Source organism: Nuphar pumila, chromosome 2, assembly GCF_984573655.1.
Source record: "Nuphar pumila chromosome 2, dmNupPumi1.hap1.1, whole genome shotgun sequence".
NCBI lineage: Eukaryota > Viridiplantae > Streptophyta > Magnoliopsida > Nymphaeales > Nymphaeaceae > Nuphar > Nuphar pumila.
Window position 1 is genome coordinate 102893253 of NC_143250.1, and position 70853 is coordinate 102964105.

General features: G+C 39.3%; 3 protein-coding genes, 1 long non-coding RNA gene and 1 pseudogene across 11 annotated transcripts; 3 read left to right on the forward strand and 2 right to left on the reverse strand.

Moving 5' to 3' along the window:
* The first annotated feature begins 14437 nt into the window (after positions 1-14437).
* LOC149846472 (uncharacterized) lies at positions 14438-15040 on the forward strand. Its single transcript, XR_016430529.1, has 3 exons — positions 14438-14524; positions 14629-14710; positions 14990-15040. It is a non-coding gene; the product is annotated as an uncharacterized LOC149846472 (long non-coding RNA).
* Positions 15041-30211: 15171 nt separating this feature from the next.
* On the forward strand, positions 30212-33370 carry LOC149846473 (formin-like protein 8). The gene is made up of 4 exons (XM_089991412.1): positions 30212-31701; positions 31789-31979; positions 32168-32403; positions 32494-33370. The coding sequence occupies exons 1-4, from the start codon at positions 30212-30214 to the stop codon at positions 33262-33264; spliced, it is 2688 nt and encodes an 895-aa protein (XP_089847538.1). The 3' UTR covers positions 33265-33370.
* Positions 33371-33747: 377 nt separating this feature from the next.
* LOC149846474 (luminal-binding protein 8-like) lies at positions 33748-40796 on the reverse strand (annotated as a pseudogene).
* Positions 40797-41910: 1114 nt separating this feature from the next.
* On the reverse strand, positions 41911-46709 carry LOC149846475 (uncharacterized). Of its 8 annotated transcripts, none has more exons than XM_089998013.1 (7): positions 46556-46709; positions 46341-46478; positions 45768-45885; positions 42834-42904; positions 42654-42740; positions 42164-42344; positions 41911-42069 (listed from the first exon to the last, which is right to left on the reverse strand). In XM_089998013.1, exons 2-7 carry the CDS (start codon positions 46434-46436, stop codon positions 41987-41989), a joined length of 636 nt encoding a protein of 211 aa, XP_089854139.1. In that variant the 5' UTR covers positions 46437-46478; positions 46556-46709; the 3' UTR covers positions 41911-41986. The 8 variants fall into 8 exon arrangements, 5 of the variants coding, with proteins under 5 accessions (XP_089854139.1, XP_089854140.1, XP_089854141.1 ...); XM_089998014.1 differs by having other exon boundaries at positions 42873-42904; positions 46556-46678; XM_089998015.1 differs by having other exon boundaries at positions 45768-45956; positions 46556-46678.
* A 1780-nt stretch (positions 46710-48489) lies between these two features.
* On the forward strand, positions 48490-60109 carry LOC149846476 (transmembrane ascorbate ferrireductase 2-like). The gene is made up of 4 exons (XM_089998019.1): positions 48490-48636; positions 51295-51343; positions 59086-59285; positions 59429-60109. The coding sequence occupies exons 1-4, from the start codon at positions 48490-48492 to the stop codon at positions 59732-59734; spliced, it is 702 nt and encodes a 233-aa protein (XP_089854145.1). The 3' UTR covers positions 59735-60109.
* Positions 60110-70853: the final 10744 nt, after the last annotated feature.

Consider the following 70853-nt stretch of genomic DNA (forward strand, 5'->3'; position numbering starts at 1 on the left):
GCAATTGACATTATGCCTTAAAAGCAAATGCCTCGGGTCTCAAGAAAAATCATTGGGAGTATTTGTGCTTTTATCTTTCATCATCAACCTGCCCAAAGACTGAAAATCTACCCTACCATCTTCATCATATTCAATTTGAAGCTCTTCTTGTCAAATGTTTGTACCTCATTAGAAATAATACAATAATAAGACTATCAAGCATGTCAAACGAATAAAACTATTCGGTAAAAGACCTTGACCTTTTTTTTCTGTCCTTGGGCATGTTGTCAGCGAGCATGCTGAATTGCCTCCACAGGTTGATTTTCTCAATTAGTCTGCTTCCACTTTCTATTGTCCTCTGAATTTACCAAGGATGTCTGTGGATGAAATTACTTAAATTTGCTTCCATTTGGCTAAACCCAATAAATTACAATTGTTAATGCATGTGACAACAACTGGGACACCCTAAAGTTAGGTTTTCAAGCATGATCAGGCTCGCCTGTCTTAATTTTGGCTTCTTTAGAGGTACCTCTTCCAATGTTAAGTTTAACAACAAACTTTGGATTTCTGTAAATTAGGCAGTCGGATTGATTCAGTGCCCTACAATTTTTCAATTTGGGCTGATTCTGAAGAATTAAGAAAGCATCGACAAGAAGAGGTAACAGAGAATCCAGTGGGTGGTTGAGCAGAAGAACCACAAATTTTCTAGACCTGTCGCAACCACATTTGTATATTTCTTTTGGTCTTCCAATTTTTGTTGCAATTTGGCATTTTCCTTGCTCATACGATCTGACTCCTCATCATTTGGAATACTAAATTGATCCTGTCCAGCAAAGTAGATCTTCTATTTGCCATATTCTTTAAAACAAGTTTGTCTACTCAGTGTGTCAAGTGCTTTCTGGCCCGCATGTCAATGCTTCTGCAAGGCGTGGGCTACATTTTGGGAATTTGTTGGCCTATTCTGCTGCTGCAGACAGATTTTGATATCAATAACACTAAAAAGGCTGCTTATCTAAAGAATCATGAGCTTTATTGACCAATAATGAACGTTCTAGTTATGCTCTCATTTGATCATCATACTGATCATCAATTGTTTCTCCTATCATTCAGTGCTTCCAAAACCAATTGGCACTGCAACCTATTATAAATTGTCAAGTCACAATGATATCACACTGTTTTGGATTCTGAAAAACAATGACTAACTAATATACTAGAATGACATTTGTTTATCAGTTTTTACCTAACAAGTGTTTTGGTTTCTGAAAAACAATGAATAACTAATATACTAGAATCACATTTGTTTATCTGATTTTATCCTAACAAGAGGTGGCCTTCATATACAAACATTTGACGGACTTAGTTGAATGTTATTTTATCTTGCTTTTATGGCACCAAGTAGTCCATTGACTTGGCATGGTTACAAAATCAAAAATAAAAAGGAAAACTACTTTTCAAGAATGTGAAATGGAAATTATTTACTGAAAATTAAACCATGAATAAATACAATTCAAATATATGCGGTATGACTCACAAAACAGTTGATTAATTAACACATAAGAACCACCAAAATCAAAATTCCTTCTCGACTTCAAGTAGAATTTGGACTGCAATCCGATCACCCAAAGTGGAACTTTCTATTTTTGAACTCCTACAAGAAAAGAGAGAGCATGCATTCTGATCACCCAAAATATAGAATTTTAGGTACAGTAAGGTCATTCAGGTAAATAATTAAAATTTTACATCAAATCACTCACGTTCATGCCATTTTTTCCTTTCCTAGTAACCACTCTGATTGCATGAATTCAATGAAACTAATGATAGAAAATAACATAAATTTACTAAATTAAAAGTACAAAACAAGAATGAACAAAAAACTGCAAGGAACTATGAGATGTAAAAGAAAACAGAAGAAATTTAGTGTGCTGTGACTTTTACCTCATTGACAAAAACTCAGCGCTATATCAAAAAAATTCAACAGCCAGTAAGCAATGCGCATCAGGGTCTGAACCAAACCAGACCCGTTGACTTGGGAGTTAGGCCCTCCTGTCAACATTCAGACCTTGTGCCAGACCAGAGTGGTTTTGGGACAGGTCTGAATTTGAGGTGCCAATATCGACTATTAAGTGACTGCACCTAGCATAAACAAATCTGAAACCAGGTCTCGATGTAGATAGCATATACTAGACCATGTAAAATATTAAGTTTTATATCTCTATATTAAAAAACCGTGGATCTTATTGTGAGATTAGGTTGTACCTGGTCCTGGTTTGAATTTCATAAGCCAGATTTGGGTCGATATGCTTCTTTGATTTTATGTATCTGACCCGAGCAACCAATTGGGCCTATCTCATTTGTTTTTAACCTAGGTTCTATTGGGTCCGATCCAGATCAGAATCCGATCACACGATTTCAAAATTAGAATGTCTAACACGTACTAAAAATTGAATATTTAGTCACCCATGTTTTGTTCACAATCTGCACTTCTGCAATTTTAATTAATAAACACAAACTTAATGTAAAACCTAATTTAAAAAGTATTTGAACAATTGAATGACAAATCACAGTTCCATGGTCAAAAATAGCCAAAAATAAAAATAATTATGCATTTTTTTTCGCAATATATTGTCCAAAAGGCATAGTCAGGATGGCACAATTTCAGTTGAACAACATTTTTCGAAGATCATTTGGCTATATTCTTGTGAAACGGTGACCATTACCCTAACACTCTGTTTGGGAGCTATAGTTGGGAGTTGTGATGGGGGATTCACAAAAATCCCAGCCGTCGCTATCGATTGGAATCTGGTTTTTGTGAGAGGGGATAGATATGGGAGTGGTGTTTGGGAGATGGTGTTATAAATAGGTGAATTTCAACAATGTCCTCACCAGGATGTTGTCAAATCTGTTGTTTTCAACACTCATGTCATCTAGGGATGGTAGTGGACCAGGGTGGGGGACAAGGTCTCCACCCCCGCTCCGTCTCAAAATCCTACCCTCTATCCCTGCCTCCATCCTCGCATGGGTTTTGATTTTAACCTTTATCCCTGCCTCCATCCCTGTTTCATGTCCTCCATCCCCGGTCCAAACGGGGCAAGGTGGGGCCCCATTTTCCCTCGGTCTATTGCCATCCCTAAAGAAGAATTAGGGATGAGGCAGGGCGGAGTGACCGAAAGCATAAGTCCATCCTCACTCCATCCTTGCACAGGTTTGAATTTTAACCTCCATCCTCGTTTCATGTCCTCTATCCCCGGTCCAAACGGGGAGAGGTGGGGCGAAGCTCCGTTTCCCCTCGTTCCACTACCATCCCTACTGTCATCACCTCTCCCAACAGAGCCTAAACCATTTTACATATAACTATTGTTTAGGGTCCTGTGTCCAAGGCAATGTTATCGACGACACCTGTAATAGGATGAAGGACCGTATTGTATCGTTAGATTTTTGATATGATACAAGGATTTGAATCAGCCATTTAAAAAATTGATTGATTCAGGCCAAAATGATTCAGCAGGTCAATTTTAGGGAATCGGCCCCTTTCACAGTTTTCACTTTTGTTTTCATTCACGGTTTTCTCTTTCAATTCCACTTTTGCCATAGTGCTGCTCTAATGTAGGTACAAAGCATGTCTAAGATCACCTAGGAGATCCTGATCAAGGTATGCTTGATGCAACTCCAATGGAGGATGGCAGGCCTAATTATCAGATGGACCCCATTACAGATCGAGAATCCATTCAAGGTTAAGACACTCTTCAGAGGTCTGTGTGGAGCACGAGAGGATGACGGAGGCTCACCTATAACCCATCACCATAGCTTACATTTCTTGCGGCCAAGAGAGTGGTCCAATCAAATCAGATCTGAAAGCTCGCATGAAGATCCAAATTTAGAAAGTTTTATAAATAGTTGATTTAAGAAAGAGAGAGTTTTGATTAAACTTCTTGATTACTTTCTTTAAACTCTTTACATTATTGAATTTTCAATTATTTTCTCATTGATTTATTCGTAAGTAGTCTATATAATTCATAGTGGGTAATTTTATCATAAATCGAGCCCTCTCAATTTGCATCAATTGGTATCAGAGTGATCTAAGGGTGATCCTCTAACGGCAAGTTCGTTAAAATAGATTCAAAGGCCACTTCTCATCCTATGACTGATGGACCCGCAAGCCTTACCAGGTCTAAGACTCGTGCAGTGAAAGAGACAACTCGTTATTTTTGTTGTCAAGGACTTGGGCAATTGGTAGCGCAGTGCTCAAGCAAGAGTGTCAATTTTGTAGACATTGATTCCGAGTTTGAAGAGTCGGGTCAAATAGAGTTGTCCGAGGAAGGAGAGGAAGATGAATATGTTCACGACGACGAAGAGACCATTGAGATTAGTCCTGAGGACGTCAGAACATGTCTGTTGATTTGACACGCTATGATTTCTCCTAAATCTCTCTAACCTGAAAAGTGGTTGAGGAACAATATTTTTTGCACACGATACACTTGTGAGAGTTATTTATATGATGTTATCATTGATAGTGGCCATGCGAAAATATGGTTTTCTTCATGGTTGTACATTTGCTTAAATTACAAATCGAAAAACATCTTCACCCTTATCGAATGTCATGGTTCAAGAAAGGGGTAAAGTCTCAATCACTATACATTACTTAGTCAAATTCAATATGGGACAACATTATTGAGATGAGATATGGTATGATATCACCCGTATGGATGTCTGTCATATCTTGTTGGGTCACCTTTGATAGGAAGACCGTGCATCATGATGACAAGAACACATACTTATTTAGACTCACAGATAAGAACATCAAACTCTTTCATCTTCTAAAGGCCTTCCAATATAGTGTTCCTAAGCTCGTTAAAGAAACTAGATTGTTTGGCCTCTCCTACAAGGAGTTTGAAGAGTCTTATCACGAGGACGGGTTCTGTTTTGCCCTTGTGGTTATGAAGGTTTGCATTGTGGTCCCCGATATCCCTCCTATCGTGTAACCTATGATTCTTGAATATCATGACATTATGTCAGATGAGTTGCCCCATTTGAGGTCGACCCAGCATGCACTTGACTTGATTCTGGGGTCTAGTCCACCCAACTTGCTTGCATATCGCATGAATCCCGTTGAGAATATTGAGTTACAACAGTAAGTTAGAGAGCTCCTGCGTATGAGTTTTATTCGTGAGAGTGTCAGCTCATGTGCAGTGATAGCTTTACTTACTCTAAAGAAGTATGGGAGTTTACGTATGTGTGTTGATAGTTGAGCAATCAACAAAATAACAGTCAAATATCAATTTTCAATTCCTTAACTAGATGTCATGCTTGACTTACTAGCAGGCTCTAAGGTCTTCTTGAAGACTTATTTAAAGAGTGGCTACCATAAATTTCGCATTCACGAAAGAGATGAGTGAAAATGACTTTTAAAACTCAAGATGACCCTCATTAGTAAATTATCTCTCTTAAACTTTTGGTAATAAATCTTGTCTTTTTCAATTGCCTTGTGATGCAACCCACAGTGAAACCATGTGGGTTTGAGTTGGGCGGTTATATCGGTAAGTGCATCCACGCAAACGCATCGACACAACTAAAGGTTGCATTTGCCAGCGTGGGGTTTTTGCTTGTACAGTGTATGCGACCAATACAACTTGCCACTTTAGCTTAGTAGTCAGCAGTGACATTTGGCCAGCCAGATGCACAGTCGTTAGTGAGCCACATCAGAATGTCTGAATTCATTGTAAGGGAGCCTTGGGCGCCACTTCAGCTAGGCAGATTCAATGAATGTGTGCATTGGCTAGTTGGGACCGCTTGTATTAGTTAGAAAACAGTTGTGGTTTTTTATAATCTAGTTTTTGGTTTTGTTCAGCCTATAAATAAGGCTCATGTCCATCGAATTGTATCTTTTGAAAATCATTTGAATGAAATTGGACTTTGGTCTTTTGGGAAGAGAGAAATCTCTTTTGGTGCCTTATGCATTCAGTTACCTTATTTAAGGAAATCCAGGATTGATGCTTAGCATTCATCCTTGGGCCAATTCTAGTTAGTTCCAAGCTGATTGAGTTGGATTCGACCTTGATCAAGTGCTTTGAGCCTAGATCGGGTTCATCGCATGTCCAATGAATTGCGGATTGTCTTCTACAACACGTTGAAGTGAAGATGTCAAGAGTGCAACTCTCATTCCGAACAATCGATGAATGCTTGACTTCTCACAATTGAATTTGGCATGATCGTTCACTACTTGCTATTCTCTTTGTTTTGCGCCTTCTGGGATGAACAACTTCGATTGTCGCACATGAGGAGCACTTTTGCCGCAGCAGGAGGTCTTTCTCATTTAATTCCAAGTGTATGAAGGTTTCTTGGCCAGAGATCGCCTACAACCAGGAGCAGTGAGGGTTGGTCGCCTTCAAACTTGTGCAGTAGCCGTGGAGGTTTTGCACAGGCCCAAGATTTTGTTGATCCTTTGTATTTGATGCATTTTGCATGTGCATTAGAGCATCTATACCGCGACAACAACTGCACGTTCATCTGCGCAGCCTAGCCGCAACACCGCACCTTAGACTTGCTCATGCAACATCATCTACCACTTCATCGTTGAGCAATGCATAATCGTCATACACTTCTCACACTACACATTCCGCACAATGTCAGAGCGTTGCACGCGCCGCAGCAACCGCTCAATGCACACGCCACAATGACCATTCACCACAGCGTGCACAACCTCCTCTCCCGCACACATCATCCACAGGCACACCTTCTTAGCTGCATGCGCAATTCATCTACGCGCCTACCTCATCCGCTTAGGCGCCAACAAGCATCAATATTGCCTTGAGCAATGCTCTCCTCTGTTGCGCAACAGACCTACACACTCATATATGCCTCACGATCAACATTTGCTGAGTGGTGACTTCACCATATGGGCGAAGAACCTCCCCCAACTACAGTGTGCGGCACTGTGTAAGTTGCCCTACGTGACAGCAGTGAATTGAGTGTGGTTGTTTGCAGCCAAGGCCGGTTGTAACCTGATTTTGTGAGCTTGATTAAGAGTAGCTTTTATAACACCTAAGCTAGGCTTGTAACCTAGCCATGGGCTAGACGAAACCCCTTCCAAACTTGTAATAGTGTAGTGACATAGTGAAGTATATCACAAGCACACACATCAAAAGTGGCGCCACATACAAGATCGAAGAAGAGAGAAAAGCTTAGAAGAATAGCTCAACAAATCCAAACTTTCGAGGTAAAGGATTTTTGAGACCTCGATTAAGGTCCTCCACCTTAAAAAATGGATCCTAAAATTAAGGTTCCACCAAGTGGTATCAGAGCCAATAAAGACCATAGAATGGATGAAGGTTCTAGCTCTTATTTTGGGGGTGAAGAATTGACTAGAATATTCTATGTTGAAACTAAAACCGAGTTCATGAGAAAACTCACTCAAAGGGATGAGGAGTCAAGTTCATGTATGGAGAAGCTTGAATTGCTCATGCTTCAACTCACTCAAAATGTTGATGCCATAGTGAGAGGAAAGGAACAAGTGACTCCAATGCACGAACATGAAACACGGTTTAGAGGTGAAGAAAGGGATAATGAAATTTTACCTTGGAATTATGTCTAAAAAGCAAAGGTAAAGGTAGAGCTACCTACTTTTAAGGGAAAAAAACCTAGAGAATCGTTGTTTAAAGTTATTCACTACTTTACATATCATCCAACTCCTAATGACCAAAAGGTTGATGAAGTCATATCAAGGTTAGAGAAAAATGCTTTAATATGGTACTCTTGGTACAAGATCATGTATGGAAAGCCGGATTGGCAAACCTTACAAAAGGCAATCATAGAGAGATTTGGCCCTATATCAATGGTGAACCATAGTGTAACCCTAAAAAAACTTAAACAAAGGGGATCACCAGATGAGTATCAAAGTGAGTTCGAAGAGGTGTGCTCGATGCTTCCACCAATAGATCAAGAGACTTTGTTCAGCTCGTATATAGGGGGACTAAAAGATGGGTTAAGGATAGAAGTGCTCACAGCAAATGTGCACACCACTCAAGAGGCTTAGAAAATAGCCAAGCTTTTTGAAGAAAAAAAGAGGTTGAGTACTTCAATTCATAAATGTAAGGGCAAAGACAATTCCAAAGTTATTAAATCAAATCCAAGAGAAGAAGGAAAAAAAAGAGGCTTGACAAAGCCTAAAATCGAGTTTGTAACCCAACCACAACTCGATGAAAAAAGAAAAAAAATGAGTGTTTTCGATGCGGTAAATTGTGGAATCAAAGCCACAAGTGTAAAAGTTTAAAAATTCTCCAAATCCAAGAGGAATAGGAGAGTAATGAATCCAAAGAGGAAACACTAGAAGAAAGTAAAGGATACCATGCACTATCAAGAAATGCAAGTTCAAATTCGATGAAGATTGAAGGCAAGCTTAATGGCTATAAGGTACAAGTGCTAATAGATACCGGGGCAACACATAGTTTTATTGAAGAAAAAATGGGTTGTCAAATCAAGGAACATCCAATGTTTCAAGTTTTCATTGGTAATGGTGAAAGTTTACATTGCTCACAAGTTTGCCAAGATGCTCCACTCATGTTCAACAAATCCAAATTCTTGGTAGATCTTTATTTACTTCTTATTCAAGGAATGGATGTGATCTTAGGAATCACATGGCTTAAGCAATTGGGAAAAGTTTTATGGAATTTCGGAAACATGGAGTTGAGTTATAATAAAGGGAATGAATGTGGCATTCTCAAAGCAAGTATTTCAAAAGATGTTGAAAACAAAAAAGTACTTCAAACATTAAGATAAACCAAGAGTGTCGTATTATGTTTGGTTAAAAAAATTAAAATGAAAGAAAACCAAACAAACATTCCAAGTGATTTGGCTCTAGTGTTGGAGGAGTTCTATATGGTGTCCCAAGAACCTAAGGAATTGCCACCACCAAGGACCCAAGATCATCATATTGTATTGCAAGAGAATTCTAAGACTATAAGTGTTCGACCATATCGGTATGCAGACACCCAAAAAGGAAGCTATGAAAGAAATGGTGAAAGAAATGCTTGAGAGTGGAATTATTATGCCAAGTTTCAGCCCATTTTTTTCTCCAGTGTTGTTAGTAAAAAAAAAATATAACACTTGGAGGTTTTGCATTGATTATCGAGCACTTAACAATATCACGGTTAAGGATAAACATTCAATACTAGTTATTGAAGAGTTACTTGATGAATTACATGGAGTCGAACATTTCTCCAAGTTAGATTTGAGGGTGGGATATCACCAAATAAGGATGGCTGAAAATGACATATATAAGACCGTTTTTCAAACTCATGATGGACAATATGAGTTTCTCGTTATGCCTTTTGGTCTTACGAATGCTTCAGCAACATTTCAAAGAACAATGAATGATATTTTTAAACCATTCTTGAGAAAATATATTTTGGTATTTTTTGATGATATCCTCATCTATAGTAGAAGTTGGAAAGAACATTTACTTCACAGCAAAGAGGCATTAAGCGTCCTTATGGAGAACACTCTACATGCTAAGATATTTAAATGTGAGTTTGGGTATATTGTTTAAAAGGATGAGGTGATGTCGGATCCCGATAAAATAAAGAATATGATAGAATGTCTCGTGCCAAAGGCTGTTAAAATGTTGAGAGGTTTCCTTAGATTAACGGGGTATTATAGAAGGTTTATGAAACCATTGCCACACCCCTTACACAGTTATTGAAAAAGAATGCCTTCGAATGGAATGAAAAAGCCAATCAAGCATTCATGTTACTTAAAGAAGCCATGGCTAGTGCTCCAATTTTGTCATTACCAGATTTCTCAAATGAGTTAGTAATTGAAACTGATGCAAGTAACTATGGAATTGGGATAGTTCTCCTACAAAATGAACATCGTATAGCATTTATGAGTAAGGCTATACCAAATAAAGTGAACATCATGAGTGCCTATGACAAAAATGCTTGCTATAGTATTAGCAATTGAGAAATGGAAGAAGATTCAAGGTGTGGACTGATTACCACAACCTCAAGTACCTTATAGAACAACGTATAACTACAATCAGCCAACATAGGTGGATTATAAAGTTACAAAGTTATGATTTCGAGATTGAATATAAGAAGGGATCGTGCAATAAAGTAGCAGATGCACTATCGTGCATGGTGGAAGAAAATCATAATGAAGACAAATATGACTTTGAGGGCAAAGGATATGTGGAGCATGGTGGACTGATGTGACCCACAGTGAAACTGTGTGGGTTTGAGTTGGGCAGTTGTATCGATCAGCGCAGCCACGCAAGCGCAGCGACACAACTGAAGGTTGCTTGCTAGTGTGGGGTTTTAGCTTGTACAGTATGCGGCCAGCACAACTTGCCACTTCAGCTGAGTAGTTAGCAGTGACATTTGGCCAGCCAGATGCACAGTCGTTAGTGCACCACATCAGAATGTTCAGATTCATTGTAAGGGAGCCTTGGGCACCACTTCAGCTGGGCGGGTTCAATGAATGTGCGCCTAGTTGGGACCACTTGTATTAGTTAGAAAACAACTGTGGTTTTTTATAATCTGGTTTCTAGTTTTGTTCAACATATAAATAAGGCTTATGTCTATCGAGTTGTATCTTTTGAAAATCATTTGAATGAAATTAGACTTCAATCTTTTGGGAAGAGAGAAATTTCTTTTGGTGCCTTATGCATTCGGTTTCCTTATTTAGGGAAATTCGGGATTGATGCTTAGCATTCATCCTTGGGCCAATTCTAGTTAGTTTCAAGCTAATTGAGTTGGATTCGACCTTGATCAAGTGCTTAGAGCCTAGATCAGGTTCATCTAACGTCTGGTGAATTATGGATTATCTTCTACAACATGTTGAAGTGAAGATGTCAAGAGCGCAACTCTCATTCTGAACAATCGAAGAGTGCTTGACTTCTCACAATTTAATTTCAATTTGATTCGGCACGAATGTTCACTACTTGCCATTCTCTTTATATCGCACCTTCTGGGACAAATAACTTCGATTGTCGCACTTCTGCCGCAATAGGAGGTCTTTCTCATTTAATTCCAAGCGTAGGGTGGTTTCTCGGCCAGAGATCACCTATAGCCAGGAGCAGTGAGGGTTGATTGCCTTTAAACTTGTGCAGCAATTGTGGAGGTTTTCCATAGGCCTAGGATCGTGTTGATCCTTTGCATTTGACGCATTCTGCCTATGCGTCAAAGCATTTGTGCTGCAACAGCAGCTGCACATTCATCTATGCAGCCTAGCTGCAACACCGCACCTCAGCCTTGCTCACACATCATTTGCCGCTTCATCATTGAGCAACGCATAATCGCCATACGCTTCTCGCGCTATGCAGTCTGCACAATGTCAAAGCGTCGCCTTCAGCTACAGCAAATACACAACGCCTAGTGCATCGCACACGCTACAACATCCTTTCACCGCACGTGTCGCAGCGACCACTCACTACAACATGCACAACCTCCTCTCCCGCACACAGTATCATCCGCATGCACACTTCAACTGTGCACCTTCTCAGCTACATGCACAATTCATCTGCACGCCTACCTCATCTGCTTAGGTACCAACAAGCATCAACACTGCCTTGAGCAGTGCTCTCCTCTGTCGTGCAACAGACCTACACACTCCTGTGTGCCTCACGGTTGACATTTGCTGAGTGGCAACTTCGCCATATGGGCAAAGAACTTCGCCCAACTATAGTGCGTGACATTGTATAAGTTGCCCTGCGTGACAACAGTGAATTGAGTGTGGTTGTTTGCAGTCAAGGCCGGTTGTGGCCTGATTTTGTGAGCTTGATTAAGAGTAGCTTTTGTAACACTTAAGCTAAGCTTGTAACCTAGCCACGGGCTAGACGAAACCCCTTTCAAACTTGTAATAGTGTAATGGCATAGTGAAGTATATCACAAGCACACACTTCACAAGTGGTGCCACATATAAGATCGAAGAAGAGAGAAGAGCTTAGAAGAATTAGCTCAACAAATCCAAACTTCCGCGCTAAAAGATTTTAGAGTCCTCGGTCAAGGTCCTCCACCTGCAAAAATAGATCCTAAAACTAAGGTCTCATCACTTGTCACCTGGTTCAGATATTTCTTTGTCCATCACATACTCCATGCCTTCTGGGTCAAGGCCAATGGGATTCTTCTTTTTCATACAAAAAAGTTGATTCTATTTAATTTATCAGTCTTTTATAATTCAAAAGCACAAATTTTGCCATTGTTCTTTTTTTCCCTTATATTTTTATAAATTTTTGACAAATAAGAGTAGAAATCCAATATTCAAAACCAAAATAAACAATAACATGACATAATTAGTCATGACCAACCATAAAACCATATCCATAATAAAACAATCAAGCACAAGCACTTTAGGATTATATTAAGAGTCAATATTAAAATTCCTAAAGTATGCTAAATTCTCTTTCTATAGTTTTAAAAAGTTTTGTTGTTCTTTCTGTACTTTTCGGAAAAATATTGTCTTTGATATGTAATTTCAGAAGTTCAGAACACTAACATGCACACAAAATCGTATTTCTGAATAGTACACGATGTTCAAGTACCAAACTATCTATAACTAAACTAACATCATGCATCAAACCATAATTTTAGAAGCACTATTTTGAAAATATTTCACAGCTAGGGTATTGTACAGTAAATAACAGATACTTAAGGCTTAAAACTGTAATTTTAATGACTTAAACATTGTTCTGATATTTTTAGAACCAGCAAACAACAATTTATAAAAGTATTGTTGCTTTATATGCAAATCATAAGAGGCATAAAGGAAATATTACAAATTTAAGGGACCTAATACAAAAAGGGTAAAAGATGTGTTATATTCATGTTATACCCCTTCTTCCCCTTTCCCACGTCTTGAAAAAAAGATCTCAAAGAGACTCCTTCTTTCAAACCCTTAAGCCCCAATTCAAGAGTTGGGAATGTACTTCACCAACTCAAAACAGAACCCAAGAGATGGTTCTCTATCAACCGGACGCATTTATGGCTCACCTGATTCACGGCCATCGGTGAAGCAAATGCACAGCAGAAGGTAGGAACCTTATGCCCTCTCTTCTTTGTGAGGATGATTCACATCCCACCACTGGCTATAAATCCTGACCGGTGCTGAGTTAAAAAACGGAGGATTTAATAAAAAAAACTTTCCCACTTTGAGTTCACCTTTTTTTTGCTGTTGTATGCAAAGAAGAAAACAAGTTTTCCTTTGCTGGCCCTCTTCTTATATTAAGCAAAGACAAGAAGGGGATCTCCCAGCAACAAACCGATGTTAAAATGATATGGTAAACCGCTATACTTTTAATTTTATTTATGATTTTTCTGTTATTTAACTGCACAAAGCATCACTCACGTCCTTCATAAAATGGGTGCTCTCCGCAACCCCCTTAATTCTCAACAAGACCATCCACTGAAAGGCACAATGTGCAGTTTCCTACATACCAACTGTTTGATAAAAAGACTCAACCACGGATTGAGTGCCAAAGAGAAGGCACAGTGCGCAGCCTCTTATCTGCACACAAAACTGTTTGTGAAAATGCCTCAAAGAGGCACTGAACACAGAACAAGGATATGTGTACCTTAATAGCGCTCTTGCTTTCTGCCAATGAACGAAGAACATAGATATGTGAAACTTGATAGTGCTCCTGATTTCTGTGTATATGCAGTCACTTTGAGTGGCACCCTCGCGTAACAACTCAAACAGGGGTACGATTTTGATGTCAAACTTGTGAATCAAGCTCAGCAACCACAAACACAAGCAGTGTAGCGAGCAGGGAAAGAAAATATCAGAACAAGAACCAAGGCGGTGATACTGTTATTGGGAACTAAAGCAGCATAAAGAAAGAAGAAAAAGAATGTGACGAATTTGGTAAGTTAAACAGCTTGCTTCAAGGGAGTTTATACACTTTGAAAGTATTTTTCTTTCACAATTTTGGGTTCTATTTATAACTACCATTGGATTGTCATTTCAACCGAAAAAAGCTGAACCATCCTGGCAACTCATGCGTTAAAGAGAGTGGGCCACTAACTCTTTAATGCATGGGTTCCAACGGTTGAAGCTTCATGGCCATAGTAGCCGTTACAGACCAACACTAACAGCCTGGTAGTCTCAATAATTATGATGACGCTTCTTAAACTATAAGGACACAGTGTAAAATATTTATTTATTTCGGTAGAGAACATCTATATTCTTATGATATAAACAGGGTAACTGGAGGTGGTTTGATTACCAAAAGGATATGTGCCCCATCACTTTCAAGCCCAAAGTTATCCAAAAGCACCCAAGGGGCTGGGGTTGAAAATACGGCTTATGAATTATATGTGGTAGAGCAAAGAGGTCGGTAAGAGCTGTTAAACTTGACTTTTAGAACCTAAAAGCCCCGTTGTCTAATCACCACTTTCCCTTATTCCTATTCTGACATTACCGTGCATTCCCAATGATCACCATGTTGATTTCTTGGGCTAAAAACAGGCTCCCCCAATTGAGGTCCAAGGGTGCAGCAATCAAGCAACTCCCTTCTTCAAGTACTCTTGCATCTGTGGAATCCCTAACTATGCCTGTGGTAATCTCTCTCTCTCTCTCTCTCTCTCTCTCTCTCTCTCTCTCTCTCTCTCTCTCTCTCTCTGTGTGTGTGAAATGATATATTGTATTGGGTTTGGAAAGCAGGAACAGGTGATTGTTTTGAGAGCAGATTTAAGGTGTGAAGAGGGAAGGCAAAGGGTGGCTCAAGTTCTATCAAGAATGGATGGTAACTCCTCTTTATTTTCTTGGTAAAGAAAAAACTCCTCTTTATTTATTAAGGAGATCCCCTCTGTTAGCCCCAAAGGGTTTGTCACAGTGGAGAGGGCCTTCGCCACTAGGGGGAGGTCAGGGTTCCATTCCCATGAGGGTCAGCCCCTTGCATTAATGAGGGCAAGGGATAAACCCTTGCTCAGCGAAGGACCTCCGGGGACTAAACCCGGGTCTTCTTATTAATGACACCCCTAATTGTGTCATCTTTTTTTTCTAAATAACGAATTATTCGCAGAGGATATTTGGTCGGTCATGATGGACTCCAGGGAGAAGACGGTGACCTTGAGTTGCAGCAGCAGAAGGAAAAACATAAGCACAGGCGGAAAATTGCAGTCCTTGCTACTTAAAAACTGCAAGGCTTTCACGGCCTGTCCTTCAATAAATGCTGAGTTTTAGCCAAGTTGTGCCTTCTAATATATTTAATAAGTGTGTGTGTGTGTGTGTAAGCTAAGCCAAGCTTTCCCTTTTCGTACTTGGCTTGGATAGCTAAATGAGTTCGCCAGTAGTTTGGCTCCTGGAACCCAAATTTCTAGCCAATTAGCTTCCCCTGATCATAGTCGGATTGGATACCTTAACAAGCTAGCTTGGCTCACCGAACTCAATTTTTGAGCCGAGCCTAAGAACGAGCTGCTCATCTTGTTTCTCAAAGCTAGGTGACAATGGTGATGTATTCTTATAAAACAGACCTCATTGTTGATGTGTAGAGTGCACAAGGAACACAACCTTCTGATGTGATGTGACCTTTGAGAAGGATGCCTCATTCCTACTATATGTGCCTTCCATGCATGCCATCCATTTCGTAAGTGGACGTGGGCGAGGAGTCGTATTCTTTCATTGGAATAGTTGAGGGATTCGGTGATCAAATGCGATGCATTACCAACTTGAATCTTGATTTTGGTGACTTGACCCTCTACCTTTTCTTAGTCAAAAGCCCCGAGTTTGGGTTGATTTTCTAGTGAAAAATCCAATTAGGCTGCAATTGGTTGATATACATCCGAACTGAATCTGACCGGTTCATGTGAAATTGCTTTGATCAATATCTCCCATTTTCCTAACTGCTAACTGAATGGTCATCTAACTGAAAGTAGCCCTATTAACTAAAATGAACATGAGAATTATGCTTAGCTGCTCACCTGGATCTGGCCAAGGTCAGTAGGTTTACCCGGTAACAGCCTATAAAACTGCATGCACCATTATTAACTAGAGAAGCGCTGTTAGGTGATCGGTCCCGAGTACTTTGTAAACTACACGCCACACCAAATACAGAAAATTTCTGCACGTGTATATGCAAACACAGAAAATCGGTGCGTGCGAAGGATAAAATCACTACATGCATAGTGATTCTTTCTGCATAAAGTACTCGGACACGATCACTGGGTCTGTTCCGTTAACAAGACATTGGTCTTTGTGATGAATAGTGATAGGATGGCTATGTGCAACATCTGAAACTCAACCCTGCATCATGGTATTGCCTTGCAGTGCAATCCGGGGTATTCAGGGCTTTCACAAAAACTGTGGAGATTTTGACCAGAGTATGACACAACTCTACTTTTTTTTTGAAAGGCAAGCTGGGGTTAGGCAGACCCCCACCAGTTATTATTCAATCATACCACTGGGGTTTTGAACCTGCAACGTCGCACCACAGGAAGACTTGCACTGACAGCTCCTACCAACCACGCGGAGCCCCTGTTGGTACACAACTCTACACTTGACAGCAGACCGTGGGACTGATTATGACCAGAAGTCTTAGGGTAAAAACAATCCCTCATCATCAGAATAGCCAAGAGTGCAAAATCAAAATTTTTTTTTTTACGGCAACTGGCAACTGAGAACTCGGTCACTTAATGGGCCTGCTCCCTGTAAAGGTAAAACTGCAGGTTGAGGACACGACCACCCAGTCTTACGTGCCAAAATAGTGATAAAGCAATGGCAGCTCCCATCCTTGCATCAGTGAGATTCGATCTTGGACCTTCAGCTTAATAGAAGACCCCGCTGAGTACATGGGTAACCCACGGTGTAAAATCAGTGACGGTTGGTTCTCATTATAAGAAAGGTTGTTTTGTCACGACTCATGATGCATGATATTCTTAGATTTTACACGCCCTAGAGGTCGTGAGGAATATGGATCAGGTGCAATTACATTTCACACATTCAGTGTGCCGCTGCCACACATCTGCTGTTGGGTGCCCCCTCTGTATCCCAAAGATGTGTGGCGCTCAGGTGCAGCGGCACATTTAGTATGTGCGATGTGATTGCACCTGATCCTGTCTCAGTAGTAGTGAGTAATGTTGTGGGCTAGTTTTTTCTTCATAAGGAATGGGGAAACCACCCCAAACAGAAACCTAGTTGTGCTGACCATGTGTGCTTGTTCCGGCAAATTAAACCCGTGGCACACCCCTTGCCCAAAGAGTTGCTTTGCCTTAATGCAAAGAGGTGATGCCCATGGGAATGGAACCTAGACAGCCTGCCTCGCGGCCTAGGCTCACCAAACCCCTTAGGGCATGTTGACATGATTATGATATGACTTTTTTTTTATGACGTGGAGTTACTCTTGGTCAGTGTTAAGTCTTAAATGACCATTTTAACCCTTTGTTTCTTAAAATGGTCCAATCTTTCTTTCAGCAAATAAGCAATTTAGTTGGATAAAATTGTGATTGTAAATAACAAATTGACGCTAACATGGACAGAGAGAAGTAGGGATGGCAATGGACCCGGGCGGGGGAGGGGGACAGGGTCCATCCCCGCATGGGGATGAATTTTAACCTCCACCTTGCCTTCATCCCTGTTTCATGTCCTTCATCCGTTCAAACGGGGATGAGGCAAGGTAGGGCCCGTTTCCCCCTAGCCTATTGCCATGCTTTAGGAGGACAGGGGGTGGGGTGGGGTGGGGTGGGAAAAAGTGTAAGTCCATCTCTGCCTCCATCCCTGAACGGGGATGGATTTTAACCTTTGTCCCTGCCTTCATCCCCGTTTTATACCCTTGATCTCCGGTCCAAACGGGGCAAGGCGGGCCGGGCCCCGCTTTCCCCCGGTCCACTGCCATTCCTAGAGAGAAGCCTAAACGGCTAATCGATCAATTCTTGAAAAATAAGGTGTTTTTTTTTTAATATTTGAAACCTAAGGACAATAAACATAAATCCGCTATAGGTTAGGCTCTATATGTAAATTGACCAAAAAAAAGACACTTAGTATTGTGTACCCATAAATGCGTGCAAGCTTTCTTTTGGATCAGATTGTGGAAGAAACACTTGGATAAATTTGAGAGCCTCGGGTGTCAGACCCGAGGATCTAACGTGGAGACGCTAATGTGGTGTGGGCCGGGTGCCCAGATCCAAAGTTCTCATATCTCAGATCCACGCTTTTTGAGAAATGCGAAATTCCCTTAAATTCACGATTCGAGATCCTCGTTTCTCAAACCCGAGGATATGCATCCGATTTGAGAACCAAGAATGTTGTCAGTATCGGTATGGGCCCTGTATCCTTTGGCCAACGATTCAGGTGAATCAGCTGATACCGATACTCAAGTGAATGGTTTTGAATCTGCCAAAAAAAATTAAAAATATTACATATCAATCAGAACATGACACGTGTTAAAGCTATTAAAACAATATTAAAAAACAAATTTAAGTATTTTATTATATTTATTAAAAATAGCCAACTCATCGTATCGATTTTCTACCAATACGATACTGACAACATCTCAAATGCGCTTAGGGATGGCAGTGGATAGGGGGGAAAACGGGCATGGAGACTGAGATAAAGGCAGGGATGAAGGTTAAAATCAAAACTTGTGCGGGATGGACTTAAGCTTTCCCTCGTCCTGCCCCATCCCTGATCAACGTTAGTAAAATAACTAAAATGCCTTTAAGGATGGCAATGGACCGAGGAGAAACGGGCCCCACCCAGCCTCATTCCATTTGGACCGGGGATGGAGGCAAGGATGAAGATTACAATCAAAACTCGTGCGGGGATGGACTTACGCTTTTCCCTGCCCAGTCCTGTCCCTGATGATCAACATAAAACTAAAATGCCTTTAGGAATGACACTGGACCAAAGAGAAATGGGACTCCACCCTGCCTCGCCCCGTTTAGACCTGGATGGGGGACATGAAACGAGGATGGAGGTTAAATTCAAAATCTGTGGCAGGATGGAGGGCGGAATTTTGAGACGGGGTGGTCCACTGTCAACCCTAAATGCGCCTTTAAGAATAAAAAGTGTTTGCACATAATGTGGGCAATCCCCATATATATATATATATATATTGTTGCTTTGAACAATCTTTTTTTCCCTGTTTCACGGCGGGAGAGCGAGCCACTTTTCCTATTTACGGGCACTGACCAGAGTGACCTGACTTTTTTTATAAAAGCACCCGCGGTTATGTCACATTAACACGATACGAGCACGGTGACAAATGTGCGATTCTTATGAAATTAGGACAGTTAGCAGCAAAATTTTGAATATCTGAATTATACGAGATATATTTCATTTTACTTTTATGTATAAAGATGTACTGAGAATATTATGAAGATTAAAAAAAATTAAGTAAAAATATACTAAGTGATCTTTCAGCTCAAGATGATTGAAAAAAAAAGCAACATAAAAAATATGCTCAAGCTGAAGGAGATTGGTTTTGCCAAGAAGTGGAGGATGGTGAGGCATCAGACAAGATATGAAAATGATGGGTTGTTAGGCGGTGTTTGATCGCGCATCCCACCGAATGCTGCCGACTCACGAAATGATCGAACGCTGGATGCAGGGATGTGCATTCATGATGTCACCGTTACGAAGAGAATGGAACAAGATAAACAATTATTTAAAAAAAAACCAGGAAGAAGGGAGGTCTAACCGTAAACCAACCCCCTCTCTCTCTCTCTCTCATGTGTAGGAGGCCAAAAGCAAGGCAAAAACCTACAACATGAAGTCAGCTCATAAATTGCATTACATTTCATTCTTTCACAAAATAAAATCGTTAATGCATTGCATTCATTTCATTATTTTACAAAAAGAAGTTGCTCATACATTGTATTGGGAGAAAACATCATCATCATCTAACACATCTTAGAAATTTTCAGAGTTCATTAGAGCGAAGGCTCCTCATCGATTTTACATCATCTTTCACGTTTTCTATGATGAGAACAAATTTTTATTTGATCAACTTTTGCACTCACGAACAACTCGCATATTTTTTGGTTTTCTATCTCACTCATACCATAAGATCTCACCGTTGATGCTTTATTGAAAAAACTCATTGTCGATGAAGTACCATCAATCTTTTTACCGTCAATGCTTTTATCGAAAAAACTTATTGTCGATGAAGTGTTATTGATGTTCTCACCGTTGATGCTTTTATCGAAAAAACTTATCATTGATGAAGTGTTGCTTATGCTTTTACAGAAAAAACTCACTTACCGTTGATGAAGTGTCGCTGGAAGGATTGGGGACTAAAAGAACCCTGGGATTGCAAAAATAAGGCATTTGCATGCAAATAAGATTTTGAGAAAATAAAGCGTTATTTATATAGATAAAAAATTCGCAAAAAAAAAAAATCACAATACCATTGTGATGCTCGATACTCCTTGAAGATTTTGCAATGTAGGACTTTTGCAAGTTTTTAGTAATTTTGCAATACTCATGCGATGATCCTTAAGAATTTCACAATGTAAAAGATTTTTACAATTAGTTTTGGAATATCATAATATTTTGTTGACGAGTCTTACAAATTCATCAAATTTTAACGTCGCAAAAATAAAAAAATACAATTGTGAGGGGTAAAAGCTTTTTAAAAAATGAAAACATGCAAAATTGTTCATTTAGTAGATTTGGTAAATTGTGGGGCATTTAAAAAAAATGCAGAATTTTTGTAGTTGATCATTTTCTGTTTTTACATCAAAAAGCTTGCGAGTAAGTGATGTGGTTTTCCCTTATTGTCCAAAAAATAAAAAAATGGCTCGTCATGAAAGATGGGTGTTTTGATGAGTCAAAGCATAGAGTACAGAAGATCGGAAATGCTTTGAAATCCAATCAAGAAAATCCAAATCCAAAGTTTCCACGCAAATTCTTTAAGTGCTTTTTGTACAAAATACAGAATGGATTTCTCGTAGATTCTTTTTGTACCCCAAGAAACAAATCACACCCATCCCTAGGGTTGGGCAACCCACGGCCCTCTTGTTAGGCCTAATAGGGACGGTGAGAATATATATATATGGTCCAGCCCGTGTCAGCTCAAACAAGCTTGGACCTAATTTATAGACCCAAGCCCTGAACGTGGTGGGTGCAATATATATATATATATATATATATATATATATATATATATATATATATATATATATATATATATATATATATATATATATATATATATATATATATATATGTTTGAAATGGTGTATAAAATATCAAGTTTTTTTCTCAATATTTTGAAACTATTGCTGATATTTACATTGATATCAGCTACGCTTGGATTCAGACTCGGCATGCTTGATCAATTAACACAAAAGGAGGAAATAAAAGAAAAACAGCTACAGAAATAAGATGGACCTGGATCAGGTCACATGGATCAAGATCCAAAAATTGGTCATTAAAGCTTTGACACCAATCGACAAAGTCCGAGCCGTATGCACCCCTTAATTCCAAGAGTTCATTTTGCTGGTTATCCCAAGTACATCTGCCTTTAAAGATTTGAAAGCACCCATTTCAGAATGGTTCTTCAGTAGGATATGGTGCCAGGACCAGTTGGAGCTGTCAGACCCCCTTTTCATGTTCAACAGATTGGATCTAGTGGTCAGATATCTGATCAACCTGATCGTTGTAGTTGAATCTGGTAAGTCCCCTACAAGGTCCAACCATGCCACCAGTTTGATCAGGCATTGGTTTAATGTGGAACAGGGGCTCTCCTGACCCGAACCAAGAGTCCATCACAAGTTCAAGTCTAACAAGACATGATCCAATTAGATTAGATCTAGTTGGATCCAAACCGAGTTGGACCAGGGGCTGCTGCAGAGCTGAACCTTAACCTGCTTCAAATTTAATTTGCAAAGACAAAAGAGGCAAGCAAATGTGACCCACTGCTGAAAACACTGGTTACACTGCCAACCTTAAATGCATATTTTATTAATGGTAAGTCGAGAAGAAGTTTTTGAAATAAATTAAGTACGTGGTGTTAAAGAAGGAGCAGAGTTGTTGGTGTTGTGGGTATCATGCATCAAATGAAGAGGAACTTGGCGGGTCAGATATATGAGCTGGATCATGGTGGATCTGAATACAAATCCACATATCTGTAGTAAGCCCAAATCTCAATATTAATCAGAGCTATATCTAATGTAGCTAGGGTTGGTAAACAAACCGAGCTTGAGGTGTTCAAGCTCACCTTATTCTTGTGGTTAGGGCTGGGAAACGAGACGAGCAGCTCACCCGTAAGGCTCGGCTTGGCTCAGAAATTGAACTTGTCGAGTCGAGCTACGAGCCAACTTGTTTAGGCCTATATGGCTAAATAGTAACACATAATGAAACGTCAAATAGGTGACAGGACAGAACAGTTCATTAAAATCAAGCTAAATGAGCCAAACTTGAGAAGGTTCAATTATCAAAAAGACATTTTTTGGCTTTTGAGCTGGAAGAAATAGGAATTCGTTTTTCATTAGGATTGCAACCAAACACTTCAACTCACTCTCTCTCTCTCTCTCTCTCTCTCTCTCTCTCTCTCTCTCTCTCTATATATATATATATATATATATATATATATATATATATATATATATATATATATATATATATATATATATATATATATATATATATATACACACACTAGGGGTGTCAAGGGATCGGGTATCTGGCCCATACCAAACCCTATAGGGTCTGGGTATGGTGATAAATAAGAAGGGTTCCGATTAATACATGAAGCCAGGTATAGTTTGTGAAATTTTAGATCAGACCTGGGCCTCAGTCGAGTTTCGATTAAGACCTGCAAATTTTCAATGTGATTAAAAATAGTATTTTACCAGCTACGGCATGGGTCTGGTTCATGCGTGTGTGGTTTCTCTTACAGTGATTCTGATTAAACTCTGGTCAGAACCTGATACCATACCTGAAAATCGGGATTAGGTCTGGTTCCACCTGAGTGCGAACCAAACCCCACCCATTGACACCCTTATATATTACTATTTAACGAGTTTGTACAAGCCAAACCGAGATGATTTGTCATTGGCTTGCCGAGCATATTTTATACAACAACTACTACGCTTTCATCCCAAAACAATTGGGGTCGGCGATATGAACCAAAAAAGAAAATCATTGTGGGTCCTCCACATGAATCCTTCTCCTCCAATCATTTTTATCCAATGCCATGTCCTCGGTGAGGTTCAAAGCATTCATATCCTTTCCTATCATCTCCATCCAAGTCTTCTTAGGCTTACCCCGACCTTTTTTAACTAATATATTTTGCCGAGCATATTTTATGAGTTCAAATAATATACACAAAAGTTGAGCATGATGCGAACCACGAGTGGCTGGTCTCATTTCCCAACCCACGAGCTAATTTGAGTAGACTTGACCAAATCTCCAATAGTGTATAGATGGATCTCAGTCAAGTTCAAACCTCACCTATATTCAACACCAAGGCTGGTAAACAAGCTGAAAGAACCAAATAGAGCATGTTCAGGCTTGGTTTGTTTGTAGAGCGGGCTTGTGCTCATGTTTAATCAAGTCCAGCTTGAGCTCGACTCATGCCTAATTGAGACGGACTGAACACAAAGTTTGTTCATGTTAAATATTTCATGTTATTTATACATGAAATATAAATAATATAATTTTTATATATTACACTTAATAGTTTATATTATATATCTGGGATACCATTCGCTACCCTAAGGAACCTCAGGAACCTCGTAACGGAAACTCATAAGGAGAAGTGATTTTGACCAAATCTGACCTCATGGATGTGTTCACCATGGTCAAAATAGTACGGATCTACTCTTGGACCATATTTTTTTAGATATAAAATATTTTGTTTTGATGTTTGAAAATGTGATCCATTATAAGCCGTTGATATTTTAACCATTGTAAAATCTGGCATATGCATCATAAAAACGTGATCCAAAGGTCAGTTACTACTAAACATAATATATAGCTCACATCTGAAGGGTCATATGTAAAAAAAAAAAGTTGAAAAAAATAAAAATATTACATTTTTCATTAGGTGGTTTGTTACCCAAGAGGGTAGCAAACATTACCCTATATATATATATATATATATATATATATATATAGTAATGGGTATGTGCTAAATGAAATATACTAAATGAGTTTTTCAGATTTTTTTTTTTTAATTCTGACAGTAGAGATGTGTACTTGATTTTATAAGTATCAGCTCTTGAAGTGTTCCATTCAATACGAATGGGTGGGTGGGTTGTATAACCTTAAAAACTCAACGGTCAAAAATCTTTGAAAATTTTTGAGGCTCCAAATATCATTTTTTTAATCCCAAACATATGATTCAGATGTGGATTCCTTATAAATGGATCATGCCCAACACATTTATAGGGTAGAAACAGAGAAAAAAAAAAGGAAAGAGCAGAAAAACTCATTTAGCAGGTTTCATTTAGCATATTTCATTTACCATACTTATTTCTCTCGTTCTCCTTATAGGTTTTTTTAGTGGGAACAGGCTTTTGGATCATGAGAATCGGACTGTATGCAAGTTTTTTTCTGTGAACCAAAATCTTGGCTATGATGGGTACGGTTTTCTTCCAGCTCATAAAATCATGTTTGCTCATTGAAAAAACATGATTTTATGAACTGGGAAAGATTGTTCTAACATATTAGGCCCCATTTCTCGTTCCGTCCTATAGGTTTTTTAGTGTTTTATTATAGATCTGAGCTATATAAGTGTTCAACATCATCCATTTTGTGGGAATCAACTCTTGGATCATGTTTTTTGGAAGAAAAAACATGATTTTATGAATAAAAATTTTTTGTACCTTCATAGCCATTGATTTTGGATCACCAAAAAAACCTGAATACATGTCAAATTCGGACAATCCAAAAGTTGGTTCCCACTAAACAAAACCTATAAATCACAAACGTGAGAAAAAAATACTTAAAACTATGATTTTTAAGGGGTCTAATGAGACCTAATGAAAAAGGGATCCAAATATATGCGATCAGACGCAGACTCGTGCCTTGTGTCGGTAGGCAAGGTCACAGTTTGCGCACCAGCGGCACTTTGTGTGCACCAAGTATGACACATGTTGCACGGTCGCAACATTTGCTCGTCCCTTGTGTTCGTAGGCAGAGTGATGGTTTGCACGTCTGCGTCTACACTTGTGATGCGGCCCTACTATGGATTGTCATGATTATGACTGAATGCCTCTAAGTGTTGCATGACTGCAACACTTGCTCGCGCCTTGTGTCAGTAGGCAAGGTCACGGTTTGTGCACTAAGTACCACACATGTTGCACGATCACAACAGTTGCTCATCCCTTGTGTTCGTAGGCAAGGTCACGGTTTGCGCTCAGCTGGAATTGGTGATTGCGCTCAGCTAGAAATGAAAACCTCTTCAATGAAAAACCTTCTCAAACCTTCTTAATGTATGCTTTATTGGATTTTTGGTATCTTTTTCAAATTTCCAACCATACAGATGTAATTTATATGCTTGTTGTTATAGGAATAAGTTCTTGGAGCATTTGATTATGATGCATGAATAGGTTTTATAAGTTCCAAAATCAATGACATACAATTTATAAAAAAATTTAAGCTCTAAATACTATTTTTTAATTCAAAATTCATGATCCAAGTGTCGATTTATAGTAAATCAATCATTCTTTACCATCAAAATTTTACAAAAAAACAAAAAAAAAAGTTTCATTGGGAAGGTTTTCATTCCCCTATATATATATATATATATATATATGAGTAATGTGTTCTTTAGGCCCACTATTTTGTTATTTCTCATTAGGCCTCTTTAAAAATAGTTGTTTTAAGTATTTTTTCTCATGTTTAACACCGTAGATGTGATATATAGGCTTTGTTTAGTGGGAACTGGCTTTTGGTTTATATGAATCTAACCTGTATATAGGTTTTCTGGGTGATCCGAAATATGAAGATACCAGTTTTTTTTTGTTACAAAAAAAAATTTTTTTTGTCAAAAAAAAAACATGATCCATGAGTCTATTCCCACTAAATTAAGCATGCTAAACACATCTAACAGTTCAGATCTTTCATAAAACACTTAAAACTTATGCAGAACAAGAAATGGGGCTTAATGTGTTCGGTACATATAGGCCCCATTTCTCATTCTGCCCTATAGGTTTTAAGTGTTTTATGAAAGATCTGAATTGTTAGATGTATTTAGCATGTGTGATTTAGTGGGAATTGGCTCTTGGATCAATTTTTTTTTTACAAAAGAATGTATTTTTATGAGCTAAAAAAATTGATGACTTCATAATCATTGAATTTGGATCACTGAAAAAAAAAAACTGAATACAGGTCATATCCGGTGATCCAAAAGTTTCTCACTAAAGAAAACCTATAGATCACATCTATGGTGTTAGATGTGAGAAAAAATAACAAAAAACCACGATCTTGAAGAAGAAGAACTCTCTCTCTCTCTCTCTCTCTCTCTCTCTCTCTCTCTCTCTCTCTCTATATATATATATATATATATATATATATATATATATATATATATATATATATATATATATATATATATATATATATATATATATATATATATATAAGCTCACCCAAGTCGAGATGAACCAAATACCCTGTGTTCAGGCTCAACTCATGTAAGCTAAATGAACTGCTTATGGTTAGGCTTGGGCGGTTATACGAAGAGTTTGTGATGAGCCTAACCGGGTCAAGTCACGACCTGTTCAGTTCGTTTACCAGCCCTATCCAACTCAATGCAACACATTGCCAACGATGTTTATGTGATGCTAATAAAGTTTGGACCAACCATTTCAGTATTGCAAAACAGTAACACATACTGAACTGTCATGCACTGTCAAACAGGAAGGAGACTGTTCATTACAAACCAACTCTTAGATGTGAGAGACGCTCCTAGATCCCGTGCATCGTTTGGTGCTGTATACATCGTTGATTTTGGAAAATCAATGGTGGATTCTTCTTGGTAATTTTTTTTGGTGGGACCCCTTAGGTAAAAAACCAAGCATTGGTGCATGGTCGATCTAGAAGGCTCATTGGATACCATGGGAGCCATGTGGTATGCATATCATTGTGGTGAAGCGTTTGTGGAAGCGACTTCACAGAAGTACGTCTTGTTGGAGATTCAATAAGAGTACTCCATGATAATACCAAAAATGACCTTTAATTTCATGTCATGTTAATAAACCAAAAAAAGAAAAAAAAAAACCCTAACTTTCATCTCATGTTATTACAAGTAGGGGTGTCAATGGGTCTGTTTTACCCGGACCTGACCTTACTCTATAAGATCCGGGTATGGTGATAAATAAGAAGACCCGATTAAGACCCAGGTTCGGACTCGAAGGTCCGACGAATACATGGAGGCAAGTATAGTTTGTAAAATTCTATACCAGACCCGGGCCCGACCTGAGTTTTGATTAAGAGCCGCAATTTTTCAATGTAAAAATGATAAAAAAATATTATTTTACCGTGGGGTCTGGTTCATGTAGTTTTTATCAGGTCCGGGTATGATTTCTCTTATGGTGAGTCCAATTAAACTCAGGTTCGGACCCGACACCATACCCAAAAATTGAAGCCAGTTCTGGTTCCACCTGAGTTAGAACCAAAAACAGACCCGTTGACACCCCCTAATTTGTAAGACAATCATACACCGCCTTCTGCTCCATTTGATGAGATACTACTCTATTATTAATTGGAGGACATCAACTCCCCCACTGACTAATTACGTGAGGCCAATGTTGTCAGAATCGTTGCGAATCAGTTTGAATCGGCTGATTCGTATCATATGGGTAAAAACACAACTGACCCTGGATTTTTTTAAATAAAGAAAAAATGCTTAAAAAATAGGCTTTAAATTTTTAAAAATATTATTTTAATATTTTTTATGACACATGTCATCTGCTGGTTAAAAGTTTAACGATTCAAGGCCAATTCAATTCAATTAAGTCGAGAATCGGTATCGGTTCGATTCACCTGAATTGTTGTCAAACCGACTCGATAGACGATACGGGTCTGACAACTGTGCGAGACACGAACAAAAAATCAGAAAAAGAAGGCAATTATAAACAATGTGGCAGGAAGAATATTCTCTGAACTTACAAATATCCAGAGCGGATCCTGTAAAACGCTGGGTGAGATTAGCAATCTCACACAGCCACAAAACTCACCCCTGTGGCTCCCACTTGAAATGAGCTACAGTACAGTGGAGTGGGTTTTGTGGGTGTAATCTCACCATGGGTTTTACAGGATCCGCTCTCCAATTATCACTGACATTTTAAAACCAAGGGCAGATATAATACCCAAAAAAATGGGATATTTTCATAATAGGTGGAACATACCACATTAAAACTTTTTTTTACTAAATTTTTGCATTTTTAGTTATATTGCTATATTAATATTTTTTTATAAGGAAGCTGGAGGATAACCATGTAGGGTTCTAACTAGGGTGTCAACTGGTCGGGTTTGGTTTGGACCCAGGTGGAACCAGACCTGGCCCGATTTTCAGTATGGTATCGGGTCTGGATCTGGGTCTAATTGGATCCACCATAAGAAAAGCCATACTCGGACGCAATAAAAACTACATGAACTAGACCTTGGCCGATTTTTACATTGAAAATTTGTGAGTCTTAATGGGAACTCATGTCGGGGCCCGGGTTTGCTATAAAATTTCACAAACTATACTCGGATCCATGTATTATTCGGACCTTCAGGTCTGGACCTGGGACTTAATTGGGTCTTCTTATTTATCACCATACCCGGACCCTATAGGGTTTGGTACGGGTCGGATCCAGGTAAACCCAACCCGTTGACACCCCGAAGTTCTAACTTGAGACCTCTAAGATATGATAGTGCGACCTAACCCAACCAGCTATCTCATTTGACCCATTATAGTACATTTTTATATATTTATAAATATAACAATATTTTTCTGAGATCTTACTAAGGAAAAACAATTTTTGCCAAATATCACAAGATTTTCCATTGCCGAGAACAAGATCTGTGATATTGAGCTGAATCAATGCTTAAGCCTTTCCTCAATTCGTTTCTTGTGTCTCCTCACTACTTTAGTTGATGTTTTTTCTTCTTTTTTTATTATTCGAGGAAATTAGTGCCTTTCTACTCATTTTTGCACCAATGTTGTTAAAATCTGTTCACTAGGTGAATCGGTTTCTTAAAAAAAAACTAAGAATCTAATCCAATTGAATTGAAATCTCTGTGAATCAACCTTTTTACCATCAGATGACACGTGACATTAAATAAAATATATTAAAAATATTAGTCAATTTTTTAACCCCCTTAAAAATATAAAAAATGAACTGAATCGGTTGTGAATCAGCCCCTTTTGAATCGGTCATTTTGGGCTGATTTGATCTGAATCGGCCGATTCAGGCCGATTTTAACAACATTGTTTTGCACCCAAGAAGGGCAAATCTAGTAACAACAACAATACAAGACTCATAAACCTCACGGAAGCTTGTGATCCCAACACTCAAACATAAGATCTCTAAACAGGCTTGCTCCCTTCAAAGCCATCAAATTTCTGGTCTGTAAAAATACAGAGCTGAAAATTCTTGCAACCAAACTTTTCAAGTATTTCCATGAAAGTATAAAACCAAGAAAGAAAAAATGGTGGTCCCCTTTACTTGAATGATGCAGTTGGTGAGTCAGACTTAGAAGGCCACCTCTTGGTATGCAAGCAAAACCTACTGTTCAATTGATTGACCCCAACAAACCATTTCAAGCATAAAATTTACCTACTCTTTCATTCAGATTGTTTGTTTGAAATTGACCAATAAACATGAACAGATGGAGATTTGAATTTTGCTTTATGACCCACATCATCTGCCTTGATTATTGGTGGATAATGATAATAACGGCGGGATATTAATAATATAATATGTATTATATTATTTTTGACAAGAACAGGAGTCTACAAAAGTCTAGGCCTGTACGCCATCAAGTTTCTGTCCTTGAGGTTTGTTTGGTTTGCCAAAGACTCAAAGGCCAAAATGACAGCAAAACACGGCAGGGAGGGGGATTTGTGGAGGGTTCATGCGAGAGGAAACGTGAGAATGTGTGGCTGGTGCAGCACAGCCAGAGGGAGCCCAGTAAAGCTACAACTGCCACATTCAGGGATTCCTTGGAGTAGCATTAAAGCTTGCTTCTGCTCCTGCACCAAAAAACACAGGGTTGTCTATATGGTAAAAAGGAGCAGGATGGTAAAAATGTGTGGCCTTGAAATGTTTTTGTATTGTAGTTGATCCTCTGAAGAATTTTGGATGCTAGGATGGGTCTTTTGTTTCGTCTCATTTGCTTGCTTCTGCACATCATCACTGTCATCTTCATCTTCTTCTTCCCTTGCCTCTATGCTGTGAACATAAGAACTGAATGGTTGAGGCAAGAAGTTGGTCGGTACCCAAGTAAGGATTTGGGGCTCTTTTGGTTTGAGGCGGGAGGGGAAGTCAAGGAAGGCCAGATTCAGAAGGTTTCAGGAGAGGATGATGTTGGCAGGAGACTATGGGTCTTGCACAAGGTCAGCTTTTTCCTTGGGTTTAAGAGCCATGAGAAGGAAATGTCAAGCCATGAGGAGATTGGTTCGTCACCAGCTCCAGCACCCATGGGTGCTGGAGGTATAACTGAAACTCCACCTCATGTTCTGCCATTCTTCACAAATGAAAATTCTCACCACCGTCCAGCATTGCACCCTACTTTTATCTTGCCTCATGAGCTGAACATTCCTGGTAGTAAGAGGGAGAACAGTAGGCCTCAAGTTACTAGAGGTGCCATAGCAGTTGTGTCTACGGTAGGAACTGCTGCTGTTTTCATCATGGTCTTCTTTGGGCTCATGAGATTCAGAAGGAGAAAGAAACAGAGGCCAGTGAGGACAATGCTGTTCCCCGCTTTCTGTGGCGGCGGGTCGGAGAAGCCAGAGGTGAGCAACTCTTCAAGCCTTGTCAACAAGGTTGGGTTTGATCAGGGCCCTGAGCATTTCTATCTGAACACGTTGAACCCATCTGCAGGGACTGTTTCTGATTTCAAACAGCCCACTGAGAACCTCAATGTGCAGCCCAAGGCAAACTCACATAGCTCCCCTGGCCAAGGTCAGCTGAAGAAATCAGATAGCCGGAATCGGCTTTCGCTGGATCGCAACGACGTTCTTCTCGAGCTGATGTCCGACGAAGAGGAAGCCTTCCATTCCGTCTGTGGATCTCAATCATCAAGCAGGCGGGTTTCCGATGTCTCAGATGCTAATTCAGCTCTACCATCTCTATCTCCCTCTCCTTTGGATTTCTCAAAGAGGGATTTCTCACCAAGAGGGCCTCCATTTTCACCACCATGCAGACCAGTAACACCAGACACCACTCCTATTTCTCCTTTGAAAAAGTCCTTTTCCCCCTGTTCACCAATTCCTCCTGTTTCTTCTACTGTGCAAACTGAACCATCAACAATGCACTCTTCAAATGCTGCTCTACCTCCGGTTCGTCCCCGGAATGCTACTTCAGTTCCTCTGGCTCGATCACAGAATGCTACCCCACCTCCTCCGCCACCTCCGATGCCAGGCCTACAGTTGCCGCCTCATGTGCCACCACCTCCACTGCCAAAGGGACTAACTTCACCACAGACCAAATTGGGGACCCCATCCCAACCTGAGCAATCTGCATCAGCTGGTAGGGATGGGAATCGCCTGCCAAAACTAAAGCCACTACACTGGGACAAAGTTCGAGCTTCACCGGATCGCTCTATGGTGTGGGACAAGCTGAGAGCAGGCTCATTTGAGTAAAAATTCCTATCTCAGTTATTCTAGTTATTTCACTAGCAACAATGTCACCAATCTTCCTTGTTTTTCTATGGTGTTCATCACAGGTTTGATGAAGAAATGATTGAATCACTTTTCCGGTACAATAAGCAAAATTCTGCATTGAATGAAGAAGTCAGAACCAAAAGCTCTCCTCCCAACAAGCATGTTTTGGATCCAAAAAGATTGCAGAACATAACTATACTCTCCAAAGCGCTCAATGCATCCCCAGAGCAAGTGTGTAATGCCTTGGTGCAAGGTACTGAAGATTCCTATGTAAAGTAGATGGCTCCTAAACTTTGAGTTTTACATTTCCGATTTCTAAGAAACATGTTCTGCACATAGGTGGCGATTTCCAGTAACCTTGAATTCAGTATAATTTTGTAGATCTATCCCCTGAGAGATGCATAAATTAAACGATGCTAATTATATGGTCATTTTTGACAGGGGATGGATTGACTGTAGAACAATTAGAAGCACTGGCAAAGATGGTACCCACAAAGGAAGAAGAAGAGAAGCTGTCCAACTACAATGGAGACATAAGTGAACTTGGATTAGGGGAGAGATTTGTCAAGGAGATGCTGAATTTGCCATTGGCCTTTGTAAGAATTGAAGCAATGCTGTACAAAGAAACCTTTGAAGATGAGGTGCTTCATCTCAAAAAGTCATTTGTAATGCTAGAGGTAAATAGTTGACCATTTCATTTCCAGTGCTTCACTAGAAAGACATTAGCATCTGTTGCTGACTCTCTCTCTCTCTCTCTCTCTCTCTAGGATGCCTGCAAGGAATTGAAGTCAAGTCGCCTCTTTCTAAAGTTGCTGGAAGCAGTGTTAAAGACAGGAAACCGGATGAACGATGGAACAAGTCGAGGAGGTGCAAGAGCTTTCAAGCTTGACGCCTTGCTTAAACTTGCAGATGTAAAAGGAACGGATGGGAAGACCACCTTACTGCATTTTGTTGTTCAGGAGATGATTAGATCTGAAGGCGTTAGAGCATCTGAATTTACAGAAGAGAGCACCGATGACGAGTCCAGACATGAAGTCTGTGAGGAAAAAGAAGAGTCCTACAGAAGAACAGGCCTGGATCTTGTCTCACGTCTAAGTACAGAATTGAGCAATGTGAAGAAGACGGCCGGTATCGATCTGGATGCGCTGGCGAGCTCTGTTTCAAAACTATCAGAAGTGCAAATAATGGTGAAGAAGCTCATCCAGGAGGACGATCTGCTGATGGATGGAAAAGGAGGGAAATTTGTGAAATCAATGAAATCTTTCCTGCAACATGCTGAGGATGAGATTAAGAAGTTGCAGCAAGATGAAGAACGCGTTCTACATATGGTTAGGAGGATCACAGAATACTTCCATGGTGATATGAGTAAGGATGAAGCCAACCAACTCCGGATTTTTGTAATTGTGAGTGATTTTCTTGGAATGCTGGATCATGTGTGCAAAGAGATCAAAAGCTTGAAGCCAAGCAATTCACGAAAAAATTCTAGGACAGCAAACTTTTCTCTGTCTGTGGGGGTTGGCCTGGATTGTGAAAATTAAAAGCTTCCTCTTGAGGTAAACCTGTTTGTTGAGAGGATTTTGGGTTTCTCCATCACAAGTAGTTGCAGGAAATGTCCATATGTAATAAAAAGAAAAATTATCTGTAGTTTGCCGTCCAAAACATTTGTACCCGCTATTTAGTAACAGATTAACATCCCTTGCATTCATAATTCTTTGCAAGACAGGGACCATGTGCAAACAAACAAGAACAAGTGAACATTTTTTAGCTGAATTGACTGTTCATAAGAGAATAACACCCAAATAGAAACAAGGCTCTTTTTTAAGTCTTTTTTTTAGATTTCCAAAGTAGAGACGAGGCATTTGATTGAACCGTATAATATTCACACCGTATAAAAAAAGCAAGAATTGATAAGTTTCTAACATCTAACTGGTCTTTCTGGGAACAAATTATGTATCAAAATTAACTCTATCAAACTTTCAGTTTACAAGCCTCAGTCACAACGTTCTCTTTGCCTACAATATTTAGCAATCAATATCACTCTCATCTCCAGTGCTGGAGGATCCTGAGCTACTTCTACTCTTCTCATACACTTGCTTGATTATTGGGTTGCAGACAAGTTCGACTCCTTTCAACTTCTCCTCAAAATCTTCCTTTTCTGCACTCTGGTTATCAATCAACCAATCCAAAGCTTCCTCCTAGATAGTCTCAATCTTCTCCTTATCATCTGACTCTATCTTGTCTGCAAGCTTATCTTTTTCATTGAATATACTCTTCATGTTGTATATGTAGGTCTCTAGGTTATTCCTGGCATCAATTTGTTCCTTTACTTTCCTATCCTCATTTGCAAATTCCTCTGCCTCTACCATCCTCTCAATCTCCTCTTGGTGAGTCTTCTTTTGTCGTTTGTAATGGTGATCGATTGTCACCTCTTTGCAGCCTTGTCCTCATCTATCACATTCAATATTTCATTGGTACGTCTGGGATTTTGAGAGTCTGAGTCCGGTTGGTATTACTTTTCAGATAGAAAACATACAGAGTTTACATAGAGAAAACATCGACTAAAATTTTTTTTCATTCTTTTTCCAATAACTCGCTTTCTTTCACAAAGTTCATCATTTATAACATAAAGAAATAGCAAGTACATAAATGTTCAATGACAAGAAAACAAAAACTACCAAGTACTCTGTTGAAGTTGAAGTAATTGATCATGTTCTGCCAGTGTAGTGTACCTAAAACCTACAATTGTAATTATACAAGAGGTGAGTCTGCAATCCAGTAAGAAATATTATAAGCAAATAAGAAGTTCAACTTTCAACTGTTGTGTGCTCTAAGCCCTTAGTTTGAGTTTAGTTTTCGACACACCACACAAGATTGTATGTTTTAATTATCTCTTTTTAACTCTTAAACACTGTCACACCAAACTAATACGAGGTCAGTTATACCAATCATAGTCATCTATGGACGTAACAACCCGCGTAGAACACATCAATTCTACATGTTGACCAGACAATAAACCATAGACCCTCAGTGATCCTTGGACCACTAGGCACTACATCGAAACAAAAAGATGACCTCACCGGTAACTAGCTGGGAGGTCAGGCTTAATCTCAATTTCAGCATGATTTATGCTACATCCTGACCATGATTACTTTCAACCATTCATGGTTGTCTAGAATTCCAAACGTTGTTTGAATATAACCCTGAGTCATATTTTAAGTTCATCACATTGAACCATATTCTCAAGATCGTGTTTCACTCATTTTTTCACGAGTGATATCGTGAAATGATTACGACAAATCTCACTCTTAATCTCATAATAGCATTAGGGTTCACACTTATCTCATACTAAGCAAGCAACGATGTAGAGTCCTTACATTGCTAAATCGCTGAGGGCCCAATCTCTATGGTGACTGCACTCTGGCCGCGAATCAAGTAGCTCTTTTCACAAGTTGCCACTTTCGAGATTTAAGGGGTTATGATGCTAATCTCAATGTAAAAGTCATATGACACAACTAGAATAAAAATGGGCTTAAGTCTAATCACAATCTCATCATGATGCATATCTTGCAAATCATAACATAGATATACAATTACATAAATAATCTCTATAATATGCATGACATATCACCACTAACATGTATATGTAATCATCTCATTGCAATAATTTCATGCATGGTTATTTTATATATATCATGTTCACACTTAAGATGTATCTTTCTAATCATGCTCATTCACAACATCAACAATAACATGCAATGCAAAAAGATTTATTCACAACTAAAATTACTTATAATATCCCTTACCTCAAATACGAATGTTGGGCTTTGATCAAAATCGAGTCTCAAGATACTCTAACACTAGGATCTGATAATTACACAAGCATATTCGTATTAATACACATAACCTCTTATATTTTAACAAAATTATCAAAATACCCTTCTCGAGTTGACTAGTCAGACCTCAATTTTTGTGCTCCTGATTTGACCAAAACCAAAGAACACATAGATTCTCCTCTACAATACAAGTCTAATGCATCAAACCTTACTAAATTTCGAGTTTGAAGTGCAAAGTTATGCTCATTCTACCTAAACAGATCTTGGATACACATAAGGGTACTTTAGTTATTTTGATAATTATTCTCAAAATTTAAAAATTAATCATAAAATGGATCCAGTTCATTTCTGATCTGGATCTAAAGCTGAATGATTGGATCTAAACCAATTTTTGATCTGAATCCATAACTGATCCATCCAGTTATGAGTTGGATCCTGATCCAGTTCTGATCTGGATCCAGAACTATCGAATTGTATCCAAACATAGTTTTGATCTGGATTCAGTACTGATATGGACTAGAACCAGTTCTTTTCTGGATCCAGATCAGTCAGACAAGATCCAGACCCAAATCTATCTGGATCTAGTTTTATTTGGATCGGTCCAGATTGACTGGATTAAACTGGATTCAAATTTGATCAGATCAAGACCATACTGTATTCAAACTAAGAACTGAGACCTAGTTAGACCTAACTCGATTTGGTTCACACCCAGACCGGTTCGATCTGATTGAGTCGGTTCGAACTGATTCGGTCCAGACTGGTTCAGTATGAACCAACTCAAATAGAAGCGGTTCGATTAGAACTGGTTCGAACCGAAATATTATTATTATTATTTTAAACATACCTGGTTCAGTCTGGGCTTCCCCCAATACGACCCGGTCTGGTCCTCTATAAAATAAACCAAAAGCGAAAGGGGTTTTGCCTCTTTAGTCTTCTCAGAAGCAAAGGGGCAGGCCTCGCAGCCAACTCTCTCTCTCTCACTCACTCACTGCGGTTTCTCATTTTTTTTTGTACCTCACCGGCAGCCATGGCTGCCGACCCTACCCACTTTTTAACCAAAAAAAGGAATGGAAGGGAAGAATCTTACCTCATCGTCGGTCAGATTTTTGGTATGCTCCCCTTCTCTACAATCTCATTTCTCATCTTTTTTTTCCTCATGTCTCTCAATCTCGATCGGTGGTAGGGGAGGTGCACCGTGAGAGTTTTTATAACCCTTATGATGGATGAGGATAGACCTTTCCTTCTTTACTGTCTTTCCATTTTTTTTTTACTTCTTCTCGACGAAATCGCCCGGGGGTGGTTTTACATGGCATCAACTTCAAAAGTAACCTCAATATGAGGCACTCCTCTATGAACCAAAACATAAATGAATAACTTCCTAAAATAAGTCTACGCAACATTGATGCAACATAAAAGCTTAAAGAAAACTAACATTTAAAAGCCACTAACAAAGGTCACTTGGGGCTTACCTTGGAGCTGGTGCTATACTAGATAGATCGAACCTTCCTAATTCACGACAATCCTTCATCGAACTTCTTTCGCCTTCATACACCTGAAAGTCTCAAGGAGTTTAGATAAGCTATCACCCTTCAGCGCGTACAACCACAAAAACTACTAATCTCAAGAGTCAAGATGTTCTACATTTAGTCTTTACCCTAATTGACACAGTTTGAAGATCTTGGTAGGTTGTGAAGACCTGGAACTTCTTTGTTGGAATCACAGTGTTCCTAGGGATCAATTTGGTCATGACATCACCAATTGTCTCTATTCTCAAGCTTAGAGATGCCACATCAGCAGGAGAATATCCAAGATCCTAAAGAAGTGGTTAGCCAAACCCAAAATGTATACAATCTTTCTACAAGTTTTAGATTAAATATTTCAAAATGCAAATCAGCTTTTGTTGTTGGAGCGTGGTGTCTATTTTCTACCTGGATATAAATCCATAATTTCAGTGGATCCAACTTTACTGTAAGTTGGCGGGGATTGAGGGGGTCCATTCTTTGTATGTAAATTGAGGGCCCCAAATCAACTTTTTTGGAGAGTAGTTCTCTAATTTTACCATAGATTCCTTATTGTATCCTGCAACAGTAGACTCAAATGTAAAATTCATAAACTCCTCTCCATTGTGTATCCCAATCAATAAAGAAGGCTCAGTAGTATCGTAGACATAGATAATTTTTGCCCAACCACGTAAAATCCTTGTTTCAGTGTGTGCCTAATTTTTCTGATTTTGTCTTTCATGCTTGTTTCTTCGATCCATTGTAGGGATCCCTAACATTTGTATCCTAATCAATAAAGAAGCTTCTTTCCCTAACATTTGTTTCTTCCCCGCCTCCTCCACTAAGGATTCCACCTTGAACTGCCGCACCATAAGCTACTGCTTCATCATGATTGATCCCCTTGCTCGGTTCTTTTGCATTAAACATGTCTTTCAACAGTTATTGCACCTTGGGTAAACAAGAATCTGCTACCTGGAACAGTGATAATGGCATCCTTATTTTTTTTCCCAAGGTAAGCCTCTGCTGTGTCCATCTTTGTTAAGATCATGGCACTTATTTCCTCAGGACTGAATGTCTTCACCTCTCCATCCCTTATTTTCACCTGAATGTAAAGCTTTCCATCCTTGTTCACTATCTTGTAGGGTAAGAACTTGATATCCCTCTGTAGCTCCTTGTCATCAAACCTGAATTACATAAAATAGAACTGAGGCCGAAGGTAGAGGGCCTCAGTTCTATTTTGGTTGTGGTGGATCGCTTCTCAAAGTATGTCAGCTTTTAAGGAGTGTCCTGCAGAGAAGACTGCAGAGTTGTTCGTAAAGCATGTGGTGAAACACTCGGGCATACTAAAAAGCATTATGAGTGATCGCGATGCTCGCTTCACGGGCAAGTTTTGGCGTGAAGTATTTCGGCTACTTGGCTCTGATTTACTGTTTTCAACAAGCTTTCATCCACAGACAGATGGGCAGACACAGCGCATCAACGAGATACTTGAGCAGTACCTTAGGTACTTTGTTAGTGTCAATCAGAAAAATTGAGTGAAGCTCCTTGATGTGGCACAATTTTGTTACAATCTGCAGAAGAGCGAGTCTTTATGCCACAGCCCGTTTGAGATAGCCACGGGGCAGCAGTCACTGACCCCGCACATTCTTGCTGCACAAGAAAAGGAAATGTCATCCTTCGCCTACCAGTTTGTTCGCGACTGGCACGAGCAAAATGAGTTGGCGAAGGCATTCTTACACAAGGCGGCAAAGAGAATGAAAAAGTGGGCGGACAAACATCGTCGGCCTGCGAGGTTCCAAGTTGAGGACCAAGTGTTGGTGAAGCTATATCCTGGTCGTACATGCATCTTCTGCGAGCGACACCGCGGACTACTCAAAAAGTATGAAGGACCCTTCACCATCACAAAGAAGGTGGGCAAGCTGACATACAAGCTGGAGTTTCCCCCAGACTTCAAGGTGCACCCAGTGTTTCACGTGTGCAACCTCAAGCAGTTTCATCAGGATGATGGAGACCCGAAACGCAGCGTGCCACAATGAGCTTCCATTATGCAGAGGGCCCCGACAGCACAACGTGCCGAAAAGCACCTCAGTCAGATCCTTCGCCACAAAGTCAACTACTTGAGGGAGACAAAGAAATACTTGGTGCAGTGGGAGGATACAGCAGAACCAACGTGGGAACCTGCATTCCAAATGAACAACCGCTACCCGGCTAAAGTCAGAGCGTACTACGAAACAGATGGCGCCGAGGACAGTGCATGATTTGAAGGGGAGAGCATGTTCTCTTGCGACTTACATTGTACAGTTGCGCTTAGAGTCTGTTTTGCTTTTATTGAGTCTGGTGTAAGCTGTCCGGTTTAGGTGAATCAATACCCCGAAGGGGCAACCCGTATACTTGAACTGTAATGGCCTGCGGACAAAAATGTGAATGAAGTAAATGTGTTGAGCTTTTTTTTGTTCACCCTCGTTGTGATTGCTTCTTGTGATTGCAATTTCTCTCCCTCTATTCTCTCTTGCTCTCTGATTACAAGCTTTCGCGATCGGCAAGCGAGTTGACTAGTAGGCTTGCGGCGGTGAGCAAGGACCGTCGCGCTGCGTTGCGCTGGCCCATTGAAGGAAATAGGCTTGTGACAAATAAAATGATTTGGCATATAAAGAAGTATTGATGCGGAGCCTTTGGTCATTAGGCTGACCAGATTGGATAGTCTAGGGCATCAAGTTTGCAAAAAAAAATCTATGCCCATAACAACAACAATTGTTCAACATAACTTCTACAGTGGTAATGCCTCCCTAACAAAGCCACTAAATCTATTTGTAACCAGCATCACCATTAGATTTTTGAATTGCATGGGAACCTACTTGATGTTTTGTGCAACACAGACATGATTGACAGTAAATAAAAGAGGCAACTGAGATGTTCTCTATTTTCTTGTGGTTCAGAGATAAAACTTTAGTATGACCAACAGAGTTTTAGCATCCAGCTTATTCTTTCTAACCCAAGCGTGCCCCCAAGAGCTTATGGTTTGGATGGCGGACCAGGTGAATGAAGGCTTGAGAGTTCATCTTTTCCATTGTCTCATTTGTTTCCATGTGAGCACTAAAAATGTTAGGTGTATATAGATTAGTGGTTTCTGTTTCCTAGGCATTTTGAAAAGGAAGAAGATTTCACAATTTGATCATTAAAGAATTATATAGTTTCTGCATTTTTAATAGTGTACAAGTCTTTCATCCAAACCTCTAAAATCCAAACATCTCTTGCAAAATACATGATTCAAAATCCATAGAACAATCTAGCTAAAACATACTTAGACAACCGTATAAACATATGGATACCTAATTTACCCTAAATTGATTCTCTGAAACCCTAATTCAATCAACTAAGTATCAAAGGATTACACAAAAAATTTGCCAATTGATAAGAGATAACAGAGAAGTAATCCTAAAGTACCTATAATTGGAGATGGAAAAAAAACTAGATCTAGCAACATTAGCAAAAATCCACAATCCTGCCATGCCTCGTCCTTTTTATCACTAGGGCTGGAACCTAACCAGATCGATTGTCTCGATCTCTATAGCAGATCATCAATCGAATGAACAGAGAGAAAAGATCAAGGAAAAGAAGAGGAAGGAGAAGAAAAGGAGAGAAACAAACACATGAGAGATAATGAAGGAGGAGGAGGAGGACGTTACCTGAGGGTGCCGCCGAAATCCGGCTGCCACTAGGGTCGAGGGCGTTGGGCATTTGTTTTATAAAGGAAAAAAGAAAAAGAATGCAATTATCAAAAATTGCATTCCCTATAATTAGAGAACATAATTCTTGAGAATTGAAAGTAATGTGAATCCCATTCCATTTTTATCAATTGAAAACAAACAAGGGAATGGAGAATTATGGGGAATTGGATTTCCATTCCCCACAATTCCACGAATCCAAGCAGGCCCTTAATGGATTCGATGTTACCATATACATTGCAAAGCCGCTCTTTCTAACATACCATGATATTTTTTTTTTTCCAAACTGTTAAGGATTTCGTATTTGTGTCAATGATTTATATTTTTAACATAAATGTAAAGATTTTCCCACTACTCGAACAACCAAAACTTTCAATTTATCGTGAGATATTCTCCAACAAGAAAATCGAGAGAACATGAATTGTGACTTGGTTCGATCCAACAAGTATAACTTTTAGAAGCTAGTCCAAAACACACCGATCCCCAAGGGGTTTGGAGTAGTGGCATGGGGCCTAGTCCACTAGACGGGCAGTCGAGGTTCAAATCTCACTGGCATCAACCCCTTGGCATAAGCCGAAGCATGGTGACGGACTCCCTGGGGGCAGAGCGGTAATCCATAAATTTTACACCGCCGGAGAAGCGACTGTAGGATGGCAGGCTTAGTCCAGCACGGCCAGTCCTCTTACTCTAGCTAGGGTGGTTTCTCCATTCCTGGTGGAGAAAAAAGTCTGAAACACGCTGCAGAAATAATGCAAGCATGAGTTTGTCCTCCTAGGCCTAGTTTTTTATATTTATCGAGTGCAAACCCTGATTCAGGTGGGCGCCTGCTGCTTCTTAAGGGAAGGGACACACCCTGGATATCGAACTTGTGACTTAAGCCGACCCACCTAACCAGGTGGGTTCCACATAGGCCTAATTGCATATAAAGGAGATAAAAAAATATCAGATTGACTATAGTTCAGGAAAATAATGATAGTTGCAAATGGAAATTGAGACATTACAAATACAGCTCGTATCCATCAAGTTTGTATGAGTAAAAGTGCACATAGAAACCTCACCGGGTCTTATGAAATGAATAATGTTAGCAATGAGGCAATTTTATCTTTAAATTGAAGTAAATGAAGAAATTGGCTCACAAAACTAACTTATCATCATCATATATTACAAAAAGAGGTAAAAAACAAAGACCACTTAAATTAACGGTCATAATACAAGCATTAGACATTCTGTCTGCGCATAAATGCGTATGCTTCTCTCACTGTGTGAATAACTGATGTTTCGCCCTCCTGCAAAATGGGCAATGGAAGAACAAATATCAGTTTCTGCGCCTTCTCTTCTTACTCTTCTGCTGCTTCCCTTTACCTCTCCTCTTTCCCTTACCAGATCCATGATTGTGATCTTCCTTTCTAGAAGCAGCTTCATCATTTTTCAAGATATGCTTCACATCCAACATACCGTTCCTGAAATGTCCCTTGCTAATTTTAAGTGCCCTGTTCTCTGGCCTGCTTTTCTGATTTTTTGTAGTAATGTGTTTCTGAGATTGAATGTGATCAATAAGACCCTGGAAACATGTACAAAGTTAAAAAGAGTCACGACTCAGAGAAAGAAAAGGAAAAAAGAAAGAAATATCAGCATGAATATCTCATTTGAAAATCCACGTGAACATTGGTATGGACTTCCAATTGCCAACAGTTGTAATATTCAATGTGGGTATCATCAAGCATTCCTTTCTGACTTTATCTTAGTGGCTATCCAGAATCCAAATGAAGGTTTAGTGCAGTGTTTGAACGTAACATCTATGATGTCATATGCACACACACACACACACACACACACACACGTTTATGCGTGCAAGTGTTGAAAATCCAACCTCTTCTGATAGTTTCTGTTCTTTATTTTGCTGTTTTTTGATGATGTTCCTCCCCAAAGTGATAGGCATCCTGTCTTTCTTTTTAAGCTGTCATTAATAAAAAGGCATCAATATTCAACGACAACGTTAGTCCTTCCTAGAACAATATCATGATTAACAAGCAAACAAAATAGCATTCACCTTTCCGCCTAAAGAAACCATATTCTTGTTTTCTATTACCTTCCTCTCTTTCCAGCTCATTTGTGAGGATCCTAAGAAAGCCTCATAAATGTCAAGCAAGGAAAGGACATTCAAAGCAAAACATAATAATGCAAGCAATATGGAATGATCATAATTAAAATGCTTTTGTGCATACATACAAAACATATACACGCATAGATACATGTTCTTGCAACATTGTACCTTTCTATCTGTTGAATGGTGTCAAAGACCTTATAAAAGGGCGGATTTTTAATGACTGTGGAACTACAGTATATATTACAAGAATGCCAGAGGTAAGTCACAATATAGTCTACCTAATGCAAATGGTAGAAACAGTAACATTCATCACAATGAACAGAACACTTGCAGAGCCATACAGAAGCATCAGAAGCAAGAGTATTGGCTAAATTAGAAGTTCATGCAAGTGACTAGCAAGCAAGGATTCACTGAAAAGTTCATTATAGTATCTGCAAGACAAACTCCATAGGAGGAAATAGGAATATGATGCTGGTGATATCCTCAAACACCCTCACCTGCACAGATGAAGACACATATCCAAAGACAAAGAATAACAATAACAACAGAGTTGGGAACTGAGAATTTCATAGCTCTTCAGTACCTTCACAACTTGCAAGCCGTACTCTTGGGAAGACCCTTGGCATTAAATGAGCTTTTCATTCTCTTATTATGCTATGATCTCTTAACAGTTATTTTAATCTGACAATTATACTGTGTAGGCACTAGGCAGAAGGGGCACAAATTTTGAAGACTCACCTAGAAGCCATTGTAGGTATAATCTTTCATAGCATTTTTAATAGGACCCAATAAAATGTAAAGTTTCTAGGTTACAAGGGAATTATCCTGCAATACCATAGTAATCTGGAGTTAAAGAGAGAAGGGACAGGAGAAAGCATTCTGGGCATCCGGGTCAAAATATGTCTTTCAGATTGAGCTCTGAACCAGTTGATGCTGCTAACAGGGTTGACAATGCTGTATGCAAAAAAGGAAGGGAGATGAAGTAAACCAAACAATGCATCATCAAAATAGGTACAGAGTACAATGCAGACGAGGAAGATTCATTGAATCTGGAGAGAAAGGAACTTAAATGGAAAAATGACGAAAGCTAGATTGAACTAATCATACTAGATGATGAAATTGCAGAAACATTATCATCAAGGATGACATGCCAAGCAACAAAGGATGAAGAAGTCAACAGAGCATGGATAATGACTGTGATAAATGGGTAATCAAAGAAAATGCATTTGAAAGTCCCACTAGCCAGGTGTTTCTAATTAACTGAAAGAAAGGCGAGAACAGAAATTGCCAATGCTTACAAAAGTTAATGATTAACAAGGAACTCATACAAGAGTTACAAAAACAACTAGTCAGAAGAATGAGAACTTTCAGGTAGCATTTGGATGTATTTATAAACGACTTATTTCTATTTATGTTTATTTTAAACATTCATCTTCTTGTTTGCCGGTAGTGTTATTATTTATTAATTTCTATTTATTTGTATTATCGGGCACCATCTTTTTTTTCCGAGTCCCTTTTCCTCATCACCTGCTTACCAACCCAATTACCTTCTCTACCGGAAAAATATCCCAGCAACCAGAAACCTCTCTCTCTCTCTCTCTCTCTCTCTCTCTCTCTCTCTCTCTCTCTCTCACTCTCTCTCTCTCTCTCTCTCTTCATGAAATTGGCTGTCACCTAACTCTGCCGGTCCCATCACCTTTACCGCCATCTTGGAAGTATGTTTTCAGTAAAAGAAAGAAAAGGAAGGAAAGGAACCAACCAAGAAGATTGATTCTAGAGGATCTTGTGCTGGTGGGCAGCATGCATTCAGGTCATGAATTTGAGGAAAAGTGTGGGCTTTGGGAGATGGGAGCTTTATTCCCAGTCCATGAATGAGTTTGTGATTTTTTAATGAAAACAATGTGAATAATTTGGAATGGTTCAATATCTGGATTTTTCTCGAGATGAAAGAATTTTTTTACTTGCATTTTTTTTGGGTATTCAGTTATTGTAAGATTCATGGCAAATTTCCTTGTTATCTATAAGCAGATTTATGTTTCTTCCATGATATATTAAATGAATGTGGATGATGGAGAGGGTTGCAAATAATTTTACTTCCAAACATAAACACCTATTTAATGTTCATAAACAATAAACAGAATCACTCTCAAACAGGGCCTCAGAGGATATGACAAATAATCATGCATGCAAGGGGAGTAAGTAAATGAACAATGAAATAATGTTAACAGCCAGCGTTTTTCTTCTGCTTGGCCACAGGAAGACTGAATATAGTAAGACAAGTGCAGATGCAGTTCAAAACTGGAAAATTGAGATTATATTCAGAACCAGAGAAAACCATATGCTGCATGTGTGTGATGTGTCTGCCTATGGACACTCGTGAACATGTGCATGTGTGTGTTCTCATGTGGATGCATTCAAACAAAAAATTCAAGAAAAAATGGAGCAGCGAAGCATAACGCACAATGAAGACCTAACATTTGCTGTGAAGAAAATGAAGAACCATATTAAATTATTAATTATAAGAAACAGCAGAGGTTATACTGTGCATAAGTAACAAAAAAACACGGTTAAAAAGCACCATTTGGCTCAGAAAAAGTTACCACACGGCATGGACAACAGCTTTGAACACATATAATAGTAAAACAAGCTTCACATCATATATTCTCTGGAATAAGGTTAAGCATTATATGTGCATAAAATTGTTTCACAAATTCTAAGAACGGAAGCATGACAAGCAAGATCCAATATATTGACATACCCAAGTAAACCTAAAGGACAAAAATTTCTACATAACAAGAGTATATGTTTTGTCTCAGAGAAGGTAAGCTGGAAGAATATATGTTTATAAGAACAAAGAAAGCATGGATAACTTCTTACCTAAACGTTCAACAGCCTTGAATAATTTCCTGAAGGCCTCTTTCTCTTCCCTGGCATCCATGTTATCCGATAGCCCTCTTGATGTTGGATTCGTATACATATCACCGATGTTCGCTGACTACAGAAGGAACAACAGCCATTTAATATCGAAAATGAGTAGAATAGATCTTTGCAAATCCAGTATTCACCCTGTGATCACCATAACATGAAAGGACAACATTCCAAACCATGAGTATCAATGTAGTGCAGTGAAATTTTTTGGGTATAGTTCATAATTGGATTAGTTGTTGTAAGGCACAAAAGAACAATCATGAGCACGACCATTGTCCAGAATCCTCAACCATCACCATCACTCATTGGCACTTTTCTTTTTTCTTTTTTTGATGGGCAAGCTGGGGGATAACCCAGATGGGATTCGAACCTAAGACCACTTAATTATGATAGTCCGACCTCATTGTCCGGGCTACCTCATTCAACCCCATGAGTCACTGGTAGTGAATATACCTATAATACTGGAAGGGAAACCACTAAAAGAGAAAAGTTCAACAAAGGGACAATGCAATTGGGACACACCATAAAATTGCGTCTTTCGATTGCGGTCGATCGGTAATCAGGTTTGTGGGCAAGGGAGCCCGAGCTATCATGCACAACTTGAGGGGCTCCCACCATCTTAAACAGTATCGTAGATTTCTCCCTCCCACCAATGAATCTCTGCATTGAGAGAGAGAAGGGGTTAGGGTTCTGTCGTTTGAGTTGAGAGAGAGAGAGAGAAGCAGAGTTGGACTTACCGGTCAGTCACCCGCACCGCTGCCGACGGATGACGCTACGCCGGAAAACCTCAACTCTTCACCGGCCTGAGCTTCGATGGGGCTAGGGTTCCATCGTTGAGAGGCACCAGCGGGGGCGTCTTTGGTTGGAAAACAGAAGAAAAAAGTAACATAATATATATATATATATATATATATATATATATATATATATATATATAGAGAGAGAGAGAGAGAGAGAGAGAGAGAGGGAAGATTTTTGCACATGCATGTAAACCATAGCATGCCCATATGGCCATCATCCATGACAACCCAGCTGTACGTCCTCTGTGGGTAATATACCTTGTTAGCATGTCAAGGTTGAAAGTTATGTTTTTGGTTAGTATATTTTTTATTAGATGTTTAGAAATATATATAAGACATGCCTTCATATGAATTGTTATTAAATGTTCAATTGGTAACAACAAATAGGAATTATTGACAACATACTTTTATTTTTAGTTATGATTACTAACTACCATACACACGTCTCCATTAAATAACATGTCAAGAAGATGCTTGTATATACACATGGTGTATCGTTTTAATGTAGAAAGACTAGACGTTTGCATCACTTGTTATTTTTATGATGTGTTATTCAAGATAAATTGAATATTGTTTTTAATGATATGCTCAAAACTAAAATCATAAAAGATATAAATAAATAAATTTTATTGGATTGTTTTTTTTATTTATGTTTTATAGGTTATTGATTGATCCTAACCTACCACTATTTTCCAACAGGCTACACTTGGTTTTTATCAAATGGGGTTAGTTGGTAAGGCAGTCTTCTTAATTAGAGATTGTGAGAATTTAGAATCAGTTATTATTCAATTGTACCACGGGGGTTTTGAACCTGCATCGTCCCAGCACAGACAGCTCCTACCAACCACGCGGAGCCCCGGTTGGTAAATAATCATATACGGGATGCACATGGCACTCGTTGACAACACTAGGAGTGGGCTTATTGATCATAGACTCGTGGCGTCTTTGTCAAGGTTTAATATACTTTAAATGCCTTTGGATCCCTTAAGAAAAAAACTTCATGTGCCTCTTGGTCTTGCTAAGTTAGATAGGTATGTCAATGGGTCGGGCGTAACCCAACCCCATATCCAACACGAATCCCAATTGAACTTAGCCGGATTCGGTAGCCAAATCCGACAAAAAGGATCCGGAATCAATATTAATTTTTTATTGAAATCAGAACCCCATTAAAACCCGAATTCAATTAAGTGTAAATAATGGGTTTTAGACTAGTCAGATCCACATTTGGTTCTTTCCTCTGAATCAAAATCTGAATCCAAATCCGATTAGGTAAGATCTGATTAAGTCTGATTCGGTAATGCCTATACCCTACCCGAATGCAACCCATTGACATCTAAAAGTTAGGGCCCTAAGAAAAGATCTGATTATCTCTTGTACTCTGATCAGGGTCTGCCTAACCCTAGCTTGCTATACCTAAAATAAAAATAAAACACTTAAATATATATATGATAAAAGAAGTTGATGTATAGGAAATATTTTGACGATATCGTAATTTTTATCGGCTTTTACGTTAACAAAATTGCGATATCGTTAAACGTTCGCCGATACTTATATGGCCATGCTTCCGCACTACCCTTCCGACGTGGACAGACGCAGCAGACGTGGCATTTCAGTTTCACTGACTCCGCCTTCAAGTTTTCGACATCTTTCTCGATCCAAAATTTTCAGTTCCATCGAAACGAAGCAATCCCTAACGCTTCAGGGAGCTTGGGCTGGCTCTCTCGGCCGAAGAAAGGAGTTTCAGTTCCCTTCTCGGCTCCGGCGATCGGAAACTTGCAAATGTGGCGGGAAGGATACTCGTCTTTCCTTCGGAGAGAGACCCAAACGGGGAACTGAAGGCGGTAGGCGTCTCTCTCTCTCTTTCTCCGGCCATGGCGGCACCGGCCGTTCGCTTCCCCCTGCTGGTCCTGTTGGTTCGAGCAATGGGAGTTCTGGCGGCAGCGTTGGTTCTCGTTTGGGTTGTGCGTTTCCGCGGAGGAATGTCGCTCGTCTCCCAAGACAAATCCCTAATCTTCAATGTAACTCTCTCTCCCTCTCTCACATTGCTCCTGCTTGTTTCTTTCTGACATGCTTGTCTCAGTGTGTTGGATCTTGAGCTGCTTCTGATTATCGACATTCCGATGTTTCGTACAGTACAAATTGAGCAAATTGGTGTCCAAATCGTGTTTTCTTTTCTCGATCTCGTGCGTGTGTGATGCTTCTAGATGATCTCGGTGTGCTTCGTTCACAGTAGATTCGGTCCGATCATATAGACGCTCCATCTGGTGGTTTGAGCGAATTCGAGGACACGCGCTCTCTATCGTCCTGCTACTGCTTGCTTCTTTCCTATTTTCTTGTCGCGGTGTCTTCGATTTGGAGATGCTTCTGGTTATTGATCTTGTGAGGTTTTGTGATGAAGAATGAGCGAATGGGAGTCTGAATCGTGCTTTCTTTTCTTGTTCGCGCGCGCGCGCGTGGGTGTGGGTTTTCGTTCTCATGAGACTGCTTCTCCGTGCATTATGTATATTTACTACTTGGTAGAATGGACCGATCATACAAACACTCAAATCTGGTGTTCTAAGAGAAATTGAGGCAGCAAGTCTTCTTCTTCTCTTTTTCTTTTTTATGACATTTCATTTAGTTCGGTGGACTCTGACAAACTTGTAAAAGGAGATTTAGCGAGACATTAAGCAGTTGATTACAACTGTTCCAATGGGGAAACAGTGTGATAGGACTTCGAGTGTTAATTCGGAGAATCTCAAATTTTGTTTGGTGAAATCTGCCACAAAGTGCTAGTTCGAAGTTAAAATCTGGTAGGAGATCCTGGAGTCTTGGAAAATCTCAGCAGGGTTCCTTTTTTTTTTCGGATCTTGCACTGGTAAGAAAATAAAAGCAGATGGACTTTTGTGCAATGTATTGATTCTGTGAAATACAGTACTACTGCTGCTGCTACTACCATCACTACCACCAGTTGAAGTGCCTGGTGGTAGTTCGGGCATATATGTATTATACAACATGATAAATCACTTAGCTTTAAAATAGAGTTCAATACATTTTTTGAATCCATAAGGTCTCAAAAGAGAATAAGAGTAAAATAAATAAGACAATAAACATATCAGGCAAAAAGAATTTGAAGTGAGATTTACCTATTCGATAATCTTAACAAAATGATGCTTAGGAAGCATAGTCACTGCTAGGGGTGTGCAACGTGCCGGGCAGCCCAGTGGGTCAAGCTGACCTGGCCCACCATGGGCCGTGTTTGAGTCAAGGTTTTAGGCCCTGGCCCGTTAGCTACAGGGCCGAAACCCAGCCCATTATATATATGGACTGGGCCCGGGTTGGCCCACGGGCTACCGGGCCAATCCGATGGGCCTAAGCTAGCTAATTAATTTCTTAGTAATATAAAAATAAAGAAATTAGCTGGCTGCATAGTAACTTGATAACTATCATCATTTACCTAATTAGTTACATTAATTTTATGGAAACTAAAAACATAATTAGTTTGGGTACATGGCAAGTTGATTATTACTATTTAGTATTTACATAATTAGTCACATTAATTTTGTGAGAAATAGAAAGATAATTGGCTGGGTGCATGTGACTGTTGGTTTATTTAAGAATTAGTGTTGCTGACATTCGAAAATAACCTACAAATAGTTTGGATATGGTGACACCTCTATCATTCTTCTATCAATTTTAAATGAGGTTGATGTTTTCTTTCTGCATTGTCTACCTTTAATCATGTAACAACTGAGTGACAAAACAGAAGGCAAGAAAAATTCAAGAGTGAAATTAGTGATAATCCAAATAAGGCTGAAGAAACAAAGATTGTTGCTTGAGATGGTTTGTATTTGTGAGAGATTAGACACCAGTTGTACAAAGTGGTGATCTTGACTTACAACGCAGGAAGAAGAAAACCAAAAAGTGCAACATGAAACTCACATCTTTCTCCTTTGAAACATTGGTAGAAAATATTCCTGAAGCCATCCCTATTTAGATGAAATATGGCTTTGTGATGGTGATGATTTATATATTGGAGATTGTTTGATATAGCCAAGAGGTAAAAGTTATAACAACGATTAAAGCATATAAAGCAAATGACTGGATAAATGAAGCAATGTGCTAAGTTTTTTATCTTTGGTATTCCATGGTAGCATTCTTGGACATTATTAGTTTCATTCATCAATAATTGGTTCATTTTCATGTCCGGTTAAGTTATATCCTGTTTCATGAATTTAGCTTGAGAGGATCAGTTCTGGGTGAGTTTTGCACAGTTCTCTTTTGATTCATCTGGATAACTTCTGTTGTGAAGTTCTTCTATTTTCTTATGCAGAAATCTCTCTCTCTCTCTCTCTCTCTCTCTCTCTCTCTCTCTCTCTCTCTCTCTCTCTCTCTCTCTCTCTCGTGGGTGGGGTGGGGGTGTGCTAATAAAGTTCCCAATTGTTTAGAGCTTCCAATTTTTCATGCATGATTGACATGATACGCACACATGCATTGTATTTATAATGTTTTCCATGAAGGTTCAAAACACAATTCCTTGCTTAACCTTATAAGTTTATGTTTGTAGGAATGCCAACTAATTTTCCTATGATGATAAGGGGAATGGCTCTCCTTTGCAGTTTGAGTTATTAAAATAGAAGTAGATTATCTTGCAAGTTTTGTATCTTACTTTATTGTTGCTTCTATTTTGAATCTAGGTACATCCTGTACTAATGGTTATTGGCTTCATACTTATTAGTGGTGAAGGTACGGTAGCTTCTTTTTTTGTTTGCTTAGCAGATAACAATTATTGACTGAAATTTGTATGTTATTTATGTTGCCTATTGCAGGAAAGGCTGTAAAATCAAGTCATATTTGTGACTCTAGATAGACTATTTTGTGTTTATATCTAGATTTTATAATCATAGACTGCCAGTTTGCTGCTGGGCATCTCTGAAGATGCTAAATCAAAGCCAAACTTAGCACTGAAGATGATAACATGCTTATATTGCTTCCCTGGACTTAGTTGGGTTGGCATTTTGAAGTGTTTGAAACTGTAATACAAAGAAGATTGAGTGTAGAGAGGAAGGAGCAAGCTAGAAGAGGGCTATTGGAGAGAGTGAAGATAAGAGTTAGGGCTCAATCTCCATTCATTCTTCATTAATAGCATATATTACAAGTATCAATCATCTGAGGACAAAAATAATGCTGGAAAACATAAAAGTATGATATGCTTGTGCATAAAGGGCTGAAAGGACAAAAATGCCCCTAATAAAATTAATAACTTTATTCATCCTCCAACACTCGCTGCAAGTTGGGGAGGGAGATATCAATTAACCCCAACTTGCCTACAATCTCTTGAGGCCTTGCCCTGCTCAGTGCTTAAACCAAGTTGCATAGTTGTTCTAACATGGGTAATTTGAAACAGATTATCTTCATCTCTCTCTTGTGAAATGATAATCAATATCAATGTGTTTTGTCCTCATATAATCTGATGCTATTTGTATATCCACTCTATCATCACAAATGTGATAGGAGTGTTTGTTAGGAAAAACCACGAGCAAGAGACAATCAAAAGGAAACAAAGAACAAGAACGATCAAACAAAACACAAGAACACAGATTTACGTGGAAAAACCTCTCCTCAAATCCGAGAGAGAGTAAAAAACCACGGCCGCCCAGAGAGAAATATTATTACTCTTAAGAGACAGTTACAAGCTCGGGAAAGAAAAGCGAGAATATAAACAAGGCAAGGGCGACAACCCTAACCAAATCGGGTCGGATCCACTGAAAACCGGGTCCCAGACATAAGCCCCAGAAAAAATTTCTTCTGGAGCGGGACCCGCGCCGGGGGGAGCCCCGGACCCCCCTTCCTGCAAGGGCAAAAACAGTGAATCGGGCTCCACAACTCATCAGTGTTCTCTTCTAAACTTAATTAAATAAACACATATTTTAGCCACAAAGCTTCACCCCTATAATCAGGTTTGGCACTCAGTTGAGCTACCACCACTTGTTTCTTGCTTTTCTAAGATACCAGATTTTTACAATGAATGCTCAATACCTTGAGGTAGATCTTCAGTCTTCTAGAGAACCTGCCCAGTTTGCATCTACATGCATCTCAACATCAAATTCTATAATTTGTGTAGAGGATTATCTTTCCTGGATTTTGCTTCAAGTATGTCAATATATCTTATACAACATTCATGTGTGCATTCAATCTCAGTATGTCTTATGCAACATTCACATGTGCATTCAAGTATCTCAATATATGATACACGACAATTCATACGTGAAAGAGTGAGAACATACATAAAACTGACTAATAATGCTCGCAACAAAAGCTATGGCGAGTCTGGTGATAGTAGGATAAATGAGTTTACCTACTAATATTTCTAATATTTGATCTCTCTCAATGTCTTTGAACTTATTGGCTTCACTATGCCCCAACTTATGGTCTTATTCAATCTGGGTTTTCGCATTGTTGCACCCCAGCATTCCAGTTTCTTTCAGTAACTCAAGCACAAATTCCTTTGTGATAAGAGAATTCCTCTATTTGATGTAAGAACTTCAGCCCCCAAAAAGTAGGCCTGAGATCATTACTATCAAAGACCTCATGTTAATAATCCTTCAACTTTGATATCTTCTTTTCATTGTCATTCATAATTACAGTCTAATGACTCTAATCTACATACCCAATTAATATTAATATGTATTTGTTTTGTTCTTTTTTACAAAAAGAGTGTGATCACTAACACATCTCATACCCAAACTCTGTAATTGTTGTACTAAATCTCTTGAACCAAACTTTTGGTGACTGTTTGAGCTCATATTTTCTCGGAAGATCATTTTGACATATTCAAATTAATGTGCATGTGTGTGCATGCAAATGTGGGTGTGTGGGGTAGGGGGCTTCATCCTTAGGTGAAGCTCAACTATAGATGAGTTTAGGGATTGGGAGGTGCTATTGCAAGAGGTGACAGAATGGAGTAACTCAAAAAGGGAGAAACATTCCTAGGTGGTGATGCTTTCCTTGAAGCAAGTCTTTATCAGGGCATGCTATGCATCCCTCTTTGAGCCTATGGTTTATTCATTCTCGAATAAAGTTATTTGAAGCTCAGGGCCAGCTGTTGTTTACTTGTCTGTGTTGAAGAAGAATCAACATTCACCTTTTTTGTTGTGCGATGTCTTGGCCAGTTTAATTGGAGTGTGGATTTGAAGACCATAGCTTCACTAAGACAAAATTACATTGGAATCTTGGGTTAACACAAAGCAAGAATGATTGTTGATTTTAGAAATGGTGGTTCTCTCCTGTGTGGTGGTACAAGTGGTTGGAGGGAAATAAGTTAGTTCTTGAAGGTGAGCTGATCTTGATTCATTATAAAAAAAACCCAATTTAACTTTGTGTACAAGTGGAATGGCCAGTGGCAGACTTGGTTTGGATCAGTACTTCTAGATTAGTACAATTGGGTGAATTGTAGCATCTAAATTTCTCTCTGTAACTTGTCTTTCTATAAAGGTTCCTTGTTCAGCCTTGTTTCCTTCATTTTTTATTTTTTATTTTTTTACCTTAAAAGGAAAAGCATATAGTTGAGTCTTGAGTCTCTTGACTCTTGAGGTTTAGTCTTTTCTTGGATGAACATATTTTAATGTCTAACATAAACCACATCAAATACATTATCATTATCTTGATGTGCATCAGATTTATATACCAATTATGAGTTATAGATTCTCTACAGTTCTTATGAGGGCTCAAGGTAGGGACAGACATTGGCATATTCATCCTTGTATTGTTGTATATAAACCATAGTTGCCAGAAAGGGAATTGAAAATGGGTAGAGGTACGGGAATTGGAATTGAGAAGTGGTCAATCCAAATTTTTGGAGGATTCGGGAAGCGGGAAGCGAATAGGAAACAATAAGGGGATTGTGAATCCCTTTTGGGGGAATTGTGATTTTCATGCATAGGAAGCACAATTACACACTGCTTTCGGTTCCTGCTTCTTGGGAATCGAGATTCCCAACTTATAGTAGTGTTTTTTGGTAACTATGATATAAACTTTGGATGGTGATGGCATCTAAAAGATCTCTCAAAGCTCACATGTTTGTCTTACTTTTGTATATTTTTCTTAGGAAAAAGGTTATGTCTCTTTAAGCGTTGTTTGATCCCTCATGACATGCTGGGTTGTGTCTACGCCTCCGGTCACAATCCAACTGTCCAACTGGAATCCACCATCGGATGGGCGATTTCCACAGCCTCTCGCCCTCAAAGACGCACCTCACGACTGTAAGGAAATCCCTCTCTTCTTGTTTCTCCTCCTCCTCTCTCTCTCTCTCTCTTCTACTTCACACAAGCATAAACGCCATAAGCTTTAGCAGTTTTTCAGCCACCGAAAATCAGAAGCTCTGACAGTGTTGGGAGTTGAGACGCTTTGATCCAAAATCGGAGAAACACCCTTTTCTTCGATTTCTTGTCAGAATTTTTTGTGTTTTTTCACAGTTTCAACCTTCCCAATTGCGGCACAACAGGAGGGGGATTCTCTCTATGGGATCATCATCTACAACGGAGAAAAAGCTGGCCTCGGATGGTAGAATACTGGTATGCACGATGCGATCTCTGTTCCCAACCCACTTTGTTTGATTCACTTGATTTGGTTTGGCGATAAATGAGAAGCCAACAAAAACTCACTGAAAATCGGGCAAGGAGTTTGCTTGTTTCGAAGAACCGAAACCCAGTGCTTGATCAACAGATGTGGAGGAACAAACACCTGCAAAATTTTCACTAATTTTTTCATAAATGAATTTTAAATAAAGGGGATATGTCTACCATGCCCATTTATATGTATTTAAAAGGTGTGTCTCAGGGGTATGTTTGATGGCATGTCACAGATTGGACAGAGAACAAACCAAACACATGTTTTGTTTGTTCTATAACTATACTTCGTCCAATATTTTTTTCAACTATACATGGAAGTTGTGTTTCTTATGTTTGTTGTTTGATTTACGTTGTGCGGACAACTTGGACACACATGGATAATGCGTCGCATAACTTCGTTTTGGATTGTACGACCCGATTCGCCCCACCATAATCCATGTTTTGACATATTTATTATGGATTTTAGACCTGGATATGGATCTCAAATTGGATCCAAATACTAAATCATGGATTGCAAAGAAGAATCGGGAAGTAACGATAAACACAATGAAGAGCCAACAAAAACTCACTAAAAATCGGGCAAGGGGTTTGCTCGTTCTGAAGAATCGAAACCCGGTGATTGATCAATGGATGTGGAGGAACAAACATCTGCAAAATTTTCACTAATTTTTTCGTAAATGAATTTTAAATAAAGGGGATACATTTACCATGCCCATTTATATGTATTCAAAGGGTGTGTCTTAAGGGTATATTTGATGGCTTGTCACAGATTGGACGAAATGAATGAACAAAACAGACATAACACTGTTTTATAACAAGTGTACTTCGTCCAACGTTTGTTTCGGCCGTACACGAAAGTTGTGTTCTTTATGTTTGTTGTTTGATTTATGTTGTGCATACAACTTGGACACACATGGATAATGCATCTAATAACTTCGTTTTGGATTGTACGACCCGATTCGCCCCACCATTATCTATGTTTTGACATGTCTATTATGAATTTTAGCCTCATATATGGATCTCGAATTGGATCCAAATACCAATTCATAGATTGCAAAGAAGAATAATCAGGAAGTAACAATAAACACGATGGAGAACCAACAAAAGCTCACTGAAAATCAGGCAAGGAGCTTGCTCATTCCGAAGAACCGAAACCCAGTGATTGATCAGCAGATGTGGAGGAACAAACACGTGTTTATCATTAATTCTTGATTCTTCTTCTTTGCAATTCATGAATTGGTATTTGGATCCAATTTGAGATCTATGTCCGGGGCTAAAATCCATAATAAACATGTCAAAACATGGATAATGGTGGGGTGAATCGGGTTGTACAATCCAAAACGAAGTTATCCGACCCATTATCCACGTGTGTCCAAGTTGTCCGCACAGTGTAAATCAAACAATGGACATAGGAACACAACTTCCGTGTACGACTGAAACAAACGTTGGACGGAGTATAGTTGTTATAGAACAAACAGAACATATGTTCTGTCTGTTTTGTTCGTTCGTTCCATCCAATCTGTGACAAGTCATCAAACATACCCTTAAGACACACCTTTTGAATACATATAAATGGGCATGGTAGACATCTCCCCTTTATTTAAAATTCATTTATGAAAAAATTATAGCAAAACAGTGAGTGGATGACACATTTGTATATGAGTGAGATTTTGGATCTATTGGTTCATATTTTGAGGTATGGACGTTGATTCATATTAAAAAATTCGGATCATTCATCTATCTGGACTAAGTCTGATTTGGTTTGTGGCAACCTCATAGTTGGTTTGGATTTTCTTGGTTTTGATCTGATTTTATCTTATTATTGAACCATTGGATTTGTCCCTCTTAGCCTGGTATTGGGTTGATAGTTTCTATTAGACTTATTTAATTCTTATTAGGACCATCTGGTTTGACTGGGTTTAACCCATTCAACTTAGAGTTAAGTGGCTTCTATTGGGTTCAACCTATTACGTTTGAATTTACCTGCTTGTCTTAAGCAAGTTAGTCCATGTTTGGATTCTCTATGACAGAAAACTGCAAGAACTTGGTTTTAGCGCAGCTAGTAGGTTGGTCTTGGTTGTATCCTGAAAAGTGTTGCTGTAACCCTTTGCACTCTTTGCCCATACTTGTGGGGGTCATCAACCATCTTAACAATAACAATCTTGTTCTTGATTCCAAAAGAATTGTAAGGTCTCAGATTTTCAAAAGTCCTGAGCCATTGGATCATAATCAATTGTCTAGATCATGTTTGGGTTCTAATCCATGAATTTTAGAAGCCCAAAATAACACCTTATTTAGTTTTGTCACCCCCAAGTGGCAACAAGTCATAGTTGAAGAAACAGTCATTTTGAAAATAAATGGTCTACTTTTGTGTGAACTATGAGAATATAAAGATCTGCCTCAAAGATCGACATGAATGATACCTTGACATAATCACAACCTGAAACAGGGTGCAATGCAACTGTATAGTATATCTTTGTGTGAGATAACCAAATTCCGTATCAAATGCTTGAGAAGCTCTAGCAACATTAGTGAGAACTATGAACTGTTATGCTTTATGGGAACATTAATAGGAAATCTGCTGAGCAGTCAATATAACTACATAGCTAAGGAAGGGTTAGCTCAGCCTGTCCTTCCTCCAATATGAGGAATTTATTATGTATGCCTGCTGACTGTTATCCTTGAAACCTGTGTCACCATTAGAGATGCACAACAAACTGAGCTGGCTCGGGCTTGGCTTGGTTAAGCTCGGCTTGTGTCGTAAAAGAGCCAAGCTTGTACTAGCTTTGAGGCTCGGACTGAGCAAACAAGCCGAGCCTGATCTGCCTACCGAGCTCTATAAAGCTCGGTAGGCCCGATAAGGCTCGGTTTTATGAGCATTTCAGATTCGCCCCGCCCCGACCTGCCTCTTCTCGAGCCCCACCCCTTTCTTGAACCGAGCTCCCTCTCTCCCCCTCCATCTTTCCCTCCCCGCTCCCTCTCGAGCCCCACCCCGTGACCCGTCCCATCTCTTCCCCTTTCTCGCTCTCTCTTCTCCATTCTCGCTCTCTCTCAAGAAGAAGAAGAATCTTTGTGCCTGCTGAGCCCAGATCGAGCCACGGACCGAGCCTGGGCCAGCTCGGTCCGTTTTGCTCAGTGACCCAGGCTCGGCATGTACAAGCTCATCTCGGCTTGGTTCAGGCTCGAGACAAGCCTGTACATCTTTTTTTTGGGCGAGCCGAGCTTGTACATGCCAACCCCGGCCGTGTGCATCCTGATAAACACTGACCAGGACGAGCTCGAGCTGAGCCAAGCTTGGCCCGGGCTCAGCACGAGCCAAGCCTGAACACCAATGGTTTTGGCTCGGAACGAGCTTGAGCCGAGACTGTACACATACTTTTTTGAGCGAGACAAGCTTGTACATGCCAAGCTCGGCTCGTGTGCATTCATAGTCACCATTATGGTTGCAATATGAGAATGAGGCCTTTTTTCCGGGAGTTTCCTATTATACTAGTTATGGGATATGGGACAGCAACAAAAATGGAGTATCCGTGAGACAAACCAGCAGTTTCCTTATTGTGATACTTTCCTTAATTATAGATCATTAAAAATTCTCCATACATTTTCTCCTGTAACACTTCCATTGTTCCCCAATATGGAGAGCGCAATGAACATATTGTATGATCAATATAAACCCCTTGTTTACTTCAGGAAAATCATATTCATGTATTAACTTTTATTTTGCTAAATTGATGAATTGACTGCATGAGAGAAAGTTGTACAAGGACCAGGATGACTTTGTTTTTGAAGCTTTCAACTGATTTTATAATGCTTCTTCTCTTGACTTACAATCTTCTCTGTCATTGGCGATGGCTTCAGCCATGTTGGCATATAAAACTGTTTCAGGGACAAAAAATTTCAAGAAGGCCATTCACCTCATTCTACAAGCCCTTGCCTTCACTTTGAGCTTACTTGGCGTCTGGGCTGCTTTGAAGTTTCACAATAACATGGGTATTGATAACTTTTACAGCCTGCACTCATGGTTAGGTGTAGCTTGTCTCCTCTTATTTGGAGTCCAGGTATACATCTCTCTTTCTCTCTCTTGTGCGTGTGGCACTGGGGTACATACTTCTGGATTGATTTACATGAGAGAGTGCTTATATATGTGTTTATTGACTTTTGTTTTCTTGTTTCTAATACCTAAGTTGACTCTTTAACATAGTGGGCTGTTGGATTCGGAACATTTTGGTATCCTGGGGGTGCAAGGGGTGTCCGATCCAGCTTATTTCCGTGGCATGTTTTCCTAGGTTTATATATCTATGGATTGGCCGTGACAACCGCTGCTACTGGCATCTTGGAGAAACTCACATTTCTGCAGAGCAGTAACACTATAGCGCGGTACTCTGCTGAAGCACTGCTAGTGAACTTGCTAGGTGTTTTGATTGTGACCCTAGGAGGAGTTGTAATTCTAGCTGTCGTTTCGCCTCCAAATAACAAAGTTGATGCATATCGGGTAATATCTGCATAGGCACCTAATTTTTCATGATACTTTATAAAAACTTCAACTTGAAAGAGGAGTGATACAGCCTTGTTTGTTGTTCACTGGAGAGGTGTCTGATATGTCCTATATCCTGTATGATTCTTTCAGATAATTCATACAGCTCTTCAACTTTGCTAGGTTTTAGTTTTGCAGTTTGTAGTTTCTTTTCGAAGCTTAGATGAACAGGATAATGGTGACAGCCAGTGCTTGTCAAATCAATGAAATTGCTGTTGCAAGCACTCGTTTTGCCCCTATCTAAGAGATTTTAGCGTGAATCCTTGTATATGAGAAAGAGGCGACATGAGATATCCTTTATTGTAATATCCTGTATATTTGGATTTGAATTTCTTTTCTCCTTTATTTCATTCTCCTGCCTCCCCGTTTTTTTTTTCATTTTTTTTTCTAACACGTATGTTACAGTATGCACGAAGTATCCAGCAGTCTTTTACATTTTGAGATTATAGGAATTTTTTCAAATTGATTTGAAATAGTAAATTTGATGCACAATAAAAACTCAGTAACCGAAAGCAGTATAAGGTTTGATATGCCTCTTGACTTCAACCATAAGGTCTTGCTAGCTATTTAATATCAAGATGAGATTTCATTTTCTTGACCGGCAAAACCCGAACCTGAATCCGACAATTAGTTATTTGGGTGGTTTTGGGTACACTCCGATGTCCCGGATGCCCCACCTATTGACTGCTCTAGGTGTTACTGCTCGTCACAAACAAGTGAATAGGTGATTTGGCCAGAATGATGCCGCTTAGGCCCAAGCCCACCCAATTCTATCCATTTAGCCACACCCCTGACGCCTCCAAGCTTGCAAGATCTTTAATCCATTCATGGTCACTCACCAAATGCCTTCCAGACCTCATATCTACTTTGCTATCTCCATGTTTATCCAAAAAATAGATCTCATCATCATGCATTAGAATTAGAAGTTAAGGTTTTGAATTGTCAAATATTTGCCACTAAATATAAAATTGTTAAAATCATGATAGAAGCTATGGATAAAATCACGATATATTAAAAATAGGCAAGATTTTGGATTGCTACCTTCAATTGTTGCACAATAAAATCACAAGAAATTAATCTGTTCGATGTGTACCATATTTGCAACTTATCTAATTCCTTAAAGCTCAGACCGCTTAGCAATCAAGCGAAACTCAAGTTTTGAGCCCATCTTACCGCATAATTGTGAGGGCCATTGCTTGGTGCAACGATAAAGTGCTCAGGCTGAGGCTGCTGGTGAAAGATCACGTGTTCGAATCCTGGTGCAGCCACTTCTTGCAAAAGGTATAAGGCTAACATGAACAATTCATAAGAAGGCTCCTAACACCAATCACCGGCGTTGATTTGAGGGGTGGCCCACATTCAGATGCTATGTGGGCCACACAATGCTGCTGTGAGATTGGTCGTTATGATACTACTCATGACACTGCTGATTATTGATTCCTGTCAATGTGGGGATGAGTCTTCCCTCGTATGATAAATTGATAATAAGAGAAACTGCATGCTGGACCCCAAAAGCTTGCCAACATGGTCTCAAGCTTGTGGATAGGAAGATATCCCCCCACCCCAAGTTCCAACTCCATGTGGGCACCCCCTTCTGCAAGGCGAAGCAGGAGGTTCTTTGGGGGTCGAGGGGGTGCCCACGGCATTTTATGCCTGCCGGAAGGTAACAGTAGGAATCTAGCATGTATTTCAGATCCTTGAAGATATGAATGTGCAATTGGATTATATTTGTATTTGCAAAATCAGATTATTTTCAGATTTTGATCGGTGTTTTAGGTCAAATCTACTTCAGATTTGGATCAAAATCCACTCAGATGGCAATTTTTACATGTAACATGTTTGTTTCTTTTTTATTTTCTTTTACTGTTCTATCACGTATACTTTGGATCTGGATTAACCCTAACTCAAGAAATCTGATTTGGATCTGGATCTACTGTTTACATTTTGGATTTGGATTTGGGTCTGGCATGATACAGACCATATCCAATCCATTTCTATCCCTAGTTCTGTTCTTTTCCTTCGTTGCCATTTCCCGGATCGATCATGACACGGTCCATGGAACCTTGGACCACATTCTAAGTGGGACCAATTTGCAACGTGCTATTTGTTTCAAATTTCAAATAGCAAGTCTAGCTGTGAAAAGTAAAATATATTGGGTTTGTTCTTGCAAGTCATAGAAGGTTCCTCGAACCAATGACCTTGAATTTGATGCCCCATATCACAGACTTCAAAACAAGGATAACCTTAAATATTAATAAGAAATGGTGTTGGGCAACCACGTCTGAGTAACTATAGTGCCCTGAAGAAACCCTAATCTAGTGACAGTTTTGTAAGGTCACCACACTAGTTGTCAATTTTGGGGAGTCCTGGTGGTACATCAATAAAAGGTTGCCTCTTTCATGAACTTTGATGTTTTATGCTAGCCCACAGAACTCTGTTTACAACACGTATTCTCAAAACTTTGGAAGCAACAAAAAAAAATTCCCGGAAATGTTTTCTTTGCAAACACCGGCTGAGAAAAATCGTTCTTTTGAAAGAGATGTTAGTAGCAACTAACAAAGCGCAATGGTGTTGATAAAAGCAGATCAAGTACTTGGCTGATGCCGTCACTAAAACCTATGTAGAGGTCACATATATTAGTAACGGACACATAAGGAACTCACACATATTACTAACCGATACATAATGAACGGGTAAGCGCCCAATCCGTCACTATAAGTAATAGTGATGAAATTTATAGTGTAGGATGTTAGGCCGTCACTAATACTTTATAGTGACGGCTCCAGATTTTCAAGTGATGGCTTGGAGCCGTTACAATATATTCATATTGTTGTAGTGTTGGTTGGATCACTGGATATTCTTTTGCATTGAGAGGGGTGTCGGCAACTATAACCTCTATGAACTTGTAGCTGGATTTAGGTGATGGGAGGGATTCCATGCTGCCAAATCCAATCCCTTTTTTGGGATTTACTATATCCTAGCTTCCAAATGGTGGCCGGCCTTGGGAAATCCCCTTCGATATCCATGAACTATGTGCTCCCAAAGAGAGCCTAATAATCCTTATTCATGGCAATATAAAAAGTGGTAATAGCCGATGAAGGCTCTGCTCATCTGGCAAGGGTGACTCTTGAATATCACCAAGTTGACAGGATGCCTTTATATTTTTTACTTTTTTTTTCTTTCAAAAAAAAGAAAAGTTGACAGGATGTTCAAGAGTTCAAAGTGTAGGGGCGCACGTCTTTTGCTGCGAGGTCCAAGGTGGGTGTACCCTAGTGAGGAATAGACTAGATGAGCGAGTCGTCTTTTACCCTGTTAAAAAAAAAGAAAAAGAAAAAAGATTGCTAAGTCACTAAAATCCATGTGCAATTTAAGAAAGCATAACTTTGAAGTGGAGAGAGAATATAAAGATGACCTGTTTGCTCGTGGCAGGGCTGGACTAATTACAAAATCAAAATCAAAGTACTACATGTCTGGTTCAAGCTCCACAGAGGAATTAGATCAGTTTAGCTCATGGCCAAGCAACAATGCCGTGGGAAAGGAACGGCAAACACGTACTTGTATATGCCAAATGTTGATTAGTTCCAAGTAGTTATTCATTTCAAAAAATAATTAGTTCCAAGTAGTTGTGGAGGGGTGTTGAATAAGTGAAGATAATTATTCGATAGACAGAAGCTAATGAGGCAACTGCAATAGAATAAGTAAATGCATTTCTAGACTATTAAAATGGGTGAATTGCATAAAAGCTTTCTTACCATTGAAAGCAATAGTGTGTAACCATGATTATACATGTAATCATGTCTCTCTAAGCTCACATTATGGTGTGAGTCAATTAGCTATGTGCTTAATTAGTGGGAAAACACGTTTTCACCATCTGTCTTCACTATGAAATATTGGTTTTAGACCGACACATTGAAGATGAAACTTCACACACACACAATCTTAGATAATTAGCGAAGACAGATGGTGAAACACACCAGCACACACAAACACACAATGCACATGCATGCATAACAACACATAAACACATGCACGAATGTTCACTTGCACAGAAACACATAATATGAAGCACCTCAAGTATGAAGTGAAGAAATGGAATCCAAAGCGACACTGATTGGTTAGTCTAGGTCTACCCGTTGGAAAAATGGAATTCAAAGAGCGAGCATTATTGGTTGTCCGTTGTTTGCAATGTAAGTTAGTCTAGGTCTATTTAGTGATGCAATTACTCTTCTCAAGTTGCAAGTTATCTTGAGTTTATCAAAGATATCAAGCTACTTGGTTTGTTATTTCTTCTGTTCCTCTAATCTTTTAAAAATTTTACAATTAATTAGTTAAGTTTTTATAGAAAACCATGTCTATAGTAAATTTTTATACGCATACGAATCCATATTGACTATTCAATTGGAAATCTTGAGTTTGTTGTTGTGATTGTATGTCTTTTAGGTCAACATTTCTTCTTTACTCTTACCTAATTTTTTCAAAGAATCTGATGAGTTGACATAAACTTAGGTCTATTAGAGCATACATAAGTCGGCAGTTAAATTAGTTGGGCCAACATCGGGTGACGAATAAAAAACTGAATCATACTCTGCCAGGTAATAATGATCATTATAGCCATGTGGGAGTTTAAAACTCAACAGAAAAGCATTTCACTGGTGGTTGACAACATAAGCCCATGACATATGACCTTTCGTTTTCATAAAAGATCACTTGATAGTATACAAGAGACAATTATCAAGCATTAAATAAGAGATTCAAAGAAATTTTCTTTCTTTTTTCTTTTGAATGGAAATTCAAAGAAATTCATTGTTGCCCTATAATAGGCATAAAATTTACTTTATATTTTGTGTTTATGCTTAGCATGAAGTTATTATACTGTAGTGACTGGAATTGGAAGCATACTGAATACATGGTACATATGCTAGCTTCCCTATGGTTTACTACCATTTCACAGTAAATATTTTTCTTGTATTTTTATAAGGATTATCCTGTTACCATGAAAACAAAAGACAATGTTTTCTTCTGTTATTACACCTAAATGATAAAAGATATTCATTTCCATGAAAAAACGTATTTTTCCTTGCATTTTTACATTGTAGAGTTCACTCTATATCCCTGTAAGCACAGAGAAGTGAAATGATTAGTTACTATGTCTTTTCCTTCTAATTTTTTTTTTTTTTAATGACGAGGAACCCTCGCTGAAGCTAGGAAAACCCTGGGTAGGGCCCCATGACCACCCTTCCTTACGTGCCTCACCTCTAAATGCTAAGGACACACCCTTGTGCCAGCGGCATTTGATCTGGCACCTTCATCTCAGCACCCTCACAACCACCACGCTGGCCATGCGGGCGACCCCGCGATGGTTTTCCCTTCTAATTTCGGCACTGCAGCCAATCTCTCACTTTTTGGTTGACTTTTTTTTTTCGACAAAGAAAGCTGGGGTTTGGCAGACCCCTACCTGTTTATTAATGGAACAGAAAAAACATTACAAGGAGGGAGTCCAATCAGGATTTAAGTCAGACCAGTTCCTATCCTCCAGTCATACTATGTAGAGCCAGCAATAGTTCACTGATTTTCTTTTTTAAGGAAAGAAAGAATTAACAAGCTTTCTGATGATAACTAATCAACTATCTAAGCTCAGTTGCTTTTCCAAAAAGCTATTTACACCTGTTTTTTTTCACAAATAGGATGCCATTGTGCCATTTTAGTGTAATAATAATTGGCACAGAGAGAGAGCCGAAAGAAGATCAACATTAATACTCATGAAGATCAACAAAATGTTGAACCCATGAACCGAACAAGTAGAAAACAAAACTAAAATATAGAAAAAAAACAGAGAGAGAGAGAGAGAGATGATGGGGGGTGAGTGTGGGGGCTGTAATGCTCATGTTTGTATGCTTGGTCTTGTGGGTGTGTTGTGTGAGAGAGAGCATGTGTGGGGGTGAGGGGGAGGGGGCGCAGCAATGGTATGTGATGTCTATGTGCACCGGCGATTGTGCATGCATGATCTCTCTCTCTCTCTCTCTCTCTCTCTCTCTCTCTCTCTCTCTCTCTCTCTCTTGCATCTCTTCTTTTCTTTTTTCCTTTTTTGGGGCTCCTTGGCATGTCTTGGGCCCGTGCTTGGTTACCCGGTAGGTTCAATGTTGGTTGAACCTGTTTTAGTTTCGTAATGTTGATGGTTATAGTTCGGCTCTCTCTCTCTCTCTCTCTCTGGATCTGGTACGTCAGCAAGCCTGACCATGCACGTGTCAAATTCGGACACTAGTGGGGAAGGGGAAGCGATCTCCCCATGTGCTCTCATTCTGCGTACCAATAAACAAACTTGATCACGTTGCACTTTGCTGGATCCTCTTCAGGAACACGTCTACACGTGCACTGATCTCGCTAAAATAATCAGTTTGTAACTGGACCAGTTGAATTGAAACTCTGAACCATGCTTTTAAAATTGGAGCACCAAGACCTACGTGCAGAAAGAACCCGCTTGCCGATCTAGTTCGTGCATGGCATGAACATTTCTACGTGTCCATGTTTTCCGAGTCACGTACATGTTTATTTCACTGAACAGTACACATTATTTTATTGGCGTTAGGGCCAACTCAATCAATAGCCACGCTTCCTTGGTACTTGACACCAACAATGAGGTCCATTCATCGCATTTAAGTCACTGAAGGACTATAGTTATTTGAGATATGATCTGTTCATGTATTTGTTTTCTGCCAAAAAAAATTGATTTATGATGAACCCTAAAACCGGTCCTTCCAAACTCTTACCACGTTATTTTGCAAAATGTCCTACACTTTGTCTGATACTTAATATGCGAACCTTTTATGTCAAATTGATTGTCACAGAATGTTTCTTTATCATAGCCACGAACTCGTGAAGCCGTTTACTCCCTAGGGCACGAGTTCAAAGTGACATTAAGTTCACAAACACAACCATTGGATGGTATGGTTGTATAACTGGTGGGGATCTGCCTTCTTTCAAAAAAAAAAAAAACTGGTGGGGATCTGCCTAACCAGCTTTCCTATCCAAAAGAAATGAACACACCATTGAAAGTTCCTGAACTTAGCCAGAAGTGCTCAACTTCCCCAGATTGGAGTGTTTCGATGCATTCACTTCTCCAAGAAGGTACGATAACTTGGAAAATAGCATCGTACGCCCCATTGCCAAACATTGTTGTTACCCAAGTTATCCTACTTCTAAGAACGTAGTGATAGCGCACACCCCAAAACACACACCTCCATCCCCGTGGTGACCAGAAAAACAATACAAAGGTGGGAACTTGAACTGTGAAGTAAAACTAAGGCTGGGAAACAAGCTCACAGCTCAGCTTGTGTTCGTTTTGTAAAGAGCTCGGCCAAGCTCGTGAAATAGGGTCAGTAAGCCTAACACGAACAATGAGTGTTCGGCTCAGCTCGACTCGTGTAAGTTTGTTAACTAATAATAAATACATTTTATACCATAGAGTATGATTGAAGTGTTTGTCTTGCAAGCAATAAGTTCAGAGTTGAAATCTTAAAAAAACAAATCTTATTGCTTAGAGCATTGAAGAATGTATTTATTTTGTAAATGAGCCAGTTTGAGCTTGGCTCAGTTGGTTTAGAGACCAAAATTTGTATTTATTTTTAATTTTTTAAAATATAGTTTTTGTAAACAAAGTAGTTCAAACTCAACTCATTTAACGCGAGCTTGCCATGAACTTAAGCTTGACTTGGCTCGCCACAAAAAATGAGCTGAGCTTGAACACCACCTAGCATGAACACCCTTTGTTCGGTTTGCTCGGCTGATTTACCAGCCATTTACTACACAATTTTCCAACTTATCTCACTTTCATAAGGCAAGGGACAGTACTTGCAGATTTTGTAGACCATAGGCAATGAAACAAGACCACAGTCAATGTGACGCAACATGGCACCTTTCGGTTCGTAACAAGACTTTCAAACCAAAGCAGTGATCTCTTAGATCCAAACAAACACACTTTTGATTGTTGAATATAGAAAATGTTTTTCTAATGTTAAACATAAAAATGTTTTTTCTTTTAATAATTGAAGAAAAAACCCCTTCGCGCACTGAATTTATTGACATAAAGTTCTCCCCACTCACCAAAAAGTACACCTAGCTTCGATCTACAACAAAGATATGCACTTGTTATGAGTTATGACAACACCCTTATGCCGAGGTTCAAAGATCTGCATATAGCACACATTGTAACAGGGTGTTGGGTTTGGGTTCCGTTGAATTCAATCTATTTTGGTAATGACTTTAAACATGATAGTAGATCGGATAGCAATAAGACCCAAGTCTCTTAATTTAGGTTACAATAAATAATTATCAAATGTTAATGAATTTCACCTTCTTCAATGTCAGGGACAAGTTTTTCCTGGAATTGAAGCACCTTAGGCTGTGTTTGGGAGGAGGGCGTCGGAGGTGGTTATTTGGGTTTGAGGGAGTTGAGAGTTGTTTGGGAGAAGGGAGATGAATGAAACATGAAAATAGGCATGGAATCCGCTGCTTCCGAATTCCTGATTTGCTCTGGTTTCAACTCCTTCTCAGAGAGGAGGTATTTGCAAATCCTGGATTCCATAGGATTCCGATGGCCTCACGCTTCTTATTCCGGCAGAAATTACCACCACCACCAAAACACTCATTGAAAAAAAAATTTGATGCAGGGGAGAGGCCGCCGGACAGGCGGTGGGAGAGCAGATGGGGCGGCCTGGTGCCCTAATGGCAATGGTGGGTGGGAAGGGGTTTCCTCACCCTAACTCCACCTCTCTACCCTTCCGCTGTGAGAAGCACCTTAATGATGGAGGCCAACGGGGTTGGATTCAAACCGGTTTGGTTCACCTTCTTGGGCCTAGAACCCCACCTCACCACACTCATGTCTTCTGTGAGTTTGTGAAACCGGTTCAAGTTTCTCAATCCAGTTTGAACCCTATAATGATCCATTCAAACCGATCCAAAACCCATCAATCTTGACCCAATTCGTTTCAAACTTGACCTTAAACCAAATAGACTTAAACCCATTCTATGATCATAACTTAGGCCAGACCCAAAGTCAATCCAGTCCATGCTGGGATCATAACTTTGACCTCTGCTATATGATATTGTGATTTAGTTTATTTTTTATTTTTTATTTTTTCTTTTTTATTTTTTCTCTTTTCTTTTGAGAATGGTGAGAATATATATAATGAGAGATCTGATCTTGGGATACAATTTTTGCCTGGAATATTGAATCTCATGTACTCTTTGATACTGTATTTGCTAGTTGTTGGTTGGTAGAAATGTACCATTATGAGTCGTGGTAATGCTGTTTTTTTTATTACTAATAGTAATGTTATTATATTAGTAGTAGTTTTTTGCTTGGCTAATACTATTACCAGGACGAGAACGGCATTTTTTTAAAATCTTTTAGAAAAAAATTCAGGTTTTATATTTATTACGCGCAAAACACCTTACAAGGTTATAAGGTGTTAGGGGAACCACGTGGTTGCTGCACCACCACCACCACCACCACCACCCATTAAAGAAGGGGCCAGTGTACTTACCCCCACTCTCCCATTTTTTTTTTTTGGAGGAAAATTATATTCGATCAAAAGAGGATATTAAAATAGCGTACAGAAAACGTGGGAGTGATGAGAAATCGCCCACCATCGATCACAGTTCAGCAGTCAGAAGAGACTGCCAAAAAATACAGTAAACAGTAAAAATCGGAAAAAAAGAGTAGAAAATAAGTGGACCAGACAGCATCGCAGAACAGGGTGCAGTTAGAGAACAGTAGCATCTAAAGAAGCGCTCTATTCGAACCCAGCCATCGGATGTCTTTGCCTGCTAGCCATTTGAGATAGAGGAGATGATCCAGACAGTGAGGAACCTCTCTAAAAATGCAATCATTACGTTCAAGCCAAATGAGCCTCCATACCAACAACCACCAAATCCTCCAAGTAAACCTCCACTCCTTAGAACGATGGTGAAGGTGATCCGCATTCAACAGCTGCCTACGTATGATGCCTCAAAATTTTAATGAAAGAATAGTCCCAAAATAAGTTTCTTCAAGAGAATAACTGCTCGCTAAATGAAAGCCTCTTGGCTTCAACCAAATTTCAGTTTGAATTTTACCTTGAAGGATTAACCATCCTGTCAAAGAGACGCGTTGAGATAGCACGCTCCCCCATAATCCACCTTTCGACAGATGGGCTAGACATAGCCATGTAGATTGAAGATGCAGGGTATGGACCATCCATAGTAAGCTTTCACACAATGTTCGGTTTGTTGTGACAAAGTCACTGAAGCGATGTCTGACATGAGGGTATTCCATTGTGGAAAAATATCGCCGAAAGGGTCCTTTCTTATCATAATAGATTATTCATGTGAATCAGCTATATACGCATCCTTGACCTTGTAATACTTTTTACGGGCAGCATGGTACAACCCAGGAAATCCATCCCTAAGCGAGTATGAATCTCTCCATTGCCCACCCCCACCTTGAGAAATTGGAAAAAAGTGTCTACCACCGTTGCCCACCCTTTCCAAATACCAGAACCTCCATGCCACTTATGATCTTCCACCCAAGGCCATTCAAAAAGACCATTTTTTTTTTGCAAAAACAATAAATATTTTTCCTTCTCTTTTGCAAACCATTCAAACCCACTTAGCTAAGCGAGCTAAGTTAAATTTGTGAACCTCCAAACACCATAGGCTTTGAGATATCATTCCAATATACCAAAGCCGGTGGGCTCTCGCTCCAAATTTCCATTCCAAATAAATTTTTTGAAAATCTTGATAAACCTTTTCTCCACTTTTCTTGGCATCTTAAAAATTTGAATGAAACTTAAAATCATAGATGAGATGTGTTTCGCCAAGTTTAAACGACCTGACAGCTCTAGACAAGAAGCACACCGTACATGATTGAGTCATCGCCCTTGCCCGATCCTCCACCCCCAGCCCCACTCCTCCATTAAAATGGTCAAAGTGAACACTTATAAGTGTTTGACCCTTAACACAGAACCACACCTCTTCAAAGTCATGATGTTGACGTCGAATTGAAATCAAGTGTAATGTGATTGCACACTTTAAGTGTGTTGCCCACATTATCACC

Bases quoted from the DNA above. Each gene is read 5' to 3' on its own strand.
- LOC149846473 (XM_089991412.1), top strand. From the start codon at position 30,212: ATGGGTCTTTTGTTTCGTCTCATTTGCTTGCTTCTGCACATCATCACT. The intron at 31,702-31,788 runs GTAAAAATTCCT...TGTTCATCACAG, and splicing joins CTGAGAGCAGGCTCATTTGA to GTTTGATGAAGAAATGATTG. The intron at 31,980-32,167 runs GTACTGAAGATT...CATTTTTGACAG, and splicing joins GTGTAATGCCTTGGTGCAAG to GGGATGGATTGACTGTAGAA.
- LOC149846475 (XM_089998013.1), bottom strand. From the start codon at position 46,436: ATGGTGGGAGCCCCTCAAGTTGTGCATGATAGCTCGGGCTCCCTTGCC. The intron at 42,905-45,767 runs GTAAGAAGTTAT...AGGCTTTCTTAG, and splicing joins CAAGGCTGTTGAACGTTTAG to GATCCTCACAAATGAGCTGG. The intron at 42,345-42,653 runs GTTGGATTTTCA...ACATGTTTCCAG, and splicing joins AACAGAAACTATCAGAAGAG to GGTCTTATTGATCACATTCA.
- LOC149846476 (XM_089998019.1), top strand. From the start codon at position 48,490: ATGGCGGCACCGGCCGTTCGCTTCCCCCTGCTGGTCCTGTTGGTTCGA. The intron at 48,637-51,294 runs GTAACTCTCTCT...TTTTGAATCTAG, and splicing joins ACAAATCCCTAATCTTCAAT to GTACATCCTGTACTAATGGT. The intron at 59,286-59,428 runs GTATACATCTCT...TCTTTAACATAG, and splicing joins TCCTCTTATTTGGAGTCCAG to TGGGCTGTTGGATTCGGAAC.